This window comes from Ovis canadensis, chromosome 15 (assembly GCF_042477335.2).
Source record: "Ovis canadensis isolate MfBH-ARS-UI-01 breed Bighorn chromosome 15, ARS-UI_OviCan_v2, whole genome shotgun sequence".
Lineage (NCBI taxonomy): Eukaryota > Metazoa > Chordata > Mammalia > Artiodactyla > Bovidae > Ovis > Ovis canadensis.
Genome location: NC_091259.1, coordinates 36,913,980 through 36,971,634, shown reverse-complemented (window position 1 = coordinate 36,971,634; position 57,655 = coordinate 36,913,980). Strand labels below are relative to the sequence as shown.

Genomic DNA, 57,655 nt, shown 5'->3' with positions numbered 1-57,655 from the left:
TTTAATTTCAGACACACAGAACCAACACTTGGTCAGGCATCTTCACTTGTATGTCCTTAAACTAAATTTCTGTTTACCCCAAAGTTTGCCTCTTTCTGTATAGCCTCCACTAATTACACCACTGTGTGCTCCCAATTGCTCATTTCTCTTCAGGATAACTGCAATTAGTTCCCAGTCTAATCACCCTCTGATAGAAGACTGATCTTTCTAAAATGCAAATCTGACCATATTACTTCCATCCTTAGAATACTTTAATAATTCCTTATCATCTTCATCATTCTTAGTTATTTGGTCTAACTTTCCCCTTACCCCTTGCCTCCAACACATCTATTCCTTTTGTTCCTGTCTTATGGACTTTAAATTCTCTCCTATGATCACGCTTTGGTGAATGTTATTCCCTCTGTCTAAAAAGTCCTTGTTTCCCATTTTGGTATCTAACTTCTAGAGCCATCTCAGGTGCCATCCCCTCCACCCCCGCCGTCTTCAACCTCTCCTGTGTACACAACCATAACATAATATGCAGACTTCTATCATTGATCTTTACATGATGTATCATAATTGTGTGATCTGTAATTGTTTATTTTGCTATTGGTTCCCTTTGAGCTCTTTGAAGGTAGGAAATGTGTCTTTTATTTTCGGTATCTCAAGGACTTAAAAACAAGAGTGTAATACATGTTTGTTGAACAATAAATGAAACAATAAATGAAAATGGGGAATGGGTAGGTCTCTTCAGCTGAAGCGGGGAAAGGCAGAGAATCAAGAGCAAAGGTAGAAGGATAGTTTTGGAAAGAATGTTTTAAGCGTTTTCCTCCAGGAGGAGAAAGGAGGGAAGAGTATAATTAGAAATAGATCAGTTGAAGAGGGGGAGGAAACTGAAGGAGTCTGTGCCAGATGGTTCCTATTTTTTTCTGAAAGTAGTAGGTAAGTCATTCCTCTTTCCTTGAAGACTTGCATGTGAACAAAGGTGCATAATAGTTTCTTTGAATCTCAACTTTCATACCTACCAGACACTTGATTCTTTTTTCTCTCCCATAAACCTTACCTCTTGTGAAATTGTAAGAGCCAAGAGGATCATGTAATATAAGTCTCTGAGGTCTTTAGGTAAGTCAGTGGACCTACTGAGTCTCACTTAAATGACTTTAAATCCATGCAGTTGAATGCTGCTAAATTCCAAAACCCTTCTCATTTTATCATTTCTTTTAATATCTCCTGTGTATTATCAAGGCTGAAGTTCCTAGTATTAAAAACATTTTGCTTGTCTCCAGAACTATTTTGAAAAAATTCACTAGACTTAACATTACCATATAATTTTTGTTTTATTTTTTTAACTACAGGCAGAAAGAGGGTAAAACTGAACAATGTTCTCCTCCCACTGATGTCTATCTTTTCTTGAGACATGCTTAAAACTTAACTAAATGGTCTGAAATTGGTTTAGGATTCCTTTCAGTCACCAATGCTAACCCACCTTAACAAACAAGACTAGAATTCAGTTGGTCTAAATAAGAACAAATTTTATCCATAGATGGGATGGAAACTTTAGGTGAGGATTAAGGTCATGGCCAAGGTACAAGAGGAGGAAGTCTGAGTTAATTATAACCTAGGTTCTTCAGTCTTAATTCTAGGAAGCTGTCCCTTAGCTAGATGGACAACTTGTTGATTGAGAGATATTCTCAGAGGAGGTGGAAGCTACCAATTCCTGTATTCTGAGATCAATTTCCACAACTGAAGATGTTAGCATTGAAAGACTAGAATTTATTGTCACTTGAAGAAACCCTTTGAGTCACAAACATTTGGTTATTTTCTCTCCAGCTATCATGACTGTCCTGGAAAATGTCCCAAAGGTAATTTTTTTCAAGGCAGGTTGAGTAAGGCTGTTTTGATATGTTTTTTACTCTATAGTACAATGCATGCATTATGCTTAATTTATTCTTAGGCTTAAAAAAATACCCACTGTATATCTTTTGGATAATTAAGGTAAAAAAACAAACAAACAAAAGCATGAGAACACAGCCATCACTGCACAAGGCAAAGACTTCATAACCTGTGGCACATAAATGTAAGTCTGCTTTAAAAGCTGCATTTATTAATATCTCTAATGGGTGCAGTTATACACCAAGTTTAAAAACTGGAAATTTATTTTGAAACATGGGTAGAGACCTGGTAGTTAAAGGATCACTGGTTAATTTGACTTTTAAAATAATTTAGGATTAGCATTTAGCATTTTCTCTTTAGCCCTATTCTCTTCTCTGAGTTCTGTCTAGTAACATCTAGAAAATCCTATTGCTTAAGACCCAGGAAAAATTATGGGACTCTAAAACAAATGATACATTATGAATCATCACTTCTTCCTGCTGAAGTTTGAAGTGTCTCACATGAGTTAGAGTTCAGATGTAAGTTTGTGAATAAACACATAAAAAGCAAACCATCCCCCTCTCCCATTCCTGCCCTCACGGTGCAATAACCAGTTTAAATATGGGAGCATAGAGAGGATGTAGTTAAGAGTTAGGAAACCAGGAATCAGGTCCTGCATTCCAGTTCTCTAACCCTGATTCACTCATCTCCGGCCAACGTTCCACTTCATTTCATTCTGCGCTGAAAAGGGAGGAGAGTAAAATTTTAAAAATTTCTAAGCTAAGGGGCTTCTGCTAACTTGCATAAGGCCTTTGCCTTAGCTAAGACTGGCGAATAAGGAAAACATGCAGCAATAGATGCCATTTAAAGAGAAAAGAAAAAGAGTGCTGCTGTGTCCTTTATGTAGGCCTTCCCATAGACAGCTTTGAGAGCCTTGCTTCTCTTGCCAGTCTTCAGAGGCAGCTTTCTTCTGGGATGGGTGGATGGGGGGCCAGATGGTGATGGTGGAGTAAACAAACTCCAGGGTCTCAAATCCAGAGCCATTTGGCTTGAGTGTTTACCGTCAGTGCAGTGGGGTGAAATTTGGAGCCTCGGGTGAAGTGGAAATTAGTTTCCCTCATGTAGCAGTAACGTGGCTATCATGCAATAAGGCATCCTTCTGCCAGCAATATTCAATATTCAGATGAAGTCATAACGGGATTCAAAGTAAGGCAATGATGATCAAAATATCACTCTTGGTAATATTTACTTGGCTAACATTACTTTAAAAACAAAAACAAAAATCCTGGGCTTATATGGCTTTCTTTCTATGCCTCCACCTGAAAGGTCATTAAAAACGGTAACCATTTTTCTACCATCACGTTGGAATTCACTGTTATCTCAGAACTATATTTATTCACTTGTTCTATTAACTTCCTTACCCTCTTGAGATCTAAAGTGAGATGACGTCAAGGTAAAAATGTAAGTGATCCTCAGGGGAAACAGTAGCCATTTTAACAAGGAGGCTGTAATTCAAAAACCATACAACAGTGTTATAATTGCTTTTGGATTTGACAACCCTGATCGAATGTATCACAACTTCGAGGCTCTAAAGATAACCTTTTTTACTTTGTGCCGTAAGTTCAACATATAATTCCTATAAAAGTCCTTTCATAGTTTGCATGTGTAAATCCTACCAGGAAGAGCGTGGTGCTACAAACTTAGGTATGATGTGCTTCTTTCAGCTCTATGAAGGATATAAATCCTGAAAGGCAGGCGTGGCAGAGAAGGAGGGAGTTAAGATGATCAGTGCCTAAGAAATTTCTAGGATTTTCAGATTTCAGGCTAGGTCTTCTGTAAAGGAGCTTCTGCTGCCACGTTCCCATTCTTCCCTCCGAGGCCTTATGAGAAGGCAGTCCTGGGTTAAATTAACCTTGCTTGGTAGTGAAGGTCTGCTAATCAGAGGTCCAAATCTCTGAGGTTCAGAGTTAGAGGTTGAGATGCAGGAGTGACTCAGCTGGCATCAGCTTTGTAGCAGTCTGAGCCTGCAGGCTTTCAGGAAATGAGTCCCCCAGGCCTGCATCTCCCTCTGTGGCAAACTGCCACTAAACTCTGCTGTTTATCAACCTAGCACCATACACGGTAAGTTAGAGTTTGCTGATTTACTGTCTGAAAACCTATGATATACAAGCCAGATAGGTAATGTGATAGGCTAGGATTACAAAGCTGAATTAGATACTGTACTTTCCTTAAAAAGCTTATAGTTTAGCAATGGGAATAACAAATGTTAAATGTGTCATTAGGGTACAATGCTGTGTGCTATAAGAGGCCCAACAGGAGGGCAAAGGGAAGCCGTTTAAGAAAATCAGAAAAGACTTCTCAAAGTACGACAGAGATATACAGGTAGAAAGAGGATAAAGGCAGAGGGAATAGCATTTATAAAGGTACATATTCATTAATGGATAAATTAACTTATTAATCACATCTGTATTGAGTGACTATGTACTTAAAACTTGGGATATATCAGTGAACAAAACAGATTTGTAAAAATTTCTGCCCTTTTGGGGTTTGCATTTTTTAGCCAGGTAAATCAATAAACATAACAAACCAGTAAATCATGTGGAATGTTAGAACTTGAAATTTTTGGAAAAAGGCAGGGCAGGAGAGGGGTATTTGGAGGGAGGTTTCTGGCAATTTTAATTAGGATGTTTGGGGAAGCTCACACTGAAAATACTGAGTGAGGTGAGGAAGCCAGCCCTGGGAATACTTTGAGGGAGAGCATTTCAAGCTAAGTAATCAGTAGTTCTAAGGCAGGAGTTGCCTGGTGTGTTTAAAGAAGCACAAGGGGGCCAGTGGAGCAGCATGAGAAAGAAGGTGGAGGGAGGTGAAAGCCAGATCTTGTTGGGCCTTGTAGCCTACTGTAAGCCTACTCAGATTTAGCTTTGAATCTGAGCAAGGCAGGAACCACTGAAGTGTTCTGAGCAGAGGAGTGACATAATCTGACTTACCTTTTGATAAGATCACTTTGACTGAAGTAAAGAATGGACCACAGACAGGAATCTTGGAAATGAGAGGCCATGTATAAGGGCATTTCAGCAATCCCCATGAGAGGACAGCACTTTGGTGTTAGCAGTGGAGGTTGTAAGAGATAGACATATTTTGAAGGTAGGACTTCTTGAAGGATTGATGTGGAACATCAAAGACAGGAATCAGGGATGACTCCAAAGGTCTTTAGCCTGGGCAACCAGAAGGACAGAGCTGCCATCAGCTAAGAGGGAGAAAACTGTGGAGCTGGTTTGGGGTGGGAATGGGGAAGAAAATCAGGAGTTCAGTTTGGATATATTGAGTGTCTATTAAATACCCAAATGGAGGCGGAGAGGCATATAAGCCTAGAGTTCAGAGGAGAGGTATAGGCTAGAGCTATAAATTGGGGAGTTGTCAGTTAATATGTGTCAAACCCTAAGCCTAAATGAGATCTCCCTTTAAGGGAAGTTTTTAATGGAATGATTGCCGGGGGCGGGGGCAGAACTGAGCCTTATGTTTGGAATAGTTCAAAGGAAAGGAGACCAGAAAAGGAACCTAAGAAGTGAACAAAAAGCAAGGAAGGAGGAAGGCCAAAGGAAAGCTCTGGAAGTCTATCAGAGAGTGCATCAAGTAGGAGGAAATAGCTGAGGCCAATTTTACTGAAAGATCAAATGAAGTGAGGATTGAGAAGTGACCCATTTAATGTGTCAGAGCTGTTTCAATGGAGTGGTAGGAATGAGTGCTGGATTGGAATGGGTTGAAGGCAGAAAAGGATTTGGAGACATTGAGTACTGATAACTCTTGAGGTGTTTTGCTGCAAAAGGGGGATAATCTTGTGGAAAAAAATGGGTTAGATAATACATATATACACTCTTAGGAACAGAATAGGGGGAGAAACTAATGATGTAGGAGAAGGGCAGACATGATAGCAGCACAGACCTTGAATAGAGGGACTAGCTTTAAAAAGGAGCATGATCTAGGCAAGGTGGAGAATATTTATGAGTGCAGATAGCAGTACGTGAGATGATGCTGTGGGAGTCAATGGAAGTTCTCCAGATGTTTCGGTTTTCTTAGTTAAGTAGCAAGCCAGGTCATCAGCTGACACAAATCGTAGCCCAGAGAAACAGTGTGGTTGTCAGGTAGCGCTTAGCACTAAGCGCCTTCTCAAGGTTTTGATCATGAATATAGTGAGACTAGCCACCTTGGCTGTTTCCGCCAGCTGCACTCGGCTACATGGGTGCAAGTACAGACTAAGACTAAGCGGATTTGGCCAAGGATGTGGTTTTGGCAAATGAATACAACAAAATGAGAGGCAAAGCAGTTCAGGGTTTAAGACAGTGATCCTGATAGAGACTACGGAATATAAACAAACTGGGTAAGGAAGGAAAAGAGGACATCAGGTGTGAGGGAGGTGTCTGATGGTCATGGTGCCTCCAAATTAATAGTTGGGCTATTAGAGGGAATGGGCTGGAAAGATAAGGAACAGGTCATCAGAGAAAGGGAAGTGTGAAACAGAAACTGCGGAGTGGCTGAATTTCTCGGTAACGACAGGAACGAGTGCCCAAGGAAGGTGGAGACACAACCGCTGGACTTTCTAAGGGAACTGAGGATAGTTAGTTGGAAGCATCAGTTGCGTCAACAGTTCTAACTTCAGCATGCATCAGAAATTAGAGAGCCAGTTGAAACAGACTGCCAGATCCCACACCTAGGTTCTAGGTAGGGCCTGAGAATTTTAAATGTTCCCTTTCTCTGAAAACTACTGATCCGTGTATATGTTGAAATTATGCAGAATTAAGACAGAAATAGTTTTGTAGAGTGACATAAAGTCAGGAGGAAAAATTTACCAAGAAATATAGAGCGGCCAGGTGAGTGGTAGAAAATGACCATCAGGGGCAGTGGGGTACATAATCTGAAAATTAAAGCTTCGAGCCTTATGGGGACTGGTTAGAAACTGTGGCTGAAACCCTGCTTGGTGCCAGAATGAGATTAAAGCAAGGCTAAGGCATACTGTCAAGGCTAAAGGCCTGGCATGTATTTTACCAGTATTTTAATAGTATCAGGGCCTTTCATTTCGCAAACAGGCCTGGTAAGGGAATCTCTGGTGGAATTGCTATTGTATTCATCTGAAAAGTGATCATGGTCATACCAATTTATATTTCAGTAGAAATGAAAACCACACTAATTAGGAAATATTAAGTCTCACAAAACTAGGTATCACTTTACATAAGATTAGGTAGCCTGATATCTAATGGGACAAGAAAGCTTAAGAGCTTGATAGCAGGGCAAAGGACTGGGAATATACAACACAGAATGGAACTGTGATTCAATGGAGGGAAGTATGTAAGGAGTAAAGGAGGGGCAGAGACTATGTGCGATCACCCCTGGAGCCCAACTGTGGTCCCACTGATTATGGGATCCTAGTCAAATCACCAACTGTTTCTGATGCTTAGTTCCTAACTTCTTAAGTGGGTCTACCATTTATGCCACGTGCCTCAGAGGAAAGCTGAGGGCTAAATGAGATAGTGCTATACAAATATGAAATATTTAAAAAAGGCAAGCTATACTGAGCTATCCTTAGAAATTTGGGAAGCATATATACTTCCTTCAATGCGTTTTCATTTCCTGTCCTTAACACAGCCCAATCCTTTATGTGGCATAAAGACACTTTTTGATCTGGTCCCCACTATCTCTGGTCTCACTTCACTACTCTCCTCTGTAATTGGAGTCAGCTGTACTGTGCTCTCAGAACCCCAAATGCACCAGATCTTCTCACTCACTAGTTTTGCAAGACTGTTTCACCTGCTCAGTATACTTGTTCCATTCTTCTTGGTTCTTACTTTTTTTTTTTTTTAATTTTAACTTCACATCTCTTTTTCTTTCTTTCTAGGTTGTTTTATCTTGAAGTGAAGTCGCACAGTCGTGTCTGACTCTTTGTGACCCCATGGACTGTAGCCTACCAGGCTCCTCCGTCCATGGGATTTTCCAGGCAAGAGTACTGGAGTGGGTTGCCATTTCCTTCTCCTGGTTTACTTTAGATATTAGGTCCTCTGACAGCCTCCCTTTGTTTGGGACTCTGGGTTGAACTCTTCCATTCACACCTTGTACTTTCTTCATTACAGAACACCACGTTACCCCAACTGCATGCTTAGAGTAACCAGACCAAGCTCTGTGAAACAGTTAACAGTCTTGTTCATGAATGTTTCTACCATTTAGCATACCTGGATTTAGGAAGTGCACCATAAATATCTGAGGTACACTGAAGTTGCCAATGGCAAAAACCTGACACAAAAAACTTCAAAGACAGCCTGAACAGCTCTGTGCTAGGAGGGAAGACATTTGGGGTTTAGGAGGTCAAAATTAACAGGCCTGCAGAAATGGCTGCTTCATGGAGTCCACTGCTATTTTAACACAAGAGAATGCTCTACATACACTGTTAGCCATCATACACCAGAGGTGTGCCAGATGGCAAAGGAGGAGGAAGTAGCAGTGAAGTGAGTAGTAAATATTTATTTTGAGGACTTTCTGGTGTGACCATGTGGTCAAAATAAAATCACATTACATACCATGAGTCAACTATGCTCTGTAGGTTCTTACTAGTGCCAGTGGACCACATAATACCTTTAAATTAAAAAAAATTAATTGCACTACTCACTCACACATGCAAGAGAAACTCATGAAAATCACTGTTATTGTAGTAGGGTTTTCTCAGTCTTCTGCTATGCATATTTTAAGTTACTGAATGCTTTTGAAAAGAGGTAGTTTCAGTTTTGACCACCTGCAGTAAGCTAGGCATTATCTCACAGTTCAGAGTAGCAGTGTCTCCGTGGAGAGTTCTTGCCTATTATGAAGAAAAGCTCTGCCCTTTACTGGCTGAAGCAGCAGTGTTCTGAACCAGCTGGTGAATTTGGGATTGACTGGATAAAGGTTCAATACTGTTAAAGGATTAATACTAAATTGTGAGCCATGCTTTTCCAACATGCAATCGTTTTTTGGTTATCAACAGCTGCTATTCTATGTTGTGCAGTGGCTGCAAGAGAGTCACCACAGATGCAGAAATGTACCAGTGAGCTATTCATAGATGGTAAGAACCCCAGGAAATGCCAATGAATGATTAAACCACTCCCAATCCTCAATAAAATGGCTCCAAGGTAACAGACTTATACCACTTACATTTATTTCAGGACATAATATACTATTTAGGCCCAAGGAGAGTACTAAATCATAACCCTGTTAAATATCTATAGGATGTTTTATTTTTGCAAAGATAGGTCCTTAAAAACTGGACAGATTAATAATACAACAAATATCAAAATCAGATGAAAAATACGTTATTGCTTTCATTCACTCTGTCCTAATGTTAAAGATGTTACAAAGATACACAGATTATCATCATGCTGTTCTTTTGGGAGGCTATATTCAAGCTGACAAGGTGTTGTCAAAGGGATCTTTCTCTGATTTTTGCAAAGAAAAACTGCCCAAATTGTATTCTTAATGCTACGTGATTTAACTGTATCATGCTTGGCACATGGTATTATTATTTCTCCTACTGGAGCAAGTTCTCATTTTCTCAAAGCCTTCCCCCCAGCTTTTCTAGAAATAAAGCTTAAATATAATTTATTTCAAGCTTTCAGAATAAAGTTAACCTCATTTATACAGGTACCAGGTTGGTATACTCATGTATATCTTTTCCAATTGCAGGCTAAGCAAAGGCATGCATTTAGAACTGTATTAATACATTAAAGCAAAAGACAACCCGACTTAATTTCAAGACAAATTATGACCTTCCATGTAGTGTTTGATAGAGAAAACACTGATTCTGACACATTGTCTTATTTTATTCAAATAGCAGTCTGTTCACACATGGTCCAAGAACACTTGAATAATAAAGCAAATACAATCACATGTTAAAAATTGGTCTTCAAACATCATAGCCAATGATGCCACGCTTGCCTATGATCTCGCCAACATAAAACCACATCCACACCTCAGTGGCCACCAAACCATTCAGTAGAGCTTCCTGAAAAAAGAAGCACAAATTTTAATGTACTTTTTTTTTCTTATATATTTAAAACTATTCTTTTCCAGGATTAAGTGACAGAGAATATAAGGATGCTATTCAAATTAGAGGGCAGTTTTAGTCAAAGTCAAGAATTACTGATGTTAACTTTAACTGCTGAGAACCCTTGAACTTTCAATTATGTAAGGTAAGTAGTCCAGAGCTTATAAATTCTTTCAAAGCATTCTTTGAAGACCTGAACTGACTTAACCCTTTCATTATTAGTTTATGAGACACTTTATGAGCCCTGAAACAACCCACATCCTGGAAATAGCTGCCACATTTAGAAAGGGCATTCATATGAAAGGATGGCTATAGGAAGGCAAGTCTCTGAACAGACATTTCTGTCTGGCCAAAGAAAATCTGCTGCAAGATGAAGTATTCTATTTTTCCCTTTAGACATCATTTTTATTCATTTATTATTTGGTTTAATTCTTTTCAAGTATTCAGCAGTTACTCAGTTTCACAGATGAGTATTTTAATGCCATAAAAGAAAATGTACTGAGTTACAGAAAACAGTGTTTCATACAAGCACAAATATGGATCTTGAAACTCAAGTTGAAAAACAAAACCTTTCCACAACAAAATTGGGCCTTTTTCTTTTAGCACCTGGAAGTGAATTTTCCCCTTCAAATGAAACCTGAAATACTGGAAATCTCTTGAAAAACAAATATATTTTCTAGAACGCAGGTTCTAAAGCCAGCAATAATTTATTTAGGCTTTTTGTATCCTGTGCTTAGATCAAGCAAACATAAAATCCAAGTTCTAATTCTCTTTTGGCGGGGGAGTGGGGGGTCAGTCGTGGTGGTCGGGGGAGTATGCCGAGAGGCATATGGGATCTTAGTTCCCTGATCAGGAATCGACCCTGTGCATCCGACACTGGGAGTATGGAGTTTTAACCACTAGTCTGCCAGGGAAGTCTGCATATTCTAATTTTATAGTCTTTAGGTTTTATCTCCACCCTTCATATCATATTATATGCTTCTAGGTTTTGGTGTTTTTATGTCCCATGAGTGTTAGTTACCTGATTGTGATATAGTCCAAGAAATCTTTTGACCAAATTGGGGAAAGTTTTAGGACTACAGACAAAAAAGTACAGAATCAACAAAGCAAGTCATCCTATTTTAATGCACCAACTCCAAATAGGAAACAAAAAAAAGCTACCCAGTAAAAAAACCACTTCTTCATTATAAAATTATTAAGAATATAAGACATACAACAGTCCAATTATTTCAACCCAGATGACAAAGTTAGAAAGGTAAATATCTTTCTCCGCAGTCAAAAAAGAGATCATCTCTCATTACGCTGGTTCCAGCCTCACTGAAAAATACATATATTAATCAAAACAATCAGAGAAATCCCAAGGGAAGACATTTTCTATATGCACATACGTTTTCATTTAGCCCATAGTTACCTTAACAGTGAGCTGTTTGAAGCTACCAGTTTTAGCACTGTTGATAATTTTTTTCAAGCTCTGAATTGCTGTAGGGATCTCAGCAGGGGTTGGAGGAACCAGCTCAACCTTGGCATAGTACCAAAACGTGGCCAATCGAGGCTTCGAGTAAGTCACAGCAGCTGGAAAACAAAACAAAACAAAAAACCAGGATGAACTCACTAGAGACCGAAAGAAGCAGATGTGTGGGCTGGACACAAATATTTATTCATGCATCACATTCATTCACCGCTTATACCAAATGTGCACCCGGTGTGAAAAGTCAAAGCTGCTCCGTGGTAACCAGAGGCTTTTAAAGATACAGAACACCTGTGTCACAAGCCAGTTCAGTCAGGCAGGAAGCTATAAGCACATCCAATTATGCCAGGACCTCACCAGTGGCCAGTACCAGAGTACTGGCACTTCATTTATTAATGGCAAATCTAGTTAACTACAAAGTTACTAGAAGTTGGATTCAAAAACAAGAAAAGAGCAGCAATGTAACTGTATTTTCCTGTAGAGACAAGAAATTGGGGGGGAAGTGGTGAAGGGGAGGAAAGAAACTAAGTAGAATGGCATCCTTAGGAATAAGATTAAAACTTGTCACAATATTGGCCACAAATCCAGATGGAATTATACCAATTAGTACCCATTTTGGGTATCCTCATCAATATGTGCTGGATTAACAAAAGCACAGCTGCTGTTCCTTCAAAATACCACAAATAATAAAAATAAAACCTACATGTATTGTTAGGAGCAGCCAAAACTTGAATCTGTTATTAAGCTGAAATTCCTCAGTAATAGTAAACAGTATTTACTACTGCAGGAAAAAAAAGATTTTTAATGAGGTTAGATGGGAGACTATGGTAGTGATTCAGCAGGAGAAAGGTATTTTACATAAAAAATTACACGACAGCATAATAAAAATTGCACAAATACATAAGCATCCATCAAGTGTCTGCTCTTCAAAGACTGATAATCCAAAGCTCCTGGCACTTCCCCTATTATTAACTGCCTGTATCTAGGTATTTCACTACTCTTAAAATTACTATCTCCATCATCCCCTGGCTTAGGGCCATGGGTAAATCTTTAAGCAGACACAAAGCTGTAATAGAGAATTCTAAATAGAACTGCCAATACCAGTAAGATGGTGTTATCAAGGAGAACAAAGTCTTAACAGTCAACAAACTGTCTTTAAAATTATCTTCAACACACAGATATAATACTCTTAAAAATACAAACAAATCAGTACAATATATAGAAACGCTGTACTTAAGTTAGTAAATTTGCTTCTCAGGGAGCACAGGTTAAAAAGTTTGAGACTGCTTTTACATGTATACAAGGGATGAACAAAGAATAAGTGAATGAATGGTGGATGATGGCAGCTAGGTTTCTTACTAAAATAGAGGGGTTTTAGATGGGGGAAAAACATATCCAGTGGTACTGGATTAGAGTTGGAGACATTCAGTATGAATTCATGTTTAGTTGACATACAGGTGGATCGATATAGAAACTACAGTAGACCCTTCAACAACATGTGTTTGAACTGTGTGGGTCCACTTATATGTGGATGTTTTTCAATAAATATGTACTACGGTACTTCATAATCTGAGGTTAGTTGAATGAATGGATGTGCAACTGTGGACATGGAGGGCCAACTGTAAAGTTATATTAGGATTTTCAATTGCATGGGGGTCAGTGTCCCTAACCCCCACACTGTTCAATGATCAACTGGCGTTGTCTACACACCCATGGGTGAGTATACAGATGGTCCCCAATCTCCAGTGGTTCAATTTACAATGAAAGTGATACACAATCAGTAAAAATAAATCTTGAATTTTGATCTTTTCCCAGGCTAGCCACAGTGGGTACCATACTTTCTTGTAACGCTATTTCAATGGTGGGTACTGGTAGCAAGCTGCAGTTGACAGGCAGTCATGTGTCATGAGGGTAAACAACCAACACACAACCATTCTGTTTTTTCACTTTCAATACAGTACTCAATAAATTACATGAGATAATCAGATTTTAAAAAATAAAAATAAAAACAGGCCTTATGGTAGGGGATTCTGCTTAACTGTAGGCTAATGTAAGTATTCTGAGATCAAGGTAGGCTAGGCTAAGTTATGATGTTTGGTGGAATAGGTGTAACACATGCATTTTCAACTCACAATATTCTGAACTTGTGATAATTTTACTGGCATGTAATTTTCTTATTAGTAGAGGAATACCTATATGCAGATACCTCCTTGTCCACTGTCAGGGCCTACAGGCAATGATATTCTAGTACAGCCATCCCCCCTTATCTGTGATTTTGCTTTCTAGTTTTACTGTCTGTAAAACTTACATGGAAAATTTCAGAAATAATCTCTAAGTTTCAAACTGTATGTCTTAGTAGTATGATGAAATCTTATGCTGTCCCTGCTCCATTCTAATGTGACATCACAATGCCTACATCATGCTCCCCACCTCATCCCATCACATACACATTATAACATCTCACTCACAAGAAGGATGAGTACAGCACAGAAAGATTATTTTGAGAGAGAGTGAGCCCATGTCCACACTTTTATGGCAGTGTTGGTCGCTCAGTCATGTTTGACTCTTTTGCGACCCTATGCACTGTAGTCCGCCACGCTCCTCTTTCCATGCGATTTCCCAGCAATACTGGAATGGATTGCCATTTCCTTCTCCAGGGGATAATCCCGATCTAGGGATCGAACCCAGGTCTCCCACATTGCAGGTGGATTCTTTACCTCCTGTACCACGAGGGAATTCCTGTGGCTTGAAGCCCTGAAACCCTTTATCAGAGTATTTTATTATAATTGTTCTAGTTTATTATTGTTGTTAATCTCTTACTGTGCCTAATTTATAGATTAAAATTTATCATAGGTATTCTGTGAGTAAAGGGTGATTAACACAGTTGAGTAGCAAGGAACATACCCAGTATCTAGATCTTAGCCTCAAAATGCAATTGTCCAATAAAAGGAACTAGGGGTCCTTGGAGAAAGGGCAAATTCTAAGGCTGGGGCAGGAAATACACAAGTCTGGGAAATTTCCTGGCAATCCAGATGTCAGGACCCAGTGCTTGATGGGGCCCAGGTTCAATCCCTGCAGGGGAATTAAGATGCTGCAGGTCATTTGGCATGGCAGGAGAAAAAGTCACAATTATCTCACAATACTGGAAAAGTACAGGGGGATGTCAAAGGGGCAGAGGTGCCAAACTGACAGGGTTCTCAATGGCCAAAGCTGGAACAATCTGAGCAACAAAATAAATAATGTACTACTGGAGATACAAGGTATGAAATAAATGTACATCAGTCCATATAGTATGGACTGAACAAATATTAACAAATGGGGAACAGACATATCTTTCTCATAGAAGAAATTCTATTTAAATATATGTAAATATTCCCTCCTATAGGAGAAAGAATCCTGACTCTGCCTCCCCCAATTTAGCTACTTTCTTCTAAAGAACAGAGTATGGAAAGGGAAAAATAGTATCTTTAGGAGAAACCTAGTGAAACTGCCTTAAGTGATGAGAGCTAACTGTACTAGTGAGCACATATGGATATCACTTGTTGATGCATCCTGACATGTGATTGGGAGGCTTCACGTCCATGGTATTCTTTCTCAAAATCCATAGCTCCACGGAGCTTCCCTGGGGGCTCAGTGATCAAGATGCCATGTTTCCTCTGCAGGGGGCACAGATTCCCCCAGGCCACCAGGTACAGCCAAAAAAAGAAAAAGAGAAAAAAGAAAAAAACGTCCATAGCTCCAGACTCATCATGACAAAAACACCAGACAAATCCAAATCGTGGAACATCCTTATAGGATAGATACCTAGACAGAGACCTACATAAATACCTTGAGACTGTCAAGGTCATGAAAGGTAAGGAAAGACCGGGAAAGTGTCACATACACAGGAGACTAGGGAGACTGACAACTCATTGCACTGCAGTACCCTGGATTGGCTCCTGGAACATAAAGAGATTAACTGGAAAAGCTGGTGAAATCCAAATAAAGTCTCCAGTTTAGTTAAGTAGGAAAAAAAATAAAAACAAAAATCCCCAGACTCTATGATCTTTTTGGGGGAAGTCTGATGAAAAAAATCACTTATTTTTGTAAGCTTCTTTGTCCTCCAGGAGAATTAACATATAAAATCAGTAATTTTTTTTAGATATTTAACATTGATACCACAGAGTTAAGTGACAAAGCAAAATGCAGCTCCACTTTAACATTCTGGCCCAGCTGAGTTCTCCTGAGTACTTCTGAAAGGATAACAACGTTTATCTTTACATTATTCATAATAACAGAGGAAATGGTTGATATAGTTCACAATTAAAATTATCTTCACATTACTTTTCTTTTTGTAAATTATTATTAAAATTAGTTTGCAATTCCCCAAGACGCTCCACCAAAAAGATGTGAAAGCCATGGAAAGTGAAAGTGAAGTCGCTCAGTCCCTCCGACTCTTTGGGAACCCGCGGGACTGTAGCTTACCAGGCTCCTCCGTCCATGGGATTCTCCAGGCAAGAATACTGGAGTGGGTTGCCATTTCCTTCTCCAGTGAAAGCCATGGAAGGAGGGTAAAAAAATCCATCTGAAATCTGTGATTATAAATATTAGCCTCAAATCATCCATAAAGTCCAAATAATGAAGCCACTACTACTTCTTGTATTATGTAAAAAAGTAGAGCTTTATGTTAGTCAAGTTGCAAACGTAAGTTCTTTGGTAAAGTGTGTAAAATGACAGTAATAGTAGTGGACCATGGGTTTCTGTAGGAGAGGATCAAGTACTTATAGCATCTGACACTGTCAGGCCTTCAGTAACTCACTGTTCCACTGCTGATGAAGAAAAGGGAGGAGACAATGAATAAGAAAATACCGACCGCAGTAAAACAGGTTCAAAAATTTACACGTATTAAAAAATTCATTCTATTCACTTTCATAATCAAATCTGAGCGAAAGCCATTCAGAGATGTGCTTCAACCGCTTACTAGAATACAGCACTTACAGCACATCTAGCGAAGAAGCTTCCGTCTGCTTAACTGATCTCATTTGGGGGATAAAATGAATAGCTTGCAGACAAAAGAAACATTTACTGAGAAGACTACTATTCTGGGCTGTGACTATTCAGGGTTGTTCTCCAATACAGCGTTCCACCAGTGAAGGACGCATTCAGCTTTTTCAGAGTATCCCCACGAGCGCTAAGCAGTGATAATAAATATTACTGTTTACACATATCGCTTTCTGTGTTTACCGGAGCAGGAATACTCGACCGTAATGCTCAGTTCCACCTAAAATTTTCCTTAAAGGGGAAGCGTTTCAGTATCTGGTCAAAATAAAAAGCAAAGGCAATGTTTTGAAGGTCATCCATCCTTAGAAATTCTGCAGCCTTCCAAATACTCCAATGAGAAGCAGGCAAGCGGATGGGACCGTATTTCCATGGTTTCACGTGTTTCTGCCCGCCGTCTCCCTCGCTCTCGCAAAAAAGCCATCCCTTCCGTATTCCTCCTCCTGGAGGTCGAAGGGCGTCATGGCGGCTGCAGCCGGGCAACTCCGGCTGTCTGCACATTCCCTCCCCTCACGGTCGCGGTCAGAGTTCAGAACCTCTGGGTAGCAGAGAGAACCCAAGCCGCAGGCCTGGCCAGCGGAAGGGTAGAAAAGAACCGCAGATCTGTCTTCTCCCTCACTCCGCCCCCCTACCCCCGCCCCAACCCCTCCACTTCAGGCCCGGCCAGCGGCGGCTCCCTCCGGTCGCTTGAGTCCTCTCCTCGGGCCCTCGCAGGCCTCCCCGCCCGCCCGGCTACCCGCGCCGGCTGGCTGACGTCTCGCTCACCGTTGACCAGCGCCGGGGCCTTCTCCGCGAGGTTACGGACAAACTGGGCCATGGTCCTAGGACGGAGAGCCCGTCACCCCGACTGGCCGGCTGAATGTCACCCGCCTGGAAGGACCTGCCACAGGACCCCGGTCCGCTTCCAAGGTCAGGCCTCTCCTTTCCGCGCCGGTCCGAGATATTTAGGTGTCCCACTGTCTTTCCGGCATCCAGTGGGCCAGTTTCTTTTCTTTAGTCACAGAGGAGAAAGTGGGTACGAAAAGATGAGATCAGAGAGCACGTAAAATACAACGGAGTTCCGCGAAGAGGCAGGCATTTCTCTGGGCAGCCGCTCGCAGAGGTCCGGAAGGCCGGCGTGAGCAGGGAATGCGCATGCGCCATGCACCTCCCGGGCAGCCCGAGGCGCAGACCTGGGGTTTTTGGGGTGGGTTTGCAGCTTTTTTGAGAGAACGAGACGAGTTAGGGCCGGAAGGCATCGCTGCAGTTTTTCTAGGCCAACGAACTCGTCTTACAAAGGCAGAGAGGGTCCTAAACCAGACACGTAAAGTTAGGGGCGGAGCAGGCGCCACAACTTGCCACCTCAGCCCATTGCCTTTAGTTGACCTTTTGTAATCCCTGTCTCCCTTGACTCCCGTATCAGGATTGGAATCCAGTTCCCCTCATTCCCTAACAAGCTGCAAGGAACTGTGCAGATACAAGGGACAAAATCACATTTACTGAGGGCCTCCAGTCTGTCAGCCTTTTTGGAATTTAAAGAAAGCCTCTGTGTTAGGTAGTGACCTCACTTAAGACGGGCATTGGTAAATAAATGGCTACAGAGCTAGTGAGTGGCAGCGTTGGGATTTGAAAAGGTGGCAATGGAAACAGAAGAGGCATTAGTACAGGATTATGTGTGGTGCTGATGTGGGAAGGTTTCTTAGAGAAGGGGATCCTTGGGTTGATATACAATGGAACAGCTATGTACTACAGAGCTGAACTTTGTGGTTAATATGACCGGAAGAAAAGATATACGTAGGGATGTGGCCTTCGATGAAGAAAACAGAATAAGTAATATACCCGGGGAAGCGTAAATAGAAGTAAAACTCTGATTGATGGAATAGTTAGAGGTGAAATGAAAAATCACAATGAGTCAGGACAGTGCTTCAGCAAAGGAGTGATTCAGTTGCCTGGTACTCCAGAGAGGTAAAATTAAGAATTAGAAAATTAATGTAGCTATATAGAAACATTAACTAAAGCAGGTTCAAACAATTAGGACAGAAGCCAGAGTGAATGAGTGAAGAAATATGGCCATAAAAGGATAATGGTCAGAAAACCAAATATGAGTGATAGGAAAATCAATGGAGATTGAAGATGAAGTGGGATTGACAAGATTCTGAATGAGACCGGAAGTAAGTTGGAGTGATTAGCCTTGGAGTCTTGGGGCCTTTTCCGCAGATGGGATGATGAAGTTTGAAAGTGGAAATTCTGCAGGCTATGAAGTGGAAGGCAAGGTCATCTGAGTGTGAAGGGCAAGTGGGAGGGTGGGAGAAAATTTAAGAGGTTGAAATTTGGACTAGCTGTTGAAGTTAAGGACACATAGAAGGGTTGTTAGGGAACATTAGGGACAAGTCTGCAGTTGTACCACTCTAAAGATGGTGTTATTTTTCTCCAATAGTGGTCTGTGGCTGGGATCCTGGAGCAGAGGTGAATGCTTGGGTTAATCTGGGCTGAGGTTTTGCATAGCAGGGGTACAGAAACAAGGGGCAAGAAAGTGGAACTTGATAGTGAATGATTAGAATGAAGGACCTGGGGGACTTCCCTGGTAGTCCAGTGGTTAAGACTCTCAGCTTCCAATCCAAGGGGCAAGGGTTCAATCCCTGGTTAGGGAGCTGAGATCCCACATGGTGCAGTGTGGCCAAGGCAAAAAAAAAAAAAAAGACCTGGGCTTTAGGCCAGATGAAAAAAAGTGAAGCCAAAAGTGATCTGCTTAGGAAAAAACATGCCCCAAGACTCATCTGAAGATAACTCCAGGGTCCAGAGGCCTGGTAAGGCACGGTTAGGTCAGCCAGCCAGACATTTGCTACCACCTTTTTTAAAAAAGTGATGTTCAGAGCCCTGTAAGTTTTCAGAGGGATTTCTGAAACTGCTCCTAGGTTTTTAATACTATAATAAAGGAAATGATAACAAAGGTTTTAAGTCAGATGTTCATTTATTAAATACAGGCTTTGAACAAACACCCCCAGGCAAGTTTGACAAGAAGTAACCTTCCTGGAATGTTTCAAAATAGTTATGTTGATCAAGTTTTATTTCAATCAATCTTTTTGTCATTTTGTTCATTTTCTTTGTTTCCAGGTTCTTTTTCTTTTCCTGTTTACCAGTTAGAGCATGTGCATTATTTCCTCACATGACATCAACAGTGCAGCATCAGCCTCTGGCTTGTAAAGGCACCCAGTAGACTTATGCTCTGTGCAATGGCTGCTTAGCAACCAGCATCAAATAAAGTAACGAAGCTTTTGTAGAGTGTGATACCAAATAGCAACTGGCACCTTCACCTGCACCATTAAAAAAAAAAAAAAAACCTTTGAAGTTTCTTTCGGTTTTCACATATCCATTAAAAACTATATTAAAAACAAACAAATCCAGATTGCTTGATAAAGCCTACTTAAATAATTTTCCAAGTTTAGTATTACCCTCTTAGTAAGCAATACTAGAGCTGATTAAAGAGTCTTCATTTTTCTATCATACTCTAGCAAAGTCAACACATAAAGCCAGGTATGTCAGAAAGTCTGCTCTAATAGATTTAGAGCTTGCTTCTGAGTTCTAGACACCACCACCCCTCTTTAAGCTTCCAAGTGTCCATATGTACCATGTTGTACCAAGAGAATTTTTTAGTCTCATTTTTGGGATGTTCTTGAATTATGTCAAGGAAAGGAAAGGCACAGAGGACACTTGGTTTCCTTACCCATAGTGGCCTTAAGCTATGCACTTGCCTTTGTGATGAGTTTAAAGATATTCAGCAGCATTCATGGTGCTATAGCCACTCATAGAAAGTTTCAGGAAAAGAGCTTTAAAAAAAAAACTGCCAGAAAAGACTTACAATCTGAAGACTTAATATAGAAGTGGAATACAGACACAGATACAAGAGGCAGCATAAGGTTGTTAACTGGAAAGCTGCTGGGAACAGCTGCCTTCTGAGGTTTTGTGCCCACTTTTTCCTTCCTTTCTTCTATAAAACTCTGGTCTTTTCCTCACTTCTTTTAAAAGTAAAAATATCCTATTTGATTGGGTTTGGAAGATAAATGCAAGCAGATTGAAGCTTATTTTATACAGTTCATTCTCAGAGAAGTAGAAGATAATGAATAGGAAATGAAGCTCATTTTCAGAAAATAAATCCTGTCAACCTGTGCCTTAGAAGCCCAGGGAACACACTGAATTACTATCATACGTTCTGGTATTTTTGAGAGTCCTGGACTGCCTTTTTCACTTATAAGCACAGTGACAGGCAACATCTACTTTTTATCTAGTGTGGGATGCCCTCTAACTTCAGAGTTTCCTGCTGGAACCATCAAAAACACATCAAGGACTGCTTGTAACAACTTGAACTGGATTACCATAAAACTACCATCTTATTTCAGAGAGGCTATGGTTAACAATACTGTCCTTGAAGTGAAGCAATGACCTCTACTTCTAGATCATATCACTCTTGTTAGTTGTATTTTTGAGTTTAGAGGGATACTGGTATGGATAGTCCATAGGGGAATGAGACTTACTCAGCATGTTAAGCTGCACGATTTAGTAGGGAGCTCAAGCTCAACTTGTAAAGTGAGGGGCCCATCCACCTGCTAAATAACTATTAAGGGCTAAGTGGATAGTTAAAATGGCTTGTGGACACGGTTGTGCTCAAATTCCTATTCTGTTAATTGATGACCTAAGGCTGAGTTAGAAGCAGCTCTTATCAGGTCATAAGCCCAAACAAACATGAACTATATACATTTTACAGTCTCAGAATTTTGCCTAGAGTGAGTGTTAGTAAACACGGCCACATACTGCATACATCTTACCACGGAAGAGACAATATAAAGTGGTTCTCTGTATTACATTAGGCCAATATAAAAAAGTACATGGTGTATATATATATATATATACACACTGAGATACACTGCTGATATTAGTGTCTTGAAATGACATGTCTCATGGTTACAATATTTGTTGCCTAACTTTTCTACACAAGCCTGGTCCTTGATTTCCAGTAGATAAAAAGGGCCCCAATAGCCTTTTTTCACCTTGAAGTTTTCTGAATAAAGTGTCGAAACTGCAAATTTGTTCTACCAATCCTCCTAAAAATATTATAGGGCTAAGTTTTCTGTGTAATGACAACTCCATGGAGGAGTGTTTGCCCTCCAAGGTATCTCTGAGTTACAAGACAACACAAAACTGAGAGCTACCCACCGAAGTTGCATAAGATTCCTATTTCCATCTCATCGGTCATCTTATTAAAAAAATCTACTCAAACATCAAGGTATCTGCTTTTATATAAAAAGTTATTCTGTAACAGTGTAGAGCTGTAACAAGGAAAAGGGCTGGGTCATGAAGACTAACTAGTAAAAGTACCTTGATAACACAGGACTTTCTGATATCAGCTGTCACTGAAATATGTGATATCATATACTTAAAAGCAGTGCTCACCAAAGATGCTTGAGCAGTTCTTGGAGAAGAAATAGTAAGGAGGCGGGAGGTTTTAATAGCTGAAGTTAATATAATTTAAGGTAGGAAAAGGGAGAAGGAACAGGAAGAGAGAAAAAAAGGTAAAAATTAGTGATGATTTCTAAATGTGGTGATGCTATAAGAAGTATAATTTCCTGTAAGCTAGGTGCGCTGTAAAGTTCTTAGGAATTTTAATTATCATAATTTGAGCAAGAGCAGTTCTCTAATTCAGTAAAGGGAAAAAAAATAAATAAAAGGCAAGAAAAAGGAAAGGAACAGAACCAGAAAGAGAGAAACCACAATTGTTTATCTACACTCTGGGGTTGGTTTTTGGTTTGCTTAGGTCACAGTATTTATTCAAGTTGCTCCTTCTGTTGTTGTTTCCTCTCTGCGAGCCACCGTTGGATTTTTTCTTTCAGTTCTGTGTTTGGCCGGATCTGGTCCATGGTGAGGGGACTACGGTTAAAGGGATCTGTTTGGTCACTGGGACAAAGAGAAAAAGGGAGATGGGGTTATTTCTGTAAGTTCTCACATCCTCAGCCAAAAACAGAACCTCTGGGCATCTCACCCTGAGACTGAAGCTAGAGGGTATTATTATGATTCTGAATCGAGTGCTAGCTTGAGGTAAGAAAGAATGAGATAAGAGAGAGTGTGATTTAGGAGAGGTTTCTTTGCAGATTATTTACTTACTTTGTCTCTCTGCTTAATTATCTCAACATTGCTCCTCAGATGGTGTGTGTGTGTGAATGTTAGCTGCTCAGTTGTGTCTGACTCTTTGTGACCCCATGAACTGTAGCTTGCCAGGCTCCTTTGTCCATGGAATTCTCCAGGCAAGAATACTGGAGTGGGTAGCCATTCCCTTCTCCAGGGGATCTTCCTGACCCAGGGATTGAATCTGTGGCTCCTGCATTGTAGGCAAATGCTTTACCATCTGAGCCACCAGGGAAGCCCTGCTCTTCAGATGGTATTTGATTCCATTTCCCTAAGACAGAGACCCTGGACAATCATGTCAGCATAAAGAGCTGTTTGGAGTTTTAGTGACAGACTCCTGAAACAGTATAGGATGTTAAAGGATAAAGCTTTGTAGACTGACACTTGGTTTAGTTAACTGACTGCTCTTTAACTAATGCAGATTATGGCTTCCTCCCAGGTAAGATGATTTATAACATATTTTAAAGGCTAATATATCTTCTTTCTGTATTCTGAAGCCACAATAAAAATAATTTCTCAGTGACACTTTGGAAAAGACATACTGCCCAGCACAGCATCATGCATATGCTTAATCACAGACCATCAAGCAAAAAAATCCTTTTTTCCAATATTTAAAAAATATTATTTCCCTAGATCTGGGTCAGCTTATATAACTTCATTTTAAATAGGCAGAGTCTCCCAGTACCCATTTCTATCTAATGTTGTACTTAGAGGAGATAGGCTGAGGAAAACTTGAAGTCACCACGGCTGAGTCTTAACAGCTGGAGGAGAATGTCGGAAAACCCATATGATGAGTGTAAAACCTGAATTAAAAAAAAAAAAACAACAACCAAAAAACCCTAACAACCTGTCTTTTATATTTTTACAACTAAAAGTGAAAGTGAAAGTTGCTCAGTCGAGCCTGACTCTTCGCGATCCCATGGGCTATGTAGTCCATGGAATTCTCCAGGCCAGAATACTAGAGTGGGTAGCCTTTCCCTTCTCCAGGGGATCTTGCCAATCCAGGGATTGAACCCAGGTCTCCCACATCGCAGGTGGATTCTTTTACTAGCTGAGCCACAATTTCAGGTCAACTTATACTCCAGGTTGATATACTTCTACCAAAATGCCTCCTCCACACAGCACATTAATAAACTAACAATCTGGGGTACCTACTGGGTGCACAGTACTGTAGTGGGAGAAAAAGATGACAGCAGACAAAGGTACATGTGTACTCCTGAGGCTGCTTTTGGGGGCTGGCTCACCTGAGCAAATGTCTGGCAATGGTGGATCTGTCCACAGTCACTCTGGAGGATGGCAGCACCACAGGGTCAGACATCAGTGTGCTCATGATGGGGTCCAGGAACTCATCGCAGGCATCAGCATAGGTCTCCTCTTCCTGCTGTTGGAGGTCTGCTAGGGACTGAGCATAAGAACCAGCCAGTTAGGGGGAATTAACAGAAGCAGCTGAGTTCAAAATGCTCCGTGACGATTCCCTAGTCTTAAGGGGTCATTAATAATCCTGTACAGAGACAGGAATAATTTTTAGCTTTATGGGCTAAACAAGCCAAGATGGATATTACAGGAGCAAATTTAACATTTAGCCCCAACTCTGAAACTTCAGTCAGTTTGGCTCAGCTGCTAGTGGTCATGACTGGAAAGGAGTTTAAGTGTTAACAGGGAACAAAACAAAACAAAACACCACAGACAACATCCATACTTCTGACAACAGCTCTGTTGTAAGGGGATGCGAGGTTGCAGGGGTTCTTATTTGCATAATTACAGTCATTCATGCAGTCTGTGTATGAAAAGCAGTTTCCGGTTTTAGGTACAAACAGGTATAGGAGTTTAAAAGTGGCTTCAGCATTTGATTCCTTCATGACTCTAAGTCCTCAGGGATCCATCTGCCTAAGCTCTAGGCAAAGATGAAGCCCAATTCAATAAAAAAGTAACTCAAGGAAGGGAAGACTGTTATCAATTAGGAAGGTTTTCCATTAGACTCTGCCATAATTTTTTCTTTTTCATAATTGTTAATGAAGCTGCTCCCACCAAAGGGATTAGCTGAGTACAATATAGTATTATAATCTTTAAAATGTATGGCCATTCCTATATAACCCAATTACAGAGAACAGAGAAAAATCAACAAAAATCAATGACTAGAAGCTACTAATCCTGAATTTTATTCTAAAAAGTTCTGTGTTAATATCACAGATTTTCAAATCTATTGGTAACCCTGTACAGTTTTCATAAAAACAACCTATTACAAATCTGTTCATTCTTTTAGCAGAAGCTTATTTTTCTGTTCTCACCTTCATATTGAAAAGAATATTACTATTAAAGAATGTGGTCGTTTTACTTATCGACTGGCCAGGAGGATTCATTATTTATATTTTCTCAACACAATGCACTTTTCCCCCATGCTGCTAAGTCGCTTCAGTCATGTCCGACTCTGTGCGACCCCAGAGATGGCAGCCCACCAGGCTCCCCTGTCCCTGGGATTCTCCAGGCAAGAACACTGGAGTGGACTGCCATTTCCTTCTCCAATGCATGAAAGTGAAAAGTGAAAGTGAAGTCGCTCAGTCATGTCCGACTCTTAGGGACCCCATGGACTGCAGCCTACCAGGCTCCTCCATCCATGGGATTTTCCAGGCAAGAGTACTGGAGTGGGTTGCCATTGCCTTCTCCATTTCCCCCATAAAGTTGGGTAAAAAAGCAAAACAGCTGAGTTGACAATATGATTTTTATTGAACACGTTAATAAGCAAATTATGGTTCTCACCTTGATTCTCTCTGCTAAGTTGCTGAAAGCCACAATCATATTCCCAGGCTTATTTATTTTCTTCAGGACTCGGACTGTCTGTGCAAAGAGAGTTGGGGAGTAGGAACGGCCATCTTTGGGCACAGTGGCACAGAAATTCTCCTCGTCCCTGGAAGGTCAGCATCAGAGAGAAACTAAGCATCAGAGGGTAGATCAAAGAGGGCAGTAACAGAGGGCTTGAGGAACAAAGTACCCCATCACTTAGGTATCATGAATGTTCTTTTGTTATAGAATGATCTCTTCTAATTTTTAGGATGGAAGTCTTATTAAGTATCTGGTGACCATAAAAATATACTGGTTAAAAAAAAAAAAAGTACTGCTTTTCCAAACAATGAAACAATCAGTAAAGTTTACCTTTGAACAGATTAAGGCAGAATGCTGGAAATTCTAAATAACATCCCACAGGTCACACGAAATCTAATGATTTAAAACTGCAGAAGACTACTTTGTCAGCCAACTTGAAACAAATCTTTTCTACTTCCACATAATTATCAGCTAGTTATTTCATTCTATTAGCAAAACCCCCAGTTAAAACATGAGCAACCCCTCTGGCCTGCCCCATTTAAATCTCAGGTACCCAAGATTTAAGTAGATGGTGCAGATATCTGAAACGAGCTGCTGGGGTTTGAAGTCAAATTCACTGAAATCCTTGACTTTTAAGGCCCCCATCTTGGGGCCAACCAGGTGCTGCAGGAAGTAGTTCAGCATGGAGATGATGCGCTCGGCCAGGAAAGGATGCACAAAGAGGGACTTGATCTCTGGAAAAAAGCCAAAGCCTGTAAAAACCCAATCCACTAGAAATCTTCAACTTACTGTGTCTGTCCTAGAGTTTTACTTGGAGACCTCTGGGGTCTGCTTTCTTTGAAATACATTTTCACTGCAGTAATATTAGAAAATATTAGATAAGCAAAGCAAACAAAATACAAAAACAACCACTCAGAGTAAACACTAGTTACATTTTGCTAATATGTCCTAGCTTTTCTCTCCTTATTTACACACACATACATTTTTAAAACACAGTGATTATCATTATATATACTCTATAACTTTTCTCATTAACAGTATCATAAATATCTTACCATTTATAGGTTCCGGTGCTGCCCAACATGGCAGCCACAGGCCACATGTGGCTATTTAAATGAACTAAAATTAAGTAGAAGACTCCAGTCTCTCGGGTACACTAGCCACACAGCAAGTGCTCAGTGGCCACGTGCGGCCGGCAGTGATAGTACTGGACAGTACAGATTTACTATTTCTGTCCTATAAAGTCGGCTTCCCAGGTGGCTCAGTGGAAAAGAATCTGCCTCCTAAGCAGGAGAGGTGAGTTTGATCCCTGGGTTGGGAAGATCCCCCGAAAAAGGAAATGGCAACCCACTCTAGTATTCTTGGCTGGGAAATTCCATGGACAGAGGAGCCTTGTTGGCTACACTGGGTGTAAAGAGTTGGATATGACATAGCAAATAAACAACAATCATATACAGCACTATAGGACAGTGATGATTTATACCCTTTTTAACAACCACATATGACTGCACCATGAATTATTTATTTACTCTATCTTTGTTGTTGGATATTATGATTGTTTTAAATTTTTTCCTGTTAAAAGTATTATACTAATTGATGAACTTCAATGTGTATACATACACCTTTTAGACTTATTATATCCTATAACAAATTTGTAAGAAACTGACTGCTAGGTCACTAATTCCAAAATAATTATACACATATATGCCAAGTGCAACAAGCCAAGTAGAATACAGCTTGTTTAGCATTGCTGGTTCTTAATTTTTCCATTTTAGTCATTATATATTGACTCTACTACTGGTGACAGTTTAGTTAATATTCTTGTCCCTCTTCTCCTAATATGAATTTCCCTAATATATAAGCAGATCTTTGGAGAAATAATTTAGATTTTTTATTAAGAGCATGAAAATATCACTTACAGCAGAGCCACACAGTATTCTAAAAATTATAAAAAGTAATAATAATTATATATATATCTATATACACACACACATACCTTTTTTGGGCTGACATAGCAAGATACTTTATTGGAAAGGGGTGCATGGGCGGAGAGCAGGAGGGTAAGGGAACCCAAGACGACTGTTCTGCCATGTGGCTCACAGTCTCAGGTTTTATGGTGATGAGATTAGTTCCTGGGTTTTCTCTGGCCCATCATTCTAACTCAGGGTCCTTCCTGGTGGCACATGCATTGCTGAGCCAAGATCGATGCTAGGGAGAAGGATTCTTGGAGGGGGTAGAGCAAGTGGCATCTCCTTTTGACCTTTCTCAAATTCTTCCGATTAGTTCTGGGCTCCTTACCAGGACCTCCTGTCATAAAATAACTCACGCTAACTCCTACTATGGTGCCTGGACAAGGTAGGCAGATTCAGTCAATGTGTTTCCCCTAAGAACTCCCAACTCAGAGACTTCATGCTCAAGATACTTCTTGGGAATTGGGGCAGAGGTCTCTTTGTCCTGTAACTAATTTCAGCTGACTGCTGCTGCTGTTAAGTCGCTAGAGTTGTGTCCGACTCTGTGCGACCCCATAGATGGCAGCCCACCAGGCTCCTCTGTCCACAGGATTCTCTAGGAAAGAATACTGGAGAGGAGTGGGTTGCCATTTCCTTTTCCAGTGAGCTGAGAGTGGGTATACTTTTAATGAAAATTTTAATCATTTTTTTGCTTACTTTCAGAGTACCTATCATTAAATCTTTCTAAATTCTCCACCAGAAATGTAGAACTCTCAAAAACAGTTTTTAGAGATGTTTTTTGGAAGTTTCCATTCATCACTCCAATCTGGACTCCAATTTTATAGGCCTATAGTGTGGTGGTCACACAAGCTACCTCCACCATCAGCCTGGGAACTACCTTTGCATCTCTCTTATGGGATTCCACTTTCCTCCTTCATTTTGACGGAGTATGTTTAGCTCTCTGTAGCTTCTCAAGAAAGCATAAATTGGAAGTAAATTTGATACCGTCACCTCTGAAAATTTCCTTACATTTACCCTCAAACAGGATTGACAGTTTGGCTGGCTATAGAATTCTAGGCTGAAAAGATAATTTTCCATCAGAACTGTGTTACAGCTTCAAATGTCACTGTTGTGGTATTTGAAGACATTTTGATGCTTAAACCATTGCACATTACCTGATTTTTCTCGGGGACCTTTTAAGAGCTCCTCTTTACCCTGATTTTCTAAAATACCTCAATGATATACCTTAGTGTGGGGGTCTTGAAGATTCCCTGTGCTGGGCACTTGGGGGCTCCTTTTGATTTAGAACCTCTTAGTTTTGGGGAATTTGGAGGGTTTTATTTCTTTGCTCCCTTTCATTGTTCTAAGACTTTCTAGACTGATATTTTATTCTTCTTTCTCTTCTAATTTCCATCTTTTTTTTTTTTCTGTTCTGCTTTCGTTGAAGAGTTCCTTGAATTTATTTTCTAACTGTCCTACTGACTTTTCAAAATTTCTGAAGTTGTATTTTCAATATTCAAGAGCTCTTGTTCTTTAGATAATCTCTGGTATTGCCTCTTTGTTCTTGTCTTATGTATGCTGTATCTTTTTTTCATCCCTCTGAGACTTATAAACGCCTTTGAAGGTGTTTTCGGCTATTATTTGTGTTAAGAGGATCTTCTCAAATTCCTGGTGATCCTTGGTTGTCATTTCATGTGTGTGTGTGTGTGCGCTTAGTCACTCAGTTGTGTCTAACTCTGTTGACCTCATGGACTGTAGCCCGCCAGGCTCCTCTGTCCACAATTTTCCAGGCAAGAATACTGGAGTGGGATTCTCCAGGGGATATTCCCAACCCAGGTCTTCGGCATTGCAGGGAGATTCTTTACCATCAGAGCCACAGGGACGCCCCCATTTCATATATAACCAATATAAATTATTAATGGAAGTTTTTTACTTTTAGTTACAAAGTCTTGCAGTGTGTATTTTCTACTTACAGCACATCTCATTTCTGACTAGTTGCAGTTTAAATGCTTGACAGACTCATGTTGTGAGTGGCTACTGAACTGGACAGTGGAGCTACAGAGGGAGTAGAGATAAATGTCTCTTGATCTACCACATTTAACCAGAGTTCAAGGATATTTTTTCAAGTCAACACAAACACCCCCAAATATATTTATATGGCTATGTTGTCCTCAAGAAAAATGACAGTAACTTATGCTTTCTGGCAGCTGTGTGAGGGTGACCATTTCCTCATTTCCATGTCAACAATGGGCAACATTCTTTCTGAAGCTTCTCTAGTGATTCACTTCCTCTCAGACTGTGGAGGAGGATACTGTCACCAGAGCCTTAGTGGGGCTGATCCCTCAACTGAAGCAGATCTTAGCCACTGCATTTTTGGGGAAAGTAGTGTGTTGTGTCTTTACCTGATGTCAGAAATGCAAGGGTACCGATTGTTTCATTGGACATGATGTTATGGAAACGTGCTAACTGTCCAAACATCTGTAGGCCAGCCTCCTTCTCTCGGCGGGCTTCTGGAGTCAGACTATCCCATTCACCTCGGTCCTTCTCAATTTGCTGAATCTTTATCTTGCTCAAATACTACAGAAAGCAGAGGTGGAATGGATCAGAGGACAAAGTGTATTGAAAGGAAGATGATATTTAAGAGGTCCTATTTAAAATCTAGTCCACTATGCTAGGAAAGCCAAGGACTACATAAGGGACAGGAGGCTTTATTAAGTTTAAAAAGAAATTGTGGAGAGATTTCCCTGGTGGTCCATTGTTTAAGGCTCTGTGCTTCCAATGCAGGGGGCATGGGTTCCTGGTTTGGGAACTAAGATCCTACATGCGGCATGGTACAGCCTTTAAAGAACTTTTTAAAAAAGAAACTGTGAAAAAAAAAAAATAAAATAAAATAAAAAAGAAACTGTGGAAACATTGTTTCAGTCTGGGGAGAGTAATAGGCTATTCCCCTGGAAATATTATAGTCTATGAAAGAGAAAGGAGGATAAACAGTATATGAAACATTGATAAAAGCAAACAGGCTACAGGGAAAAAAGGCTGACCCCTTCCTGAAAGAAGGAAAACAAAACCACCCCCCAAAACTGCTTATCAAAAAACAAAGCTCTATCAAATATGCAAGATGTCTGGACGGAGAACCATCAATATTTAAAGCCCTCTATTTCTCACCACTCTCGCTGTTGCAGCAAGCATGTTATGCTTATAGCCCATGGAGATGCCATCTGTGTCATTCATTCTGTCATACAGCTTTTGCTGAGAAAGGTCTATTTATTATAGGACTTGTTTTCTAAGGCAACAGATCTAAAAATCTTCAAGTATGGGATATGATCAAAGCAGAAGCATTTTTTTTACAAATTAAATACAAGTTACTGGGAGACTGCTAATCAACACGAGGTGTGTGTGGGCTATCTGACAGGCTACCCTCATGACTTACCTGCTCTGTCTCCCTCTGGTCACTGCCCTGTCTTATATCTGTTGCAGATAAAGGGAATTTTTATAGGAGCAAGAAGCAGCTCCACAAGAGATGGTTAAGCTGAAGGAGCTGAGTGGCCTCTGGTGTATGTAGTAAAACTCATGTTTCAGATAGAGCTAAAGATTCGGGAAGCAGTGCACAAACGAAAAATACTGATGATTTGGAGTCTCTATGTGAAAAAAATTACCCAAACCAGAGACTTTTTTCAAATAGTGGCATAAAAGTCAGTCTTTTAGGAAAGAGGGGTAAGGATCATTGCTTTGGTTGGTCACTGTTACCAATGTCTTGCAATGGAAGAAAGCTGAAAGTCACTAACTGAATGACAATTCTCTGATTTCTTTTGGTAGTGCTAGACTGATTAGTTGGGCCAGTCTGGCCTTTCTCTCACACTTTCTTTTCCACTCTGCCAAAATCTCATCCTAGCTCATAAGGCTTCAGTGACCCTTGATCTTGGTCTCTAATGGAAGAATATCTATCAAATTAAAACGGCAAGGTTGGCAAGTACATTACTACTTGCAAAATTTTGGTGTCTAAGACAGGTACTTGGGGCATAAGGATTGCTCTGTCATGACTAAGAGGTGAAAAGTATGTATGATGGTATAAGAGCAGTTAAATCTGTTTGTTTTACCTGTATGGCTTCATCCAGAAGGAAAATGGCATCATTCATTAGCAGGTTAAGAAAACGGAGGAAAAGTGGGGGATTCATGGCTTCTAAATTCTTAGAGGCATAGTCAGCCAAATCCTGTAAGACCCAACCCAAGAGAAAACCAGTTTAGTCTTGAATCACAACCCACTGGGGCTTATCTGCAGTGAAGATAACTCAGTTTTGGTTTCACCAAAAACACTCTCACCTTAATGCTCTCTCGATAGGTATCTGTTCCCCACATGTACTTGAGGATGGGATACATGGGGCGGCGGTAATTAAACTTCTGCTCAAACTGATGGGGGTCTCCTGGAGTAAGGCAGAGCAAAGAATCAGCAAAGCCAGTGGTGTTAGAGAAAGAATACGAGCTTATGTCCATCTGCAGACAGATGGCTATGAATCCTGTCTAACTCTTTGTGACCCCACAGACTGTAGCCCACCAGGCTCTTCTGTCCATGGGATTTCCCAGGCAAGAAAGATGGAGTGGGTTGACATTTCTCTCTCCGAGGGATCTTCCTGACCCAGGGATTGAACCTGTGTATCCTGCATTGGCAGGTGGATTCTTTATCTCTGAGCCACTGGGGAAGCCCAATGTCTATGTGTAGCCATTTTTAGAAAATTCTGAATGTGTTAAGGATACTGGTAAAGCCAGTCCTGGGAGTTTATAAAGATCTAGAGTTGTAGCCAAGTGTTTACTTATTTCCTTATCGAGAGAACAAGAGGGAGACATATATAAAGGATACAGACTTCAGAAAAGGATGAGGTCTGAGCTGCAAAATAAAAGCCAAGGGAAACAAATGCTTTCACATCCAAACATAGAGTGCTTATCTGACTCTGAATGAGGCCTCTGAGCTAGCCATTGTGGCAGTGACAGCCACGTGCAGCATCGGCCACTAAGTAATCCCCACATTCTTCATGGATAACATCCCAACTGTGGGGCCAACTGGGTCCTGATTACTCTGAAAAATCAGGCCAGGAGCTGAAAACCTGAGGCTTGTACAGCTTTTGACATGCCAAAGGTACCACTAGAGCTCTACAGGCGGGGTCATATAATAAAGGAGGAGTGTGGGATTTGGAGTCAGAAGACTTTGGTTTTCCTTCTGGGTCCATTTAATGCAAGTCTCTTAAATCTTTTTCAACTTCTACTTTCTTAGAAAATAAAAATTATTATAATTCACCCTCGGGACTTCCCTGGTGGTCCACTGCTAAGACTCTGCATTCCCAAGGCAGGGGGCCCAGGTTCATCCCCTGGTCAGGGAACTAGATCCCACATGTCTCAATTAAGAGTTTGCATGCTGCAACTAAAGATTCCACACACCACAACAAAGACTGAAGATCCTGAAAGCCACAACTAAGACCCTGAGCAGCCAAATAAATAATTATTTTATAATTCATCCTCCAGTATTACAACCAAAGAGTTGTAGTGGCCATAAAATAATTGAAGTGTGTATTATGCAACTTCTTATATATATATATGTATATATATATAATTAAAATTTACATATACTATCTCAATCATCACTTCAACCCCATTTTACAAATGAGGAAATGAAGTCTCAGAGGTGAGCAAGTAATGAAGTCCAAATTCTAATATAGAAAAGCAGTCAGTAAAATGCTAAATATCTCTTTAATGTTAACTGTATTTATCACCGGATGGTAGGACACTCCCTTTAAAGGGGTCTTAAATAACTGCTTTGCTATCTTGTTTACTGGTTGAGATGGGATAATGCTTAACAGCATCTCAGGGTTAGAGCTCAAAAGGCCATGAGAGAAATTAGGGAATGTTTCCTGCTGTTATTCTTAATCTACCAAACTGTAGGAGAGTTAAGACTGTCTGGACAAGATAAAAGAATATGTCAATCAACACACTGTCTTACTCTTCACCATTCTGTAATTTTGAGGCAAGAAAAATATAAAGACTCAGGTTTTAACTGGACAGCCTAATTTATCTGAATATGAATCTATCAAAAAATATAGTAAAGTTATTAAGAGTATATGTCTTTCTTTTTTAAAGTGAGATAGATCTGATTCTACCACTTAGTTGTATGACACAAACAAATAATCTTTTTTGAGCATCCATGTCTTCACAGGGAAACGGGAATAATACAGTAAAACTTTCCTGTATTTTTGACAAGGAAATTTTGACAAGGTGGTGACCAGGAAACAATGTGAAAAAAGCACTTAGCATCAAGGTAGCACATGGTAGATATTCAGTAAATGATGGCTTATGGTATTTTCCATTTAAAAACTGGTTAAGCGATGCATTAACTTCTTGGTTCTAGATTGCTTTACCTGTAAACTCAATGTCCACAAAGACCTTGATGAGAGCTTCTGCAAGGTGGGATGCGTAGGGAAAGCTGCAGAACACACGTTTCCGGTGGAAGACACTGGACACTAAAGGGTTTGGGGTCTGATCCATATGCGGCATCACTGCTTCCAACACCTCAGCCAGTTTGGCCCTTAGGTGGGGATTCTTCATCCTATGAATCGGGCAGAAAGCAAACTGAGCAAGCAGAAAACTTTACTCCCAAGTTTGTAACACTTTTTCTCCACATGAGGAATCAAAACAGCATATCATCAATAATATCTGTACAGAGAGTTATAAGAGAAAACACTACTGAGCAGTTTCGAGTCTGTCAATTTCTTGGGGATATGCAGAGTATATCATTCAGTTAAGATCACAGCTTATCAATAATGAGGGTGAGTATGTAAGTTTCTATTTAATGCTCTGCCATTCTGTTTATTTCTCTTTAATAATGCATTACTTACTGTTTACTGTTCTCTGACAGCTTCACCTGGAATAAACTTGCCTTTCCAGGCTTTCTGGGGGTAAGGACCAGGATATAATTAATTATTCTACATTACTTACAATGCATCCCAGGTGTGCCTAACACTTGTTGGTTCAGAACTTCTCACTAGGCCCATGCAGTTCAGTGGAGGAGTGGGTTCTGTCTACGTCTCAGTGACATATCTCAGGGGACTGTGGCTCTGCAGAAAATTCTCACTTACATACACATTGTTTCCTTTGGTCTACCACCACCAGGAAATCAGAGAAGCAACGCTACAGGTCAGTGAGCAACTTCCTCTGGGAAAGAGGACTAGAGCTGTGAATGGTAAGTCTTGAGATCATAGAGCATTTACCCAAGTTTACTGCTCATCCAATTCAGGACCGCAGAGCAAACTTTGTTATCAGACATCAGAAGATCATTAGCGCCTGGCAAGTTCTCTGGCATGAAGGTTAAGTATTTTAACCAGGGACTAGCAGAGGAATTCCCATCTGGTACCTTATATGCAGGTTCAAATTCTCTGTGGGCAAAGTCCTTTGTTTATTATGCCTCTCAAGTATGGGATTTTGGGCTACTCATAAGGATAGTCAGGTGATTCATTAATGTTAACACACTTCTGAAGGCAACCCCTTATGATTCAGGCTTGTTTATTTCTTGGCTTAGAAGTCTTCTGAATGTTTCACAGCTCTGCACTGTGACAGAACCACACTTTCAGCACTTCACCTTTCTATGCTTCCAGTGAAAATGGTGATAAAATGAAGGACATGTTCCAAGGAATCTGCCGATGTCTCCAAGATGTCATCGGCAAAGCGACGAAGAAAAATGAGGAAATCGCCCAAGTTATCTGCAAAAAATTCTGAGAAAGAAAATTTTCACTGGAATTAGCCAAACATCTGACTCTCTGTATTAAGCAATATTTAAATTCTTCTCTTTTTCTCTACTTAGTGAAGGTTTACAAGAACCCCAAATGTCTTGCAGGTACTAGGAAGGATGATAAGTTTAAAAAATGCAGACCCTCCTTTGAATGTAAGGCAATTTTTAGTTTTATCCAAGTAAATGGAAGAACAGTAGAGATATAAAACGCTGTTAACACACCAGTGCAGTTTAAGTACACCGATGGATATAGATTCCACACTCAAGGTTAACTGTGAGTTAAAATAACCCTTTAGGTGAAGAATCTTGAATAAAGATGAAAACATTAGATGACTATGGTCATCAGTCTCTGGGGTGCTCCACTGATCCTAGCCCTCTTGTATTTATGCCCTTGTATATCTCCTCCTCCACTACTCCAGAGATGATGGCATGTCATTTCCATAATTAGGTTATAAAAGCCTACAGCTTCCATTTTTGTCCCCTGATCTGAGAGACGCCAGCTGCCATACCATGAATAGTTACTAAAGAGAGTCCTGTGTGGCCTGGAAAAGAAGCCAGCAAGCAACTGTGATCTGCCAGCAACCACATGACTAGGCTTGTAAGCAGATCCTCCAGCCCTGGTCGAGTCTTCAGATTCCTATGGCCCTGGTGGATAGCCTGGCTGCAACTTCATGAGAGACCAAAGTCAGGACCATGCAGCTAAGCTGATCCTGGACTGCTGACCTGAGGGAATTGTGTGTAATAATGTTTGTTGTTTGAAGTTGCTATGTTTGGGGTAATCTGTTACTCAGCAATCAATGACTAGTACAGGGATTAAGAGCATGTAACCTGTACCAAGGGGAAAAGAAGTACAGGGGGATAAATTAGGAGTTTGGGATTAACACATACATACTACTATATATAAAATAGGTAATCAACAAGGACCTACTGTATAGCACAGGAAATTTCTCAAATTTCCCAATTATATGGAAAAAAAAATCTGAAAAAGAATGTATGTATGTATATATATAACTGAATCACTTTGCTGTATACCTGGAACCAACATAATATTGTAAATCAACTCTATTCCAAGATAAAATAAAAACTAAAGAAAAAAAATGTAACCTAAATTTGATGGAGAATATCTGCTGACCCCTCAACCAATATAACAGACATATACACTCTCCGTTCTGGGTTAACCAAGAAGAGATTACTTTTTTTCCCTAAGGACTAGCACAGGGGGGAGGGTTAGACAGATAAACTTATAAGTTGAATGACAAACTGTATTAATGATAGAAACTAACAGCTCTGAAAATCCTGACTGCACTTCACCCTCTTAAGACTATTTTCTGATCTGCAGAGCAGTGGCAACATAACTGAGGAACCAGCTGTCAGTTCTCCCAGGCTCTGACCAACAGACATTATCTACGAGTTTGAGTTGTTTCTCCAAAAACAGCTGAATGATAGCTAAGGTAGGATATTTTGCGTATTATACTTCCAGAATGACCCAGTTAAACTCAGATGCCTATAAATAGGAAGTTCCTAAGGGAGAGCCAGCTCACCTGGCACGTAAGCCAAAGAACTGTAGCCATCTGGCAAAGGAAAAGTCAGCTCCATCAGCTGTGAGCCCTCGTTGCCTATGGCCAGCTGAACCAGGAGAACAGCCACGGACACCTGCAAGTTTAGGCAGTTTTGTAGCATCTGCGGCTCACTCATGGCCGTCTTGGTAGAAAGATAGATGGTCATCAGTCGTTCAAACTGCTCCCGGAGGTTGTCAGCAGCAGGGCTGGAACTTTGCTGAGCGTCCCGCCAGGCTACCTGCAGCCGATGCAGATTCTGATTGATTTTTACCATCTGATCATGCAACCTGCCCTCAAGAAAGCAGAAGAGACTGGGTCAGAAGGCTCACATACAGATGGTTGAGTACAGACTGTTTCTGAAAAACAAATCCTCATATATTTAGGATGTAGGGCTGCAGTTGTGATGACACAGATATCACAAAAGTTACTGACAGGATGGGGCTGGGAGCAGAGCACTGGGAAAATGTTATTCAACATATAGTTAGTTGCCTTTGGCCGAAATGCACTATCCAAAGAACAGTGGCTTGGCTGAGCAGGGTGTAGACTGGGCTTTTATTATATACGCTATATAATGATTAGGCAAAGTACAAGACAGTCTGACACCACCCAAGGGCAATGATTGTACTTGGATGTGGGTATATGGACAGTCTTTTCATGGTTAGTAGAGAACTAAAGCTGGTGAGAATGGAGTCCAGATTAGCAATGGTGGTGATGGTAGTGGTGGTTTAGTCACTAAGTTGTGTCCAACTTCTGCAACCCCATGGAATGAGGCCTGCAGGGCTTCTCTGTCCTTGGGATTTCCCAGGCAAGAATACTGGAGCGGGTTACCATTTCCTTCTCTAGGGGATCTTCCTGACCCAGGGATCAAAGCCAGGTCTCCTGCACTGCAGGCAGATTCTTGACAGAATCTGGGCACTTCTCAGATTAGCAATGACCACATATAAACCAGAAGCCACCTGGAATGCAACCTAACAGCAGCGTCCAGTCCTCAGATAGTCAATAAAAATTAAATGATTCTTCAGAAAGGGTCATCCAAATGTTCTCAATGAAAGGAAGACCCAGAGTTCAATGTCATGGAGAGTTGTGTCCGTGTGTACAGTCCAAAGTCATTCTCTCTGGCCCTGTGGACGATGTCTAGCGTTAACTAGCCAATAATGAGAAACTAGATGACTTTCATTTTGTGTTTTAATAGGTTAATAAATACATTGTAAGTTGTTATCTACTGTCTCATTTAAAATATCAATGACAGAGAGAGAAAGTATCTCTAGTAAAGATATAATTTCATTTTTTGAAAAATCTGATGAGCTTTGAAAAATGCTGTGTCATTTTAAGTTTCCCAAAAAGGCATTAAAAATTCCTGTCCTCAATATGCCTTCCTATAATGTGAGTGAGTAGCTATTTTCCCCCTTATTTATAAAATGCTTGTCACAATCAGCTAAATCAGAGGGGGAGAAAAATCATAGAATGACATGTGGTTAGCCAGAACCAAAACATTTTTGGAAGTTACACACCTTGGCTTTCAAATTTTCACACATCCAGAATCCTCTTTGATACACAGATTTTTATGATCGTTCTGAAATCTCTTAAAACATTTTTGTCAATTTTGTCTCTCTATACCATAGAATAAAGCTTTCTCTTTTTTCATCAGGCATAATAAGTAATGAAAATTGAAGAGCAGAATGTGAAATATTAAATGAAAATTCCACTTGTGTGGAAGACAAAAGGAAGATAGTGATTTAAAAAATGTGCAGATCAAGAGAAATATATAGTGTATCTTTACACTATATTTATATAATATAGTGTATCTTTAATTTTTAAAAAAGTTTAAGAGGTCAAAAATGCAAAATAAATTCAAGGTACATGGATAAAGCCAGTTGATCTAGACACAGATTAATGCGTGTAATGCCCTTTTCCTATTAAATCCTAATGTAAGCCTTCAGAATAAAGTGAGATTGTTATGCTTCTAAGTCGCTTCAGTTGTGTTCGACTCTGTGTGACCCCAGAGATGGCAGTCCACCAGACTCCCCCATCCCTGGGATTCTCCAGGCAAGAACACTGGAGTGGGTTGCCATTTCCTTCTCCAATGAGATTGTTATAATACTCACTTTTAACCTTCTGATATCAACACAACCAAACAGTTCTTTCCTAATGACATCAGAGGAGCTACCTGTGAAATCCCAAGTACAAGGTGTACTCTGTCAGGACAAGGTTCTCTGTTACAAGGTTGTAGTTCTGGGGAAACTTTGGCTCCTGTACAGCTGGAATCAAACAGGTCTCTTTGTCCAAACCTCAAAGAAATGAAAAGGAAGAGTAAATGTCTTGCCATAGACATCTATCTTGGCTCCAGTGTCCCCTTATTCTAGTTCAACTTCCATCCTGCTTCCAGTGAATTGAGTAATATCTTCTAAAAAACAGATCTTGTAACATTCCTTCTCTATTGGTCTAAAAATGTCTTTTAGCTTCTGTCTATAGAAATGCAGTTAAATCTCTTTAGCTTGGTCATGAAATCACCAAAAATGAAAAGGAATGATAGACAGCACTGTAGATTTTTCCAGGAGATAGGTAATCATTTGTTACTACTCTGTGCTTTTCTGTATATAAGATTATTTGCTTTAGAGCATGTGTTACTTTTATAATTAGAAGAGTTAAAAAACTGGGAGAAAGTACATAATAATTAAGAGTGATTCATTTTGAGTGGTAGAACTAAGAGTGGTTTATTTCCTTGTTTTCACTTCTCTGTATTGAGTTTTCTCCAAGTTGGCTTCAACATTCTCCCTCCCTAGGCTTATTTTCTGCCAGTTTCCATACCCTTTCCCCCAGCTACCCCATGTTCTAGCCATGTGGAGCTTCCCACAGCTCCTTAGTTGTTCCACAGCTCTGTACCTTCATAGTTATTTCCTCTATAAAAGGGACTCCTTTGCTTGATAAACCCAACACATTTTTCAAGACTCAGCTATGAAGACCTCCACCTTCTGCAGAATTCATCATTTACTCACTTCTCTGGATTCCTATAGCTTAGCCCTAGACCGTATTATGATGATCTGTTAACATATCTGCCTCCTTTTGGAGCCTTTGAGTTCAAAAAGGACAGGGACTGTCCTTTATTCATTTTCCTAAGAATGAATGAATGAGTGAATATCCAAGTCTGCCAAATTCAGAGAGAAGGTCTCAGTAAAGCGTAACATCTAAAGCTATCAGTTTTTAAAAGTCTGTCTTTTAAAAATTTATAATAGCTTTTCCTTTTGCCTTATCTTCTTTGAGAAAGAGGGACCTCTGTGGAACAGGATATGGAAGTGAAGGCCTTATGTTACACACACACAGTTTTGAGAAGACCAGTTTCCCCCTACCTCTCATGTGTACATTTTTTATTTTTCGCTCTTCATCATTCAACTCCTTCAGGGCACAGTAAGTAGGATTAAAGGTGAGGATCCGAGAGGATCTGGGTTTGCAAAATGGCTGGCATAGCTTCAGGAGAGCAGCACCCAGATTCAGAAAGAAGGCATCCGAGGCATACATTTGGAAGAAGATTTCTGGCATCTGATTGGCCCAAATCTTGGTGCGGCCTGCGTTTGCATGCAAACAGTTTCCGAGCCAGGACAAGATACAGTGTTTGGTTTCTGGAGAGAGCTGGAGTAGGTTCTTCAGCATCTGGTAGATCTTTTCATGGAACCGAGCCATGAACTGTTTAACCAGAAAACACAACCACAGAACATTCCAGTTGCACAATCCTAATATTTGTTACTCTCAAACCTTAGCCACGGGTGATTTCCAAAAATACATGAATCCTGATCTTTCCCTTACTCTCCCTGTGCCTTACCCTGCCCCCCTATTTCTGATTTAAAAAAATAATAACAATTCTGGGCACGTGTAAGTCTTCCAGATGAGCTGCCAAACTACAGCTAGCATTTACATAGCTTTAGAGTAGGGGCAGTAGCAGCAGCAGAGTCGGGGCTGGTCAAGTTTCTCTTCTGAAGGCCAGATGATAATTATTTTCGGCTTTGCATGCCATATGGTTTCTGTAGCACCTATTCAGCTCTACCACTGTGGCATAAAGTCAAGCCATAAACAATACACAGAAGTATGGCTAGGTTCAATACAACTACTTACAAAATAAGGCAGCAGGCTGGATTTGACCACTGCTATAATTTGCCAACCTCTGCTTTAGAAAGGTGTGATGATGGGAGATTTAAACTGCCCCCAATTCAACCACTGATTGCCGTATGTTGGCCAGACTTCTACTATATAATTTATGCTAGGAAGCCCAAACAGAGATGACATAGGGGAAAGGAGGAAAAGGAAAACAATTTGGCTTTTAAGCTGGAGTTCATTCAGAAGATTTTAGGAGCTGAAGTTTTAAGAAATACCTTGGTGAGGAAAATGAGAATTGAGAGCAGGTGACTGTGCTACAACACGGGGCAAAGAATAGTAGCAGCTTATTCTGAACCAAACAAGGGTCTGTCCTTTGCTCTTAGCACATGCTAAAAAGAGGGCCATTTTTTTACACAATTACGGTAGAGAGTCACCCAGATCAATCTGCTTTCCTAAAAGGCTCAAGCAGCCTTGTCTGCATTTGCTTCCTGAGGAAACAATACTTAAGAGATTGGGGACAGGAATGCACCAGGAAACAGCTCCACCTGATGAATGTTGGCCTCTTGTACTTTGATCTCCTGGGGACTGGAACGAGATGGGTTCAGGAAGTAGCCATGATTTTCTATGACTCCCGGTGTCTTTAATAAGCAGGAGATATTCAAGATTACTCCTAGCAAGGTCTTCTGGTACATCTGTCCATTACTTGGATCCTTGGGCTGAATGTAGTCTACAAAAACCTGTAGGAAAAGACAAGTCCTAGTCAATTGTCTGTATGATGAGGTAAGTGATCGGGTGAGAGAGCTTCAAAGAGTTAAGACTATACAACAACCGGCACTTCCCTAGTGGTCCAGTGGTTAAGGATCTACCAATGCAGGGGATGTGGGTTCGATCCCTGATTGGGGAACTAAGATCCCACAAGCCACACAGCATAGTCAAAAAAACAAAACAAAACAAAAAAAGACTATGTAATAACCAATGTACCTTTCTTATACAATAGGTAATATTACACTGCCCTCAGGACAGGGAAGCATAAGCTTCCAACTCAACTGAACACATGTGAACTTTCAGACCTACCTTGGCCATATCCTTCTGCTTAGTGAAATAGAGAAGAATGTCCAGATACGCGTACAGCAGAATCTGGCAGAGTTCTAGATCTTTGATTCGGCCCAATAAAATGTCAAACACTGGAATCATGACTTCTGGAAATGTTCGAACTTCCTCATCTAATATCAAGGCTCCAATGACCTCATCCAGAAACTCAGCTACACCTTCAAAATCTGATGGAAGACAAACGAGACAAGGCCAAAGGAATTTCTATATGCCTTTACACACAGCTCTTTACTTTGCTGAACTTTTGATAATTCTACTGGTACTGAAACCCATTTTATTCATTTATGCTGGAACCATAGTGGCTCTGAGGCCTTTTAATGCAATCAGAGGAATGTTACAGAAACCAAATGCAGACGCTCACAGATCTTGCTTATATACTCACGGCCTCCTAGGGTGGCTTCTACCATCAAATCTACCAGCTGCTCGTGGATGTTTTGGTCAACATAGATCTCTGGGGTGAGAAGGACTGTTCGGGTATTGGACACAGTGAGGTTCCTGCACTGTACTGCAAAGGGTAGTAGGTTCTCTGGAACTTTGGTAATCTGGAAACAGCAACAAAGAGAGGAAAGATGCTAGCTCTGTGACCTGGCACAAGGGCAGATACAGCAAACAGAAGGGGAAAGACACTGTGTCTCAAAACAATAGGGCTTTGCTATGGATGCTTGGAAAGCCATGAGTTCATTCCTTGGGTTAAGGAATCACCTCTTAGAAATTCTATTGCTGGAAGTGATCAAGCTTAGTCTACTCTGTTATACACACCTCAGTAGAAATGAATTTATCAGATCTTTTTTTTTTAAAAAGGTGTGATTTTTTTTTTAAAGACGTTTGTAGAAAGAATAAGAGGCATTTGTTAACTGGGGAAGGGGAAGACCCCAAGTCACAGAAAAGGAGAGATTAAAACTTCAGAAAACAAACTTAACAGGACCTCTGATATCCAGTTCCAGATACACTATGATGTATACCAACTAATATAAGAGACACTGATCCAATCCTCTGGGTTACGTCGTAGCCAAGAGTACTTAATGGCAATGATTTCTTTACCTCCTCCTTGGCTCTTTGAAAGCAGGAATAAAGGTAACAAAAACTGTGCCTCTCCCCTGCATCTCGATCAGCAGAGAGATTCAATGTTGTAGAAGAAGTCATGTTAATCAAGTGGTTGCCTGGATCTTGAAGTAATAAGCGAGTGAAGACAGCCTATTAGGAAAAACAAAGAAACAAGAATACTAAATCACTGCAAAGTTAATGTAACTTTGCATGACATTTTTATTTATTTTACATAAATAAATACATTTTAAATTTTTTATTTATGTTTACATTTTTTTTACTGAAGTATAGTTGATTTACAATGTTGTGTTAGTTTCAGGTGTACAGGAAAGTGATTTAGGTACACACACACACACACACACACACACATCTATTCTTTTTCAGATTCTTTTCTATTATAGGTATTATAAGATATTGAATGTAGTTCCCTGTGCTATGCATTTGGTCTCTGTTGTTTATCTATTTTGTATACAGTAGTGTGTATCTGTTAATTCCAAACTCCTGATTTATCTACCTCCATCCCTGTCCACTGCAAAGTTAGTTTTAGAGCATCAAGCCATAAAAGATAATTTTGACGCAGGTAATTACGAGAATCACAGAATGTAAAAGGGAAAAAAGGGCAGGAATATAGATGCAGACACAGAGAATGAACTTGTGGACAGAGAGAAGGGAAGGGGAAAGCAGGGTGAATTGAGAGAGTAGCACTCACATATATACTACCATGTGAGAAATAAAACACCAGTGGGAAGTTGCTGTATAACACAGGCAGTTCAGCTCAGTTTCAGAGAGGTGGGATGGGGAGGGTTGGTGAGAAGGCTCAAGAGGAAGGGGATTTATGTATATTAATACTTACAGATGATTCATACTGTTGTATAGCAGAAACCAACACAACAGTGTAAGGCAATTATCCCTCAATTAAAAAAAATTATGTATACAAATTTAATTGTTTATATTGTTATCCTAAAGCAAGCTTAAGTGTCTAGCATAGTCCCAAGCACAGAGTACGCATTAAAAGAATATTTGTTGAATAGTGTGGAGAATGAGAGATTAAACTTATATGTGAAATCTACTACTCTTCATGACTGCTGATTTCACTCAGACTTTATATAGACAGTTTAAATGTATGAAGTTAAACTACAAGTTGTCAAGTGTCTTCCCTACCAAACTTTCATCCGTTTAATATTAATTAAGCACTTGGAAGGTAGAATGTAGTTTTGATTTTGAAAAAGATATAAAGAAAGAGAGGGGCCTTGGCCTCAATAAGTTAAATGTCTATGGGAGAGAGAAGAGAGGTACATAGAAAAGTCACTACATGGGATGGAAAGAGACAACTCTTGTAAGAGATGCAAGAGATTACTGTAAGTGCCCAGAGAGAAAATAACAACTTATACCTGGTGAAACTTTGTAAATGGGATGACTTATTAACTGTGTCTTGCAGGATGGATAGATTTGGACATGGGACCGTGGGTAGATGAGCAGATCCAAAAGAGGAACAACACAGATGGTTTAAGAGACAGAGCTAAGAAAGCCATGGTTGGAGAATGGGGAGCAGAATTCAGCTGCATGGCTGATTTTTACTGAAGGCACATGTAAGGAATGGAAGAATGGTACCTGCTCTACGTTGTTCATATCAAGCCAGTCTTGATCTTCCAGGTCTACTGCCATTTCTTCCAAATACACACACCGGCTGGGGATGCCATTCCCACTTTTCAGGCTCGGGTCACCTGAGAAATGGTTTTAGTCTGATAGGTTAAGAATAATGCTTCTGCCTTACACAGACAACTGATCTTGACAGCACTTCTCTCGAATCCGAAGTTTGACTCAGGTAATATCAGAGTGATCTTGACACACACAACAGTATCTACAGATTTAAACCCCCCACCCCCACCCCAAAGAGCACGTGCTTTGTTATAAACGTAACATCATGACATTTAAAGAGTAAATCCCAGACATCAGCAGTAGTTTGGGGGTTTAACTACAGACAGGGCACAGAGGGGAAACACTACCTAATTCTTCTTGGGGCTTGCATCAAAATGTTTAGATCACCTCTGAGAAGAAAATAGACTTGGCTACCACTCCCATAGCCCTTTCAAAGTAGAAAAGGCAGCAGAAGCTACATAGTCCAGTCAGAATCAACACAGAAATGAAAGTTGTATGTGTGTCAAAATACTGCTTTAACAAACGCTTCCTTGAAAATATAAATAAACCCTGTGTTCCTGGGAGTTTGGTGGGTTTGTTTAACCATCAGATACAGTAAGTTTCTAAGAGAGAATCCTTAGCCCAAGCAGGAAAGACAGGGTAGTGAATCCATTGGCTGCAAATCTGTAACTCACTGTTGTCCAGAGTGATGAGGAAGATCCTTTGGATCATGTGATTGATGTTGAGTTGCTCACATATTTCCTGCTGTGAACGGAATGAGCGGCTGATCTCAGCCACAGAGTAATCAAATTCATCCAGGCTCTCTGACACACTATTATCCGAGTCATCTGGGCTGGCTGGGAGTTCATCTGCCAGAAAATGTAAGTCATTAACAGTTACAATCCTCCCTTTAAGAGAAAACCAAGTATGCATGATAAATGTCACCAAGCGGGGGAGGTTAATTTTGGATATTAACTTATTAGTGAACATCTCAAGTCAGTCATCATCTTGTTTTTTTTTTTTTTATTAAGGTATCATTGGCATATATTTGTTTCAGGTGACCAACATGACAATATTTGTATATATTGTTAAATGATCACCACAATAAATCAGGTTAACATCTGTCACGGTATGTGTGTGTGTGTGCTAAGTCACTTCAGTTGTGTCCAACTCTTTGCGACCCCATGGACTGTGTAGCCCGTCAGGCTCCTCTGTCTATGCGATTCTGCAGACAAGTATACTGGAGTGGGTTGCCATGCCCTCCCTCAGGAGATCTTCCCAACCCAGGGACTGAACCCACACCCTCTTCTATCTCCTGCGTTGGCAGGTAGATTTTTTACCACTAGCGCCACCTGGGAAGCCCCTATGTCACCATAAATAGCTACAATTTTTTTTCTTGTGGTAAGAACTTTTAAGGGCTACTTTCTTAGCAACGTTCAAATACACATGCAATACAGTGTTGTTAACTACAGTCACCATGCTGTTCACTGCATCCTTATGCCTATTACTGGAAGTTTGTACCTTTTGGAACTCTTCACCCATTTTGTCACCCCCAACCCCTGCCTCTGGCAACTCCAAATCTAGTCTGCTTGTTTTTTTTTAATATTCCAGTGTAAGTGAGATCATATGGTATTTGTCTTTCTCTGACTTATTTGCCTCAGCACAGTGCCCTCAAGGCCCATCTACTGTCCACCTGAATAATGCTGCAATGAACATGGGGGTGCATATATCTTCTCCAATTAGTGTTTTTGTTTTCTTTGGATAAATACCCAGAGGTAGAATTGCTGGATCATATGGTAGCTTTATATTTAATTTTTTTAGGAACCTCCATGCTGATATTTTCCAGTGGCTGAACCAACTTACAATCCCACCAACAGTGCACAAGGGTGCCCTTTGCTCCACATCCCTGCCAACACTTATTTCTTGTCTTTTTGATAATAACCATTCTAACAAGCATGTAGTGGTTTTGATTTACATTGCTCCAATTAATGATGTTGAGCACTTTTTCATGCAGATGTTGACCATCTATATGTCATCTTTGGAAAAATATTAATTCAGATCCTCTGTCCATTTTTAAATTGGATTGTTTGGGGTTTTTTGTTATTGAGTTATATCAGTAAACATCTTAAGTACAGAATTCTGAAATCCCTGGTTATAAAATCTACCATATTTCAAAAACGAAGTTTTATTTTTTCTACTCATAATTAATTATATTCCATAATGCCAAAAGTAGCAACATTATCTTCCCTACAGAATCCTAGTGAGCAAAGAATTATCTAATAGATCAACAGGCCTTTAATTATATTAAATACATGGCTTTTCCCTGATTTTAAGAGAACACATTTTTGTTACTTTTAAATTTTTATTTATTTATTTTTGGCTGTGATGCTTGGGCAAAATTCTCAGATGCAGAGTTGCTTCAGTGTGGTGAACTGAGCAAAAGTGAAGCTCAATACAGGAGGTCAAAGGTTTTGTGATAGTACTAACTGCTGGAGGAAAACAGGTTAGACCTGGTGACCTGGCAAACTCAGTGTAAACAAACTAAGACGATGAGGTGCCAAAATAGTAACAGAAGGGCATGCACCTGACTTGTTCCCACTGCAATGCTCCCAGTCCTAGCCAGCCTTATGTCTGTTTATGGCCAGAGGGATGAGTGTTCAGTTGCTCTATTCCTATACCATTAAGGTCTCCTCTGAACTCCAAGAGTGATAGGTGCTGATTAGCAAAATTTCCCTCAACCACATACTTAAAATTTTTTTCTCATTTCCTTATTTTTCCAGTTCTACACTCTTCAATCTCCTACAATCTCCTAATCCAAGGGTTCCCATTCTGAGCCTATATTTTAGAAATCTGGGAAAGTTTTCAGAGACTGAGACTCAGAGCTTCCTCTTTCCATCATGTTAAGAAGGTCAGCATTACATGTATTTCTTCTCTGTTTCATCTGTCTCTGTCTACTACTCATCTGTCTTGCTCTCACTTCTTTTTTATTCAATCCTAATCAGAGAGTAAGGCCATATGTACACAGAAGTGTACATATCTGAACACTTCTGAAATAAACAAAATAAAGGCAAAGTATAAGTGTTTCTCCTTTCCTAAAAATAAAAACACATTTTTTTGGAGGGAGGAGAAAGGGAGCAATTTCTGGCTTGAAAGTTTGTGCATATGCTCAGAAAACTGATATATTTGGGAAACAGCATCCTAATTCTTCTAGTTCATATATTACCTATAGGGAGGAAGCTAGACTTGATCTTTACTTTGGTCCCAGATGAGGAAAATCACTTTTCTGATTAGTAAGATGTCCTAATTTTTTTCACATAAAGGGTAAGGGTCAGATTTTCCTAGAACTCTGTTCTAAAAGCAGTAAGCTGGGGAGGGAGGTGGGAGGGGGGTTCATGTTTGGGAACGCATGTAAGAATTAAAGATTTTAAAATTTAAAAAAAAATAAAAAATAAAAAAAACATAAAAAAAAAAGTAAGCTATGAAAGAAGCATTTTGCTTGAGATAAGGCTCTGAAGCACTGGGCTTAAGAACAAATCTCATTTCTCTATAGACTGGAAGGCTCTAAGTCTTCCTTTAACACACCTGCTGTCTACAGCTGCATGTGACTTGTTTCCCACACCTACCACTATAACCTCAGTTTCCTATGTTTTTAGCATCTTTGTTAAGTATCTTTTGCTAGATGATTTGTAAAACAAGAAAGCTTGACAGCTTTGGGAGCATGATGGGCATCTGTTACTCCAGAACCACCTGTTCTCTGGTCTTTTTAAGCCAGGGATAGGACAAGGAGAAGTCCCCCAAACCAAACAAACAACAAATACGAACAAAATACCAACTTCTGCCCTAAATATAAATTCCAGTTGCAATTAAGGACCCAAAGAATACTTAATTTGGGAAGACCCCATTCTAGGTCATCTCATCCGTTGCTATTGGCTCCTCCACTTACCAGATTGCTGCTTCAGCTGCTCTTTTTGGATTGCTGCAAACTGTTTGGCATCAGCCAAGGAGCCAAAAAGAGCAGCAAAGGGGTTACTTGAGATGTTGTTGTTATTCTCCTGGTCTGTCATTTCACTTTAAAGTATCCTCCATCCAGACCTAGGGGGAGGGGCTATAGAAAGGACAGGTATTAAGACGTGGAAGGGCAGATAACACAACAGTTGTGATAAAATCATAGTTGTTTCTTTTCCCATTCCTTGACTACAGTGTATTTTAAAAGGCTTTGGGTAAGACTTGCCAACTTTTGTTCCAAGATTAAGGCGTTTTTGGCAAAATGGTTACAAACTGACCAACTGGAGAAGCTGGCCTGATTTGGGGGTGGCTAAAACCAAGAAACTTAAAAGATGCTCAGGAACGCAATTATCTGTTGACATGTTCTATTTGCTATACCTTTTTAAAAAATAGGTTAAATAGAGAGGATTATTTAAGTCAAAGAGGAAACTGAGCTACTAGTGTAACAACAAAGTGGCACTTAAACATGACAGAAACTATGGATTTCTCACAAATCTCTAGGCTGGTTGACTAGTTCTCATTCAGGATGAGCATAAAGTGGTGCTTGTGCTTGCTCAGGCTTCTGTGACTTGCGGGTTGGAGCCAGGAACTCTTCAGCTACACAGAAACTAAATGGAAGCCTATATGTCAGAGGTGGAATTGCAAACCAGGATAGGAATCAGATTAGGAGCATACCATGGGTTTTAAATCTATATTAAGCAATCCATCTCTACTTCCTGGCTTATGACTACTGATGTTTCTTCCTCCAAGAACAAAATGGTCTTTGCTTAATTCTACATTTAATCTTCCCTGTTTATCTGGTTTTTACAATACTGAAGAAACACAATTCCTGGTGTGTAATATGAAATAGATATATACCTCAAAGGTATTTAGAGGAGCTGACTGAGCCTGCATTTGCACTCTTCTGATAACATTTCCTCATCCAAGCGCCAAGGGGACTCAGGGGTATAGCAGGATGAGCAGAGTTCCCTGAAAGGCTTTCTCCCCTTTTGAAATTTTAAGGCCACAGCATAGAAATACAACCCTGAAAAGGGTGAGAAGAGACAAAGGGTATGAATATTCTGCTTACGAGGATGCTGAACTGCTACAAGGACAGAGGTTCTTAGAAGCAGTGGGGTCAGGGATACAAGGCAGGAGGCAAAAAGAACATTTGGTTTACCTTTAATTGAGGTAAGACTCCTTATGGAATCACACTAACAAAAGCTAATACAAGTCGGAAAAGTTACTCTTTTTTGGAGAGAGACTATAACACTTCTTGACAGTTCTGAGGCATCTCTACCTGTTGCTTCGTGTTCCTCTGTTGAGCTTTCTGCCTAAAAGCTAATGATTACTGAGCTGTAATGACAGTCTAGTCTCGTCTCAGCATGCTGCTGGCCTTGACTACTTGAAAGAACTGAAAGGTTAGATGTTGCTCTATGTATTTTACTTTTTATTATGTATAGTTTAATTGAGCTTAATCATGCAAAAAAGAAAGATAGCATACTTAAAGTTGGGATTAACAATCCTTACGAGGTCTTTCCTTCTCTTTAAACACTGTACTGTTGTTCAGTCGCTAGGTTGTGTCTGATTCTGTGACTCCAGGGACTGCAGCACACCAGGCTTCCCTGTCCATCACTATCTCCTGGTGTTTGCTCAAACTCATGTCCATTGATTCCATGATGCCATCCATCCAGACCGTCCTCTGTTGCACCCTTATCCTCCTGTTCTTAATCTTTCCTAGCAACAGAGTGTTTTCCAATGAGTTGATTCTTTCCATCAGGTGGCCAAAGTATTCGAGTTTCAGCTTCAGCATCAACCCTTCCAATGAAAATTCAGGGATGAACTCCTTTAAGGTTGCCTGGTTTATCTCCCTGTTATCCAAGAGACCCTCAAGAGTCTTCTCCAGCACCACAGTTTGAAAACATCAATTCTTTGGTGCTCAGCCTTCTTTATAGTCTAACTCTCACATCCATACATTGCTACTGGAATAATCACAGCTTTGAGTATATGGACCTTTGTCAGCAAAGTGATATCTCTGCTTTTTAATATGCTGTCTAGGTTTGTCATAGCTTTTCTTCCAAGGAGCAAGTGTCATTTAATTTCATGGCTGCAGTCACCATCCACAGTGATTCTGGAGCCCAGGAAAATAAAATCTGTCACTGTTTCCAATTTTCCCTCATCTATTTGCCATGAAGTAATGGGATCAGATGCCATGATCTTCGTTTTTTGAATGCTGAGTTATAAGCCAGCTTTTTTACCCTCCTTGTTCACCTTAATCAAGACGCTCTTCAATTCCCCTTCACTTTCTGCCATTAGGGTGGTGTCATCTGCACATCTGAGGTTCCTGATATTTCTCCCGGCAATCTTGATTCCAGCTTGTGGTTCATCCAGCCTGGTGTTTCCCATGATGTGCTCTGCATAGCAGTAAAATAAGCAGGGTGACAATATACAGCTTTCATGTACTCCTTTCCCAATTTTGACGTCCTTTGTTCCATGTCCGGTTCTAACTGTTGCTTCTTGACCTGCACACAGGTTTTGCAGGAGACAGGTAAGGTCGTCTGGTATTCCCATCTCTTGAAGAGTTTTCCACAGTTTGTTGTGATCCACACAGTCAAAGGCTTTAGCACAGTCAATGAAACAGATGTTTTTCTGGAATTCCCTTGCTTCTTCTATGATCCAAAGCAAGTTGGCAATTTGATTTCTGTTTCCTCTGCCTTTTCTAAATCCAGCTTGTACTTCTGGAAGTTCTCGGTTCACATTCTGTTGAAGCCTAGCTTGAAGGATTTGAGCATTACCTTGCTAGCATGTGAAATGAGCGCAACTGTATGACAGTTTGAACATTCTTTGGCATTGCCCTTACTTACTTCCCTTAATTCATGTAAAAGCACCAAGAATTGTGTCACTGTTAGCTGATCACCACCCTACTTCTATCCTGAGATACCCAGAGGAATGCAAAAAGTGTAGTGAGCTCTTTTTATTTTTCTGTCTCCAAAATATCAATTTCTTTTTTCAACATGACACCCCCAGTTTTCCTTTGAGGATCCACTCTGCTCCCAGTCCATGTGTTCAGAAGGGATGACCTCACCCACTAGCTCTAGGAATGGGCATATGAATCTGGCTTGGCCAAAAAGAATACAGCAGTCTCTAGCCAAAGGGACTGATTCAGGAGTGGGCACTGATTCTCTAGCAAGGCCTGTTATTAGATTGGTGCAAACGTAATTGCGGTTTCAGACCATGAATTTTGTATCATTATAACTAGGCTCTAATACATCTTTATTAATTAAAATAGGAACCATTACAATCAACACATTTTTGCCAACAAGAAACAAATGTTGGTTCCTGTGGCGTAAATGCTTCAGGATTCGATGAACTCTTGGAAAGCATTTTCTGCATCCTGCAGGTTGTGGAAGTATTTTCCTTGCAAAAAGTTGTCGAGATGCTTGAAGAAGTGCTAGTAGGTTGGTGTGAGGTCAGGTGAATATGGTGGATGAGGCAAAACTTCTTGCACTGTTGGTGGGAATGTAAACTGATACAGCTACTACAGAAGACAGTATGGAGATTCCTTAAAAAGCTAGGAATAAAACCACCCTATGACCCAGCAATCCCACTCCTAGGCATATACCCCGAGGAAACCAAAACTGAAAAAGACACATGTACCCCAATGTTCACTGCAGCACTATTTACAATAGCTAGAACATGGAAGCAACCTAGATGTCCACTGACAGATGAATGGGTAAAGAAGTTGTTATACATATACACAGTGGACTATTACTCAGCCATTAAAAAGAACACATTGGAGTCAGTTCTAATGAGGTGAATGAACCTAGAGCCTATTATACAGAGTGAAGTAAATCAGAAAAAGAAAGATAAATATTGTATACTAATGCATATATATGGAATCTAGAAGGATGGTCGGAGAAGGAAATGGCACCCCACTCCAGTACTCTGGCCTGGAAAATTCCATGGATGGAGGAGCCTGGTAGGCTGCAGTCCATGAGGTTGCTAAGAGTTGGACATGACTGAGCAACTTCACTTTCCCTTTTATGCACTGAAGAAGAAAATGGCAACCCACTCCAGTGTTCTTGTCTGGAGAATCCCAGGGAAGGGGGAGCCTGATGGGAGGCCGTCTATGGGGTCGGACTTAGCAGCAGCAGCAGCAGCAGCAGGATGGTACCAAAGAATTTATTTGCAGGGCAGCAATGGAGAAACAGACATAGCGAACAGACTTATGGACATGGGGAGAGGGGAGGAGAGAGTAATGTGGAAACTTACATTACCATATGTAAAATAAGATAGCCAATGGGAATTTGCTGTATGTCTCAGGGAACTCAAACAGGGGCTCTGCATCAACCTAGAAGGGTGAGATAGGAAGGGAGATGGGAGGGAGGTTCAAGAAGGAGGGGACATGTATACCTATGGCTGATTCATGTTAAGGTTTGACAGAAAACAACAAAATTCTGTAAAGCAATTATCCTTCAATTAAAAAAAAACAAAAACAAAAACAAAAACTTCATAGCCCAATTCATTTAACTTTCGAATCGTTGGTTGTGTGATGTGTTGTTGGGAGCTGTTGTGGAGAATTGGGCCCTTTCTGTTGACCAATGCCAGCTGCAGGCATTGCAGGTTTTGGTGTATCTCATCGATCTGCTGAGCATACTTCTCAGATGTAATGGCTTCTCTGGAATTCAGAAAGCTGAAGTGGATCAGGCTGGCAGCAGACCACCAAACAGTGACCATGACCTTTTTTGGGGTGCAGGTTTGGCTTTGGGAAGTGCTTTGGAGCTTCTTCTCAGTGCAACCCCTGAGTTGGATGTCACTGGTTGTCATATAAAATCCACTTTTTGTTGCATGTCACAATCTGATTGAGAAATGGTTCGTTTTTGTTGCATAGAATAAGAGAAGACGACATTCCAAAAGGATGACTTTTTTGATTTGCAGTCAGTGCATGAGGCACCTACTTATCGAGCCTTTTCAACTTTCCAATTTGTTTCAAATGCCGAATGAAAATGGTCAGCACTGAGCTCTTTGGCAACTTCTTAAAACATGTAGTTGTAAGAGGATCAGCTTTGATGATTCTCTCAATAGGTTGCTGTCAACTTCTGATGGCTGGCTACTACGCTCAACTTCAAGGCTCTCAATTCCTTTGCAAAACTTGAACCACCACTGCATTGTACATTCATTAGTTCCTGGGCCAAATGAGTTTGATGTTTCGAGTTGTCTCCACTGTTTTATGACCCATTTTGAACTTGCATAAGAAAATCGCTCAAATTTGCTTTTGTCTAACATCATTTACATAGTCTAAAATAAATATAAAATAAATAGCAAGTAATAAGTCATTAGCAAAAAAATTAAGGGAGAAATGCACATTAAAATGATGTATAACATAACCATATTTAAGAATGTATTCCAATATCAAGTGGTAAACTTCAACAATGCAGAAACCGCAATTACTTTTGCACCAACCTAAAAGAATCAGTGAACACTAGCTTCAGGCCTTTGGCTAAACCAACAGAAAAGGAAACTCTTTTTTTTTTCCTGCTTAGGTTGCTAGGCTGGTAAGACAGGAACCCAGAGTTGCCGTCTTTCCACCGTCTAGTGAAGGCCTAGCCTAAAACTAAACCAACATGTAGGAAAAGACATGTGAGATGGAAAGAGAGCCTTCTCAGGTATAAAAAAGCCAACAGATCTCCCTACACTGTGGGAGCCAGTTCAAATGAGTTTTTAAAAATACAACTGAAAAGAGTTCAGATTAGTACAAAGGAGATGCATCACTTGCACTACCTATGCAAAAAGGAAGGAAATCGAAAGCCAAGAATTAGAACGTAGGACATACACGGGCTCTAAGACTATCAAGAGACCTAAAGAGGATTTATCCTCATAAATGGCATTATTTCCTCCTTTCTCAATAATACACTGTCACATTATATAAAGCTAGCTTAAGACTTCCCTGGTAACCCAGTGGTTAGGACTTCACCTCCCAGTGCAGGGGGTGTAGGTTCAATTCCTTGTCCTCCCTGGTCCGGGAGCTAAGACCCCACATGCCTCACAGTAAAACACAAAAAACAAAATACAAAACAGAAGCAATATTGCAACAAATTCCATAAAGACTTAAAATGGTCCACAAAAAGTTAGCTTCCCATGACATTTTATCTATATCAACAGGACTTATAACTTTCTAATTATAACTTCCTACATTGTATTCCTAATGTAGATCTTCTTTCTTACTAGAAGGTAAGCAATATGAGTACAGGCTCATACCTAATTATTTTTTTTCTTGTGTCTGGTATATTCCATAAACACAAAATCCAAAACATGCATCAAATGAGTCAATCTTACATGTAATTACTCCTGACCTTCTTGTAATCAATAGCAGCACCCACAGTCCTACTTTAAGGTAAGGGTTTTACTGTTTGTCTTGGGTTGCAGTGGAAGGTCAAGGTATCAGGCCAGACACTTGTGGCCCTTTGGTATCTCAGTATGTGTAGAACAGAGAATGGAAATAAAGCTCTGTTGTCATCCATGATGAAAGACAAAAAGGGCTTTGCCTACCTCATTAAGCTCATCTTTCTCATATGTACTTCAAATCTGTGCAACAACTATTTTCATGGAAAAAGAGCTAACTGTGCAACCAGGAAAATTTTACATGAAAAGGGAGGATCATTTGATGAAACCTTTGTAGGGATGTCAGTTTAGATTTGGTCAAGGATCTCACAAATGTAAAAAGAGCAACCAGATGTGACCCACTCCAAAAGAAAAGTCTGATAAAATGGAATCTTGATATTGTTTAATATTCAATATCACTGGGAATTTATAATCTCCTTTCAACTACCATACCATAAAGCACTATCCTGTCGTCAGCCTTTGGCATGACACATCTGCCAATTCTTAGAAGTTTTTGGATTTGATTTTAAAAATGCATCCTCTTTATTTATTTATTTACTTTTGGCCGTGAGGCTTGCAGGATCTTAATTCTCCAACCAGGGATTGAATCTGGGCCCTTGGCAATGAAAGTGCAGAGTCCTAACATGGGACTGCCAGGGAATTCCCCCAATACATACCCTTTAAAAACACATTTCTGATAGATGTGCTGCAAGGCTCTACATTTATAAAAGTTGTCTACCTCCAGTCCTATACAATCTTCTTGAGAATATGGCTAATCCTCTTAAGGGGGCACTTTCAGCCTTTAAAGACATGACCACATAAATGTTTTAACATCAAACTTGGTATTGCTTTTAAACAGAAATACTTGGAATACTTCACAAAAATGAGACTGTCATAATCAAGCTTTATTAAATCATACTCCACAAGATTTCTTTCCTGGAGAGTAATACGTGTGTGTGCATGCACCTGCACGGTTGCCCAGCTGTGTCTCACTCTGGGACCCCGTGGCCTGTAGCCCACCCAGATCCTCTGTCCATGGAACTTCCCAGGCAAGAATATTGGAGTGGGTTGCCATTTCCTACTCCAGAAGACCTTCCCAAGGCTTGGATGGAACCCGAGTCTTCTGAGCCTGCCTGCATTAGCAGGTGGGTTCTTTACCATGGCACCACTTGGGAAGCCCAGAGTAATACATAGATCAAACCGAAAAAGAAATTTAAAAAATTATTTCAGGGTTACATGCTCCACCCAATAACCCTTTCAGACCTCTACATGCCAACAGATCCTTAAATTACATCAAACTAGAAGGATCTCATCAAGCTGCAAAGCAGACAGCATTCCTTCCTGGGTCCCATTTTATATGAGGGCTCCCTTGTGAGACCAAAACAGCCTATGGCAGTGAGACTAAACGTACATATCCTTGTTCTTGGAGTGAAAAGCTGATTCCAAAGAGAATACGCATCAAACATAAGCTTCTGAGCTCGGTTACTTAATTTTAGAAGTGTCCTCTAAACCCAAATGCTGAGGGAGCAAGAAGCAGAATAACAGAAGAGTTTTGAGGGGTGAATGATCACTTGCCTTAACAAATGTCAACACCTTGCCACATGGATTCAACTGGTTTGACTACAGGGACCCAAGTTTAATTTTCTCTTCTTTGGCACCAGGGTATCTGTTGTCTACTCTCTATATTTTATCACCCCAGGTTCCATAAGGGATTCGCGGCACACAGGGAGACCTACCCACTAGGGGCACGTTCTAGAGAAGGAAAGCCAAAAATAATGCAAGGCCAGGATTCTGGCCTTTTCCAGGAGCGGAATGGCAACGAGGGGCAGAAATGCGAGAAACAGGAGCACTGTAAGGGGTTCCCAAACCAGACAGGGTCGAAGTTCTTGAAGGAGAGCCAGTGTTCAGGAAAGGACAGGAGAATTTGGAGGCGGTAAGCGTGCAAAGATTTGGACTGGCATCCGACTAGGAGAAAAAAAAAAAATCACACTGCAGACTCAACGATCCCCTCCCCTCCAGCCATATCCTCTCTTACCAGAGCCTGAAAGGCCAGCAGCGACGACACGACAGAGTCTCAGTGGCCGAAGAGCTGCCACTTCCGAGTCAGCAAGGCAACCGGAACTGACGTCATGACTAGGCGCCAAGCCGTGTGCAATTTCATCCAGGCGCCGGAAGCTGGGTGTGTCGCCCTGTGCTGGGAGCGGGCGCGCAAACATTCCCACAGCGCATGCACTAACTGGCTGCGGCCGGGCGGAAGTGGCCGGAAGCGGCCTTGGGGTTGGTTGTGTTGGGGGCGGGTCGCGTTGAGCAGGGAGAGCGGTGTTTCGGAGGTCGGTAGGAGTAAACGGGCCTGGGAAACCCATGTATCGGCAATAGCTATGAGGTGGTGAACCCTGGCTCTGCTTAGGCATTTACGGACTTATGCTTTCTATTTTTCCCACCGATGTGCCTTACTGAAACAGCTTCTATGATTCTTCATAGATCATTTTTGTCTGTGAAGCAACAGTAGCATTAACAATAACTGAAACTTGTGAGCTCTTATTAGGTGCCAGGCAGTGTGTTCAAATATGCTGTCTTTGATTGGGTTGCAGTTTTCTTGTCAGGTGAAGAGGATGCAGATCCTCAAGGGTACTCTGAAGTTACACAGAGGGAAAAAATGGAGCATACTTTTCAAGTGCAAGTGAAAAGACAATACCTAGAGTGATGGAAAGTATTTGTAAATCACATTACTGATTT

At 40.5% G+C, this 57,655-nt stretch overlaps 2 protein-coding genes across 5 annotated transcripts; both read right to left on the bottom strand.

Moving 5' to 3' along the window:
• Window positions 1-9,003: 9,003 nt before the first annotated feature.
• On the bottom strand, window positions 9,004-20,207 carry ATP5MG (ATP synthase membrane subunit g). The gene is made up of 3 exons (XM_069555337.1): window positions 17,184-20,207; window positions 11,325-11,485; window positions 9,004-9,871 (listed from the first exon to the last, which is right to left on the bottom strand). Exons 1-3 carry the CDS (start codon window positions 17,233-17,235, stop codon window positions 9,773-9,775), a joined length of 312 nt encoding a protein of 103 aa, XP_069411438.1. The 5' UTR covers window positions 17,236-20,207; the 3' UTR covers window positions 9,004-9,772.
• Window positions 19,350-57,051, bottom strand: UBE4A (ubiquitination factor E4A). 4 transcript variants are annotated; one of them, XM_069555336.1, is made up of 22 exons: window positions 56,955-57,050; window positions 49,418-49,583; window positions 48,498-48,659; window positions 45,250-45,423; window positions 44,528-44,640; window positions 42,914-43,066; window positions 42,255-42,414; window positions 41,837-42,039; window positions 41,308-41,499; window positions 40,021-40,354; window positions 38,841-38,961; window positions 36,656-36,960; window positions 34,965-35,097; window positions 33,748-33,935; window positions 31,664-31,764; window positions 31,441-31,554; window positions 29,746-29,920; window positions 25,948-26,128; window positions 25,332-25,479; window positions 23,819-23,976; window positions 22,178-22,346; window positions 19,350-19,711 (listed from the first exon to the last, which is right to left on the bottom strand). In XM_069555336.1, exons 3-21 carry the CDS (start codon window positions 48,616-48,618, stop codon window positions 22,217-22,219), a joined length of 3,204 nt encoding a protein of 1,067 aa, XP_069411437.1. In that variant the 5' UTR covers window positions 48,619-48,659; window positions 49,418-49,583; window positions 56,955-57,050; the 3' UTR covers window positions 19,350-19,711; window positions 22,178-22,216. The 4 variants fall into 4 exon arrangements, with proteins under 4 accessions (XP_069411437.1, XP_069411435.1, XP_069411436.1 ...); XM_069555334.1 differs by having other exon boundaries at window positions 19,350-22,346; XM_069555335.1 differs by lacking the exon at window positions 49,418-49,583.
• Between the last annotated feature and the right edge of the window lie 604 nt (window positions 57,052-57,655).

Coding starts and splice junctions, on each gene's coding strand:
- ATP5MG (XM_069555337.1), bottom strand. CDS start 17,235: ATGGCCCAGTTTGTCCGTAACCTCGCGGAGAAGGCCCCGGCGCTGGTC. Junction 11,486..17,183: donor GGCCCCGGCGCTGGTCAACG/GTGAGCGAGACG, acceptor TTTGTTTTCCAG/CTGCTGTGACTTACTCGAAG. Junction 9,872..11,324: donor TCAAACAGCTCACTGTTAAG/GTAACTATGGGC, acceptor TTCTTTTTTCAG/GAAGCTCTACTGAATGGTTT.
- UBE4A (XM_069555333.1), bottom strand. CDS start 48,618: ATGACAGACCAGGAGAATAACAACAACATCTCAAGTAACCCCTTTGCT. Junction 33,936..34,964: donor TTCACTGGAAGCATAGAAAG/GTGAAGTGCTGA, acceptor CCCGATTCATAG/GATGAAGAATCCCCACCTAA. Junction 31,555..31,663: donor CCTATCGAGAGAGCATTAAG/GTGAGAGTGTTT, acceptor TGGGTCTTACAG/GATTTGGCTGACTATGCCTC.